At 49.7% G+C, this 68,244-nt stretch overlaps 4 protein-coding genes across 18 annotated transcripts in view; 1 reads left to right on the top strand and 3 right to left on the bottom strand.

Annotated features, from left to right (window-relative positions):
* Positions 1-4,223, bottom strand: part of NAGPA (N-acetylglucosamine-1-phosphodiester alpha-N-acetylglucosaminidase) — a 9,899-nt gene extending 5,676 nt beyond the window's left edge. For both annotated transcript variants that reach the window (XM_038540468.1, XM_038540469.1), the window contains exons 1-4: positions 4,097-4,223; positions 3,551-4,012; positions 1,683-1,822; positions 719-827 (exon numbers count right to left, since the gene is read on the bottom strand). In XM_038540468.1, the coding sequence (XP_038396396.1) occupies positions 719-827; positions 1,683-1,822; positions 3,551-4,012; positions 4,097-4,179 (794 nt within the window). In that variant the 5' untranslated portion in view covers positions 4,180-4,223. The remainder of the gene's footprint in view (positions 1-718; positions 828-1,682; positions 1,823-3,550; positions 4,013-4,096) is intronic.
* Positions 4,224-17,245: 13,022 nt separating this feature from the next.
* On the bottom strand, positions 17,246-31,768 carry C6H16orf89 (chromosome 6 C16orf89 homolog). 2 transcript variants are annotated; one of them, XM_038540467.1, is made up of 8 exons: positions 31,516-31,768; positions 27,198-27,347; positions 26,030-26,180; positions 24,838-24,955; positions 22,890-23,022; positions 22,156-22,260; positions 20,172-20,258; positions 17,246-17,607 (listed from the first exon to the last, which is right to left on the bottom strand). In XM_038540467.1, exons 1-8 carry the CDS (start codon positions 31,724-31,726, stop codon positions 17,444-17,446), a joined length of 1,119 nt encoding a protein of 372 aa, XP_038396395.1. In that variant the 5' UTR covers positions 31,727-31,768; the 3' UTR covers positions 17,246-17,443. The 2 variants fall into 2 exon arrangements, with proteins under 2 accessions (XP_038396395.1, XP_038396394.1); XM_038540466.1 differs by having other exon boundaries at positions 22,890-23,025; positions 31,516-31,767.
* A 7,217-nt stretch (positions 31,769-38,985) lies between these two features.
* ALG1 (ALG1 chitobiosyldiphosphodolichol beta-mannosyltransferase) lies at positions 38,986-51,509 on the top strand. Of its 9 annotated transcripts, none has more exons than XM_038540452.1 (13): positions 38,986-39,210; positions 40,363-40,440; positions 40,601-40,704; positions 41,819-41,967; positions 43,595-43,684; positions 44,034-44,144; positions 44,567-44,688; positions 44,880-44,918; positions 45,237-45,296; positions 46,742-46,852; positions 48,449-48,563; positions 49,423-49,498; positions 50,395-51,509. In XM_038540452.1, the coding sequence occupies exons 1-13, from the start codon at positions 39,009-39,011 to the stop codon at positions 50,524-50,526; spliced, it is 1,389 nt and encodes a 462-aa protein (XP_038396380.1). In that variant the 5' UTR covers positions 38,986-39,008; the 3' UTR covers positions 50,527-51,509. The 9 variants fall into 9 exon arrangements, with proteins under 9 accessions (XP_038396380.1, XP_038396382.1, XP_038396381.1 ...); XM_038540454.1 differs by having other exon boundaries at positions 49,423-49,523; XM_038540458.1 differs by lacking the exon at positions 38,986-39,210 and adding an exon at positions 39,320-39,467.
* Positions 48,040-67,192, bottom strand: EEF2KMT (eukaryotic elongation factor 2 lysine methyltransferase). Of its 5 annotated transcripts, none has more exons than XM_038540463.1 (8): positions 66,101-66,561; positions 64,594-64,656; positions 62,605-62,685; positions 61,265-61,366; positions 55,742-55,875; positions 55,364-55,659; positions 53,473-53,622; positions 48,040-49,697 (listed from the first exon to the last, which is right to left on the bottom strand). In XM_038540463.1, exons 1-8 carry the CDS (start codon positions 66,227-66,229, stop codon positions 49,657-49,659), a joined length of 996 nt encoding a protein of 331 aa, XP_038396391.1. In that variant the 5' UTR covers positions 66,230-66,561; the 3' UTR covers positions 48,040-49,656. The 5 variants fall into 5 exon arrangements, with proteins under 5 accessions (XP_038396391.1, XP_038396390.1, XP_038396389.1 ...); XM_038540462.1 differs by lacking the exons at positions 48,040-49,697; positions 66,101-66,561 and adding exons at positions 51,314-51,588; positions 67,083-67,192; XM_038540461.1 differs by lacking the exon at positions 48,040-49,697 and adding an exon at positions 51,314-51,588 and having other exon boundaries at positions 66,101-66,558.
* Positions 67,193-68,244: the final 1,052 nt, after the last annotated feature.

Here is a 68,244-nt window from a genome sequence, read left to right as displayed (position 1 = left end):
AGCCTGAAGGAGCTGAGGATCTCCCAGCCAACGACCAGCAAGGAAACACAGACTTTAGTCCTAACAACCACAAAGAAGCGCCTTCTGCCAACAACCCGAAATTGCTGAGAAGAGGATTCTTTCTACGAAGCTCCAGAGTAGAGCCCTGCCTGGTAAACGGCTTGATTTCGTGCACAGGATACCTGGAACACGGAGGGCCCAGGAGAGCCCCCCAGATTTCCGACCTACAGAACTGTGATTAATGAATGGGTGCTGTTCGTGCTTGTCGGCAATAGCAAACTAACACACTCTTCACAGAGAAAAATCTGTGGCTCAGGGAAGTTAAGTGACTTATCTGTGGCCACAGAGCTAGCAAATGGCAGAGCTGTGACCGGAACAGAGCTCTTCTCCTGCTAACTTTGTAATTACTTCCTATCTGGGGCTCAGGAGAGCAGAGGCCAAAAGTTGGAGAGAATGAGAGGAAGCTTGTAGAGGACAAGGAGTTCTCAGAAGTGAGAGAGACCTAGGGACCCTTTTGGGTGGGAAGGCAGAGGACAGATAGACAATGAACATCCCCAGGGAACAGGTGGGAGTCCAAAGGGCTCTTAGGTAGGACCGGGACTTAGACCTGGCAAAGGGGTCTTCTTTGTCTCCTCTTACGTATTCAGCTGTCCGTGGGCTGAAGTTCTTCAAAGCAGGACTCAGCCCAGGCCTGGCATTCCCAGTTCCTGGCACTCACCCCCGCTGCTCCGTCTGCCCGTCCGCGTGGAAGAGCACCAGCTGCCCTTTCCGGTCATGTCCCACAGCTGTCCTGGCTGACATCACATTCACAAATTTGCTAAAGGAACCTAAAAGAGAAGAAGCCTGGCTGATCACCTGGCTCTGTGGGAAGCTTCCTGGGCTCTGCTATTTTTGGCCAGTCCAATGCCACTCGGGTCCATGCCATCCAGCGTCTTGCTTAGACATGTCGTCCTGCCTCCTCTCTGCCCCGTCCCACTCAGCCTCCCCACAGTAGCCAGATGGCCCCCCTTAGGTGTAAATTAAGTGACATCAGCCTCCTGAGGAAAACTCTCTAATGGTTTCCACTGTTCTCAGCACAAAATCCAAGGCCCACCATGGCCACCCTCATCGGCTTCTCCTACCTCATCTCCAGGGGCTCCTCTCTCACTACCCTGTAGCAACTTTCTGCTTTAGGGATTCTACACCTTCTGTTCCCTCGGGTTGGGACTGTGCTTCTCCTCAGCTCCTCCTGTGGTTTGCTCTTTCCAATCTAGGGTACCTCCTCAGTGAGACCTCTCTGACTGCCCAGTCTAAAGCAGCCATTTCCACATCAAGGTCATAGTATCCCTTCCCATCCCAGTATTCCACATCCCAGTAGGTTCTCAAACTGAATTACCCAAAAGATTTGTTAAAACATACAGGTTTGGGCCTTACCCTCAGGGATTCGGGATTCTATTCACAGTTCCTTTCCTCTACCTATTCCCTCTCCCCCAACTTTTTCTTTCTTAGCACTTACCACTTCCAGCAAATTACATACCCGTTCTCTCTTATGTATTCCCTGAGAGCAAGGACCTTATTTGCTATAATTCCCATGGGTCTCCTGTACCTAAAATAGTACTTGCTCAAAGACTTAAGAACAGCTTTCCCCACCAGCCCATCGATCTTGGTTCTCATCGAGACTATGCCACACCCTGCCCCCAGACCTGTCTCCTGTGTCTCATCGCACTCAGCCGCCTGGCTGTCGTTGATGTACACACTTCCATTGCGGATCAACCACACGACCCCACTCAGCAGCTGCACAAATGGATTCTCAGTGTCCAGCACCTCTTCTTCAGACAAGTACCTGGACAAAGAAAAGGCATGACATTCACTTAGCAGCAGGGACATTTGCAGGTAGTAGGGCTCCCTCCTACCTCCCCCTCCTCAGGTTGGCTGCTTGATTCCTCCTGGTGTCCCAGGAACCATCCTGATCCTGAGTGTAGCCTTTGTAAACAGTCTATGCATCCCAGTTAATACCTTATCTTATTACTTTTTTTAAGATTTTATTTATTCACGACAGACACACAGAGAGAGGCAGAGACATAGGCAGAAGGAGAAGCAGGCTCCATCGGGGGAGCCCGATGTGGGACTCCATCCCAGGGATCATGCTCTGAGCCAAAGGCAGATGCTCAACCGCTGAGCCACCTAGGTACTTTTACCTCATCTAATTTAAACCACGAAGGACACCTGGGTGGCTCAGTGGTTTAGTGCCTGCCTTAGGCCCGGGGCATGATCCTGGGGTCCCAGGATGGAGTTCCGCATCGGGCTCCCTGCATGGGACCTGCTTCTCCCTCAGCCTGTGTCTCTGTGTCTCTCTCTGTGTCTCTCATGAATAAATAAATAAAATCTTTTTAAAAAGTAATTTAAACCACGATTCTCAACAGATTTCAAGTTCATCACTGGCCCTCAACCTCCTAGGCCATCATTCTAGCCAAACTACCACCTGAGGCCTGCAGACAACTTTTTTTTTTTTTAACATTTTATTTATTTACTTATGAGAGAGAGAGACAGAGACACAGGCAGAGGGAGAAGCAGGCTCCCTGCAAGGAGCCCAACACGGGACTTGATCTGGATCCTGGGTCTCCAGGATCACACCCTGGGCCGAAAGCCAGTGCTAAACCGCTGAGCCACCCAGGCTGCCCTTGCTGACAAGTCTTAATTGGTCTCCTTGCTTCTACTTTGGTCCCTCCAACCTAGTTTCCAGCCAGGAATAGAGCATGCTGTTTTGTTTGTTTGTTTTTAAAGATTTTACCCATGTATTTCAGAAAGAGAGCACAAGTGGGAGAAGGGGCAGAGGGAGAGGGACCAGCAGACTCCCCATTGAGCAAGGAGACAGACATGTGGCTTGATCCCCGGACTCTGAGATCATGACCTGAGCCTGAAGGAAGGTAGTCACTTAACCCACCGAACCACCCAGGTGCCCTTAGGGCATGTTTTTAAATAACCAGTCAGTCCTGTCATCCTCGGATACTCTGCTCCTTCCACCCCTCACACACACATACACACACACACACAACCCCTATGCACCTCTGAGCCTTAACATTTGCTGTTCCTTCTGACCGTAGTGCTCCTTGTCCAGTTCTGACCTTGGCTAAACTTGCGACTAATGTTCAGTCTCATCCCAGAGTTCACCTTCTCAGGCCTTTCCTGTTGATCCTCCCTAAAACCCACACTGCACTTACATTGGTTCACTCTGTTCCTTGCTTCTTTACTTGTATTCAATCTAGATTTATCATTATTTTCCCTGCCTTTTATTTACTCGTCCAAGTAACGAGAGAGAGAGAGAGAGAGAGAGAGAGAGCTCCGTGAAGACAAGGGCTGTCTGCGTGTTCACCGCGCTGCATGTTCACACATTGCGAGCGCTCAGCGACACTGGGAGCTGACCGAGCGCTGGAAAAGTATTACTCCCCTCAGTCTGCAGAATGGAAACGGAGGCCCAGCTTCGTTAGGCGCCTTGAGCCCAGCACCACGGCTACAACCCCAATCTCAGGTCCTCCGCCCTCGACAGTCACGAGGCTCCCGGCCTCCTCACCCGGTGACCAGGGTCCCGTCGCGGCGAATCCCGAACTGCGCGTTCTGCAGCCCCCCGGAGCTGCTCACCCGGCGCCCGTCGCTCACCACGTTCCCCAGGCACTCGCCCGTCTCCATGCGGAAGAAGCCGCCGTTCTGGGCGACTCTGCAGCCGGCGGCCCGCGCCGTCTCCTCCACGGTGGCGCGGCGCCTGGAAGCGCAGCCCCCGGACCCACCGGGCTCCAGCACCGAGAAGGTGCGCAGCGGCTCTGCCGCCCGCGTCAGGTGGCCGGGTACCGCGCGGCTCCCGAAGTGCGAAACGAAGGTGCGCACCGCCGGACCTTGAGCGCGAGCGCCGGGGGCCGCCGGGGCGGGGGGCCAGCTCTCGTGCTCGCGGCTGCCCGCGCGCACCCTTGAGCAGTCCCGGGCGGGGCGCGCGCGCGCCCGGGAGTAGGGCAGCAGCAGGTCGTCGTCGCGGGAGGCCCTGCGGGGATAGGGCGGGCGTGAGCTCGGAGGACTGTGTCCCCCTCCCCCGAAGCCAGGCTCACCCCTGGAGACCTTTACTCACCCCGAGCCGAGGCTGCTGGCCGCCTCCTGGAGGAAGCCGAGCAGCGCAAGGAGGAAGAGCCAGCGACCCATGGAGGCCGCCATGTTGGAACCGGGCCTCGGATCACGTGGCACCGCCCCGCGTGACTCAAGCTCTTAGTAGCACTCCGGCCGAATAGCTCGGGCTCCTTTGGATATCGCGAGATCTTGTCCTATAATTTACTATGGGCTTTTTCTTTTCTTTTTTTCTTTTCTTTTCTTTTCTTTCTTTTCTTTTCTTTTCTTTCTTTTCTTTTCTTTTCTTTTCTTTTCTTTTCTTTACTTTTCTTTTTTCTTTTCTTTCTTTTCTCTTCTCTTCTCTTCTCTTCTCTTCTCTTCTCTTCTCTTCTCTTCTTTTCTTTCTTTTTTTTCTGAAAGTTCATGGAGCTGGGGTGGTGCTGAGAGCTTTCCTGCGTATGTAATTTCAAACCTATCGCACGTTCCGAGAATAATGGCAAAGGACTCTCAAATACCTTCTACCTGCCCTTACTAGTTGTTAATTTTTGTCCTATTTAGTTGATCATTGCAACTTCATTGGCATGGTCTCCAGCCCCCCCCACCCCCCCCAATTGCAACCGAGATGCAGGCATCCGGATCCTTCCCCATAATACTGGGTGTCTCTTTTAGGAACAAGGACACCTTCCTGCATAACCACAGGCTAAGTAAAAGCAGGACGTTTTATGTTGATGGAGTTTATTAATTGATCCACAGCTCGCACTCAAATTTGCGAATTTTTTTTCTCTTTAAAGATTTTATGTATTTATTCATGAGAGACACAGGCAGAGGGAGAAGCAGGCTCCCTGCAGGGAGCCCCATGTAGGACTTGATCCTGTGACCCAGGGGTCACAACCTGGGCCCAAGGGAGGCGCTCAACCACTAGGCCACCTGGGTGCCCCAAATTTGTCAGTTTTCTGTATAATGTCCTTTAGAGCTATTTTCCCCACATCCAGGGTCTAATCCAGGAGTTGCATTTTTTTTTTTTTTTTTTTTGTCCCTGTCTTTTTGGTCTTGCTGATTCTGGAACAGTTTCTCAGCCTTGGTCTCTCTCTCTCTCTCTCTTTTTTTTTTTTTTTAAGATTTTATTTATTTATTCATGAGACACAGAGAGAGAGAGAGAGAGAGGCAAAGGGACAAACAGGCTCCATGCAGGGAGCCAGACATGGGACTCGATCCCAGGTCTCCAGGATCAGGCCCGGGGCCCAAGGTGTGCTAAACCACTGAGCCACCGGGGCTGCCCTCAGCCTTGGTCTCTTAGGACCTTTGATGTAGTTTTGAACATAGGTGAGGTTTGGAGCCGATGGCCAAGAAAAGAGTCTTGAGATGTCTTTGGTGCAAAACGGTGGCTTTATTAAAGCATAAGGACAGGACCCCTGGGCAGAAAGAGGTGCTGCACTGGGGTTGTGAGGAATGACTGATTACATACTTAAGGAGCTGGGGAGGTAAGGACAAAGGGAGGTGTCTAAAAGGACTTTCAGGGGCACCTGGGTGGCTCTGTGGTTGAGTGTCTGCCTTTGGCTCAGGTCGTGATCCTGGGATCAGGTCCCACATCGGGCTCCCTGCAGGGAGGCTGCTTCTCCCTCTGCCTGTGTCTCTGCCTCTCTCTGTGTGTCTCTCATGAATAAGTAAATAAAATCCTTAAATTAATTAATTAATTTTTTAAAAAGGACTTTCATCTGCTAAAGGAGACTTTTGGGATACTGGAGACCTGGCTGTTGTCAAGCTAAGGTTGTCTTTCCCTGTAGCAAAGCTTTAACATTGAGACAGTTGGGAGTTTCCTGAAATAAGGTCACGCTTTTCCCCCCTGGAGTCAGGTGGTTGCAGGGTGTCAATTTGTGCTTTGCCCTCAGCTTTGCCTTCTGCTTCCTCATCATATTGATGTAAAGGAATTATGTATTTTTAATCTTTACATCCAGGCTCCCAAAAGTCTTTAGCAAACAAGCCCAGACCTGCCACCACCTTCCCTGCCCCCGGGAGTCCTCTCTTCTCTATGTCAATGGGGAGACGGAGGCGCAGGCGGTCTCCTCCCAACTTTGTCACTCCCTTGCCAAACACGTAACAAGCACATAATATCTAAGCACGTAAGTGCCATGGAAATTCCCCATTTGCTGAGCAGCCTATAACCTTAATTAAACAAGGAGGCCATCTAGATCGATGTGACTTTATGGCATGGCTGCTGTTAAAAAAACAAAATGCAACTGAGTAAAGATCAAACTGACTTTATTTGATGACTCAAGGATTAGGCAGCCTCTGATCTAGCAAATATGAAGGAACTCTGAAGAACTGTACAAAATGAAACCCTTTTAATAGGCAGAAAGGGAGTGAGACAAAGAATGGGTTGTTTCAAGCAAAGTCACCTTCCTTTGAGGGAAGGGCGGGGCCCACCATGCAGATGACTTCCCTAGTGCCCACCAGGGAGCTCCAGAATGACTGGTTAAAGGTGTCATTCCTGGAAGAGGCTGAAACTGTAGTTAAATCAAGTATTAAGCCTTGGTTGGCTGACATGGGGCTTGGCATATGTTACTCCGTTTTACACCTGTTGTCTCTCTTTTTTGTTTTTTAAAAAACTAATCTCTGCACACAATATGGGACTCCAACTCATGACCCTGAGATCAAGAGTTGCATGCTCTACAACTAAGCCAGTCAGGCACCTCTCTCTCTCTTTTTTCTTTTTACAGACTTTATTTATTTATTCATTCATGAGAGACAGAGAGAGAGGCAGAGTCACAGGCAGAGGGAGAAGCAGGCTCCATGCAGGGAGCCTGATGTGGGACTCCATCCCGGGTCCCCAGGATCACACCCTGAATCGAAGGCAGACGCTCAACCACTGAGCCACCCAGGGATCCCCCCACCCTTTTTTTTTTTAACACTGCCTACAAGGGTAGCCTGGGTTGCTCAGTGGTTTAGCACCACCTTCAGTCCAGGGTGTGATCCTGGAGACCCATGATCCAGTCTTGCGTCAGGCTTCCGGCATGGAGCCTGTTTCTCCCTCTGCCTTTGTCTCTGCCTCTCTCTCATAAATAAATGAAATCTTTGGGGGGGGCGGGGAACTGCCTACAAAAGCAAACCAAGATGGGCATTAACTTGATGTAATGAGGACTGGGTGTTATATGCAAATGATACATCACTGAATTCTACTCCTTGATGTAGTTTTGGAATATAGGTGAGGTTGGTGGGATGAGATCCGGAGCCGACAACCCAGAAAGAATTCTTTTTTTTTTTTTTTTCAGAAAGAATTCTTGAAACATCTCTGGTGCAAAACGGTGGTTTTATTAAAGTGTAGGGACAGGACTCTTTGGCAGTAAGAGTTGCTGGCTGCCCCGGGGTTGAGGAGTGCCTGATTGTAAACTTGGGAGTTGGGGGAGGTAAGAAAAAGTAAGGTTTCAAAGGATTTTCATATGTTAAAGAGGACCTACAAGATACTGGAGGCCATGCAATTTGTCAAGTTGAGGTTATTTTGCCTTCTAGCAAAGCATTAACATTAAGATAGTTGTGGGGACAGTGGTTGAGTGTCTGCCTTTGGCCCAGGGCATGATTCCAGAGTCCCACATCTGGGTTCCTGCATGGAGCCTGCCTCTCTCTCTCTGTGTGTCTCTTATGAATAAATAAATACAATCTTAAAAAAAAATTAGGATAGTTGGGAGCTTCCTGAAGGAACATTATACTCTGCCCACTTCAAGTATCTGTCAATGGGCTGCAAGTTGTAAGGACATTTAATTGTATCTACTTTTCCTTCTGGAAGCTATGTTAATAAAATGTTGATAAAAATGCTTGGGGCACCCAGGAGTGCCTGAGGAATGTCACACATATCCCACCTAGGAGGTGTGGGAGGGCTACCAGTTATCACCAGCTTGTGCAGCTGGCCTTCCGTTCCCTCATCATTTCCCCCCTGAATTTTGACCCTTAAATCTTCCTGAAACTAATAATACAGTATATGTTAACTAAATTGAATTTAAATAAAGAATTAAGAAAAAAAGAAGCCTAAGCCTGTAAAAGCCTAAGCCTGTAAATGCCTCAAGGATATGAAATCAAAATGCTAACAGTTTTGCAATTGCAAACAGCTTCAACAGCAACTGCAAACAGCTTTAACTAACAGCCAACGAGGCATTAAGCTATAGGCAATCAATTTCCTTTCTTCACTTTCCTACTTTCTCAGTAGAGGTCTTTCCCTTGGCTCGTGTCCACTTCAGTTTGGTACTCTCTGATTCAAATAAATTTTTGCTCAAATAAGCTCTTAACATTTTTGATATGTCCCAGTGTATCTTTTTTTTTTTTTAAGAATTTATTTATTTATTCATGAGAGATACAGAGAGAGGCTGAGACACAGGCAGAGGGAGAAGCAGGCTCCGTGCAGGGAGCCCGATGTGGGACTCGATCCTGGGTCTCCAGGATCAGGCCCTGGGCTGGAGGTGGTGCCAAACCGCTGAGCCACCTGGGCTGCCCCCTGCAGTGTATCTTCTTAAGCCCAAACCCACAGTTCTAGCCATGCCAGGTAACTAGCTCAGGGCTTTCTCCTCTGCTCACATTTACCCTTCATTAGGTATCTTTGTCTTCTATCAGCTTCCTCATCTGGGTTCCACAGTCACTTGTGGATTCAACAGATTGAGCTCCTCCTATGTGCTAGATGCTGATCAAAGAGACCAGTCCTGTCATTGTGAAGACAGACACCAAACAACTCAAATGTGGTGGGAAGAAGCAGGACCTAGAAAGAACTGGGAGTGGCAGGGAAGGCCTCTCTAAACCCATTTAGGCTGAGACATAAGGGATAGGAGGACAGCTGTGGAGGGAGGATCAGGGACCAGAGCCTCGCAGGTGGTGGGCCTGATAGATCCCTGAGCTGGTGAGGAGCAGAGCTTGGGGAGAGGCCAAGGTGGGAGACCTGGAAAATTCATTTGGATTTCAGCCGAAGTGGAAATGAAGCCACTGGAAAGTCTTGGTTTTTGTTCAATGGTTTTATTGAGGTATAATCTACATACCATAAGATTTGCCTGTCTTAAGTGTACAAATCAATGATTTTTAGTACTACAATACAGAGATATCTCAGCATACCTTCGTCCACTTCTAGGACATTTTTGTCACCCCCAAAAGTTCTGTTATTTGGCTCTGATGTAGTTGTGGAATAGAAGTGAGGTTTGGCGAGATGAGGTCTGGAGCCGACCACCAAGAAGAAAGGATTATCGAGAGGTCTTTGGTGCAAAATGGTGATTTTATTAAAGCCCAGAGACACTTGGGCAGGAAGAGCTGCTGGCTGCCCTGGGTTGCGAGGGGTGAGGGGTGGCTGATTATGTACTTGGGGTTGGGGGAGGTAAGGAAAACGAAGGTTTCAAAAGGGTTTTCATCTGTTAAAGAAGAATCACAGGATACTGGAGGCCTTGCGATTGTCAGGTTGAGGTTATTTTGCCTTCTAGCAAAGCATTAACATTAAGATAATTGGGAGATTCCTGGAGAAACTTCACACTCACTCTGCCCGTTATAAGTATCTGTCAATGGGCTGCAGGTTATAAGAACGTTTAAATCGTATCTGCATTTCCTTCTGGAAGCTTCCTTGCTTTGTTCTTGTTAATTACTAAGACATTTGTAAGCTGAGGGAGGCTCCGGTCTTGGGGGACTGCGATCTCCATCAGTTAACTATTTGTATTCCCTTTCCTTAGCTTTAGGGCAGCCAGAAGCTCCTGAGGAACGTCACACACTTTGGGGTGAGGGTGGGGGGTAGTTTGCAAGGTTTCAGCTTGTGCATTGTCCTCAGCTATACTTCTGTTCCGTCATCAGCTCCATTTATATCAAATGTCTGGAAAAGGCAAATCTGGAAGTGATGTGGGGAACAAAGGCAGAATGAACTGTAGATAAAATTAAATATCCCTAGGGGCAGCCCGGGTGGCTCAGCGGTTTAGCGCCGCCTTCAGCCCAGGGTCTGATCCTGGAGACCTGGGATGGAGTCCCAAGTCGGGCTCCCTGCATGGAGCCTGCTTCTCCCTCTGCCTGTGTCTCTGCCTCTCTCTCTCTCTATGTCTTTCATAAATAAATAAAAACTCTTTTTAAAAAATTAAATGTCCCTATAACCTGCAGCCCATTAACCAGGACCTGAGGCAGGCAGAGGATAAGTTCCTCCAGGAAGTTCCCAACTGTCTTCATGTTAATACCTTGCTACAATTAGGAGTCTCTCACTTCCCAATACCTTGCTACAATTAGGAGTCTCTCACGTCCCGTTACCCTCTCTGATATTTCCCACTCATTTTCTCTCCTTTCCTCTTTATTCCCTTTCACTATTTTTTATATTCCCCAAATGAATGAGACGATATAATGTTTGTCCTTCTCTGATTGACTTATTTCACTCAGCATAATACCCTCCAGTTCCATCCACGTCGAAGCAAATGGTGGGTATTCCTTGTTTCTAATGGCTGAGGAATATTCCGTTGTATACATAGACCACATCTTCTTTATCCATTCATCTTTCGATGGACACCAACTCCCCTTCCACAGTTTGGCTATCGTGGACATTGCTGCTAGAAACATCAGGGTGCAGGTATCCTGCCATTTCACTGTATCTCTATCTTTGGGGTAAATCTCCAGTAGCGCAACTGCTGGGTCGTAGGGTAGCTCTATTTTTAACTTATTGAGGAACCTCCACACAGTTTTCCAGAGTGGCTGCACCATTTCACATTCCCACTAACAGTGCAAGAGCGTTCCCCTTTCTCCACATCCTCTCCAACATTTGTTGTTTCCTATCTTGTTAATTTTCACCATTCTCTCTGGTGTGAGGTGGCACTTGATGGGATGAGCACTGGGTGTCATGCTATATGTTGGCAAATTGAACTCCAATTTAAAAATACACACAAGGGCAGCCCTGGTGGCGCAGGGGTTTAGCGCCGCCTGCAGCCCAGGGCGTAATCCTGGAAACCCTGGATGGAGTCCCATATCAGGCTCTCTGCATGGAGCCTGCTTCTCCCTCTGCCTGTGTCTGTCTCTCTCTCTGCATCTCTATGAATAAATAAATTAAAAATCTTAAAAAAAAATTAAAAATACACACAAAAAATATTAAAATAAAAGAATTTTCCATGGGTTTTCAATGATTTCAAATATACATATTTAATAATATATATTATTTCAAATATATGTATATCTCAAACAAATGAAATTATGATTGCTGAAGACTTGTTAGTGTTTTTTGTGAAGCTAATGCACCTTATGCCTTTCTGAGGAGTAGTTCCTAATAATATTATCTGTTTTTACTAAGAAAACTGATGTTTCTTCATTTTTAATGCAGGTATCTTTCTTCCTAATAAAGTATGCTTTTAATTTAATTTTAAAAAAAGAAATACCTTGCTACATGTGGGACCCAGGAAATTTAACAAAAATCCCCTACCCCTGGACAAGCAGAGCAGGACTAACTCCATTTTGTGCTGCACTTGCCACCTCCTGTATGACCCCCACATGACCTGCTTATTGCTTATGGCGCTCCCCCACCCTAGTCAAGCCGCTGAGCACACCCTTATTGGAAATTGGCTCATAAAAATGTAACCCCGCCTTGTGCCCGCCAATTCTGACCAGAGTGATAGGCCAGTTCAAATGGTCACTATAGGGTAAATTGTGATTCAATTGGCCACCTGCGTGCAACACGACTGTGCAACTTTCTATGTGTGTTACAATCCCCATTGGCCACTGGCCCCTACGTGTCTTAGCCTTGCGGTCCAAGTCCCTGCTCCGCTGTGTCGGGTACACTTAGACCCAAGCTCGAGCTTGTAAATAAACCCTCGTGTGTTTGCAATCTGTGTAGGCTCCTTGGTGGTTTCTCGGATTTGCAATCTTGGGCACAACACTGCAGAGAAAAACAACCTTAGTTTGACAATACCAGTACCTGTGCTCTGTGGGTCTACTTAGCATATAAAAATCCTCCTGGAACTTCCCTTGTCTTTACTTCCCCCAACCTAAAAGTATATAATGAGGGATCCCTGGGTGGCGCAGCGGTTTGGCGCCTGCCTTTGGCCCAGGGCGCGATCCTGGAGACCCGGGATCGAATCCCACATCGGGCTCCTGGTGCATGGAGCCTGCTTCTCCCTCTGCCTGTGTCTCTGCGCCTCTCTCTCTCTCTCTCTCTGTGACTATCATAAATAAATAAAAATTAAAAAAAAAAATAAAAGTATATAATGAGCTGCTCCTCACAATCTGGGAGCAGCAGGCCACAAGCAGCAGTAGCTCTTTCTGTCCATGGGTCCTGTCCCTGTGCTTTCATAATAAAACCACCTTTTTGCACCAAAGACATCTCAATAATTCTTTTTTTAAAAGATTTTATTTATTCATGAGAAATAATTTATTCATTCTGTCATATGAGAGAGAGAGAGAGAGGCAGAGACACAGGCAGAGGGAGAAGCAAGGCTCCATGCAGGGAGCCTGATGTAGGACTCATCCCGGGACCCCAGAATCAGGCTCTGGGCCTGAAGGTGGCGCCAAACCGCTGAGCCACCCAGGGTGCCCTCAATTCTTTCTTGTCCGTTGGCTCAGGACTTCATCTACATTCTGAAACTACATCACTATCAGTTTATCGGTTGAGGGAAAGAATACCACGTCCAAGCAGTGCACCCAGTTCTCCATCACAAGTACAAACTGCTTGATTATAACTGTTTCTTCTTATTTTTTTAAGTGTTCCAATGTGGGGCTCAAACTCACAACCCCAAGATCAAGAGTTGCATGCTCTTCTGACTGAGTCATCCAGACACCCTCTTATAATTTTCTTTTTAAAATTAATTTTTTAGGGACGCCTGGCTGGCTCAGTGGTTGGGGGCCTGCCTTTAGCCCAGGGCATGATCCTGGGGTCCCAAGATCAAGTCCCATATGGGGCTCCCTGCATGGAGCCTGCTTCTCCCTCTGCCTATGTCTCTGTCTCTCTCTGTGTGTGTCTCTCTCATGAATAAATAAATAAAAATCTTTAAAAAATAAAATTAATTTTTAAAAATATTTATTTGACAGAGGGAGAGAGAGAGAGCACAAGTAGGGGAGAGGCAGGCAGAGGGAGAAGAGAAGCAGGCTCCCCGCTGAGCAGGGAACCTGATGAGGGGCTCCATCCCAGGACCCTGGGATCATGACCTGAGCCAAAGGTGGACGCTTACTAGTCTTAGCCATCCAGGCACCCCTAAAACTGTTTCTTAATGTCTTTCCTGCTTTCACTGTCGTCTCTGAGAGACCATGTCTGATTTCCACTGCTTTCCTTTGGCACTTTGCACAGTCCTTGGTGCACAGTATGCACTTCATGGATATTTTTATTTTTTAAAAGATTATTTATTTATTCATGAGAGACACACAGAGAGGCAGAGACACAGGCAGAGGAAGAAGCAGGCTCCCTACGGAGAGCCCGATCTGGGACTCCATCCGGATCCTGGGACTCCAGGATCATGCCCTGGGCTGAAGGCAAGCCCTAAACTGCTGAGCCACCCAGGTGTACGTACCATGGATATTTTTTATTTTATTTTATTTTTTATTTTTTTTTAAAGATTTTATTCATTTATTGAGACAGAGAGAGAGGCAGAGGGAGAAGCAGGCTCCATGCAGGGAGCCCGACGTGGGACTCGATCCCAGGTCCCCAGGATCACACCCCAGGCTGCAGGCGGTGCCAAACCTCTGCGCCACCGGGGCTGCCCTCCATGGATATTTTTAAAATAAATGATAGGAACAGAGTTCTTGTTTGTTCTCAGCTGCATCTCCCGTGTCCAGACACAGCTTAGCACACAGTAGGTTTTCGACCACTATTTATTGAAGGGATGGATGGAATAATTACCTGGGAATGACATCGTTTGCTAGTAAATAATAAGTGGTAAAAACCCAGAGGCGGAAGTGGTGTGGATGCTGGGTTTTCTGAGAAAACCCATAGCTAACAGCTACTGAGCTCATTTAGGCCTCAAACACTGTGTGAGGGGCTCACCCTGCACCATTTTATCTCAGCAATCCTAGAAGGTGGGTGCTATTGTGTGACCCATTATACAGAAAAGGAAATAGAGGCACAGAGAAGGCAAGCTACTGACCCACGTTCACACAGCTGTCAGCAGAGGAGGCAGCTGGTTCTGAAGCTTGAGCTCACAACTTTTCCTGTATGTATTTACATCTTAAAGGGAAAAACTTTAAAAACACAATGATTTCAGGATCCCTGGGTGGCTCAGTGGTTGAGCATTTGCCTTCAGCTCAGGGCGTGATCCCAGGGTCCTGGGATGGAGTCCCACGTTGGGCTCCCCATGGGGAGCCTGCTTCTCCCTCTGCCTGTGTCTCTGCCTTTCTCTGTCTCTCATGAATAAATAAATAAAATCTTAAAAAAAATAATACTGATTTCTTTAGCAGAAATACTTTTACAGTGAACATCTTTATCTTGAGCAAGGGACCTGCAGGGAACACACTTTTTTTTTTTTTTAAGATTTATTTATTTACTTATGATAGACACACACACACGAGAGAGAGAGAGAGAGAGAGAGAGAGGCAGAGACACAGGCAGAGGGAGAAGCAGGCTCCATGCCAGGAGCCCGACGTGGGACTCGATCCTGGGACTCCAGGATCACGCCCTGGACCAAAGGCAGGTGCCAAACCGCTGAGCCACCCAGGGATTTCCCCCCCCCCCCGCCTTTTTTTTTTTTTAAAGATTTATTTATTTATTTATTTATGATGGGGGGGAAACACTCTTTTGAGAGGAACATTGCTGGGGCACCTAAAATCACAGTGGGGTGAGTGTGAGCGCTGAAGAGGGTATAGGGGAGCAAATTTTGCCACCCCAAGATATGCCTCTTTGGCATACTGATGATCTTAAGCTATTTGTTTTTAAGAAACTACAGACACAAGGGAAGCTCTGGAAACAGAATTTACCCTTTTGTAAGTGTGTTTTCATCTCATTATCAGAAAGGGGGGGGATAGATGACTCTAAGTCTCTAGCAACTGTTATCAATAGAGACAGCATGGACTTAAATCTACTTTTGTTCACTGTGTTTTCCCCATAACCTCCCATAAATGACTGCCTACGCCCTTACATCTTCTCTTGTCTTTAGCTGGAGTTGGTATTTAAAGTGATGGCTTAGGCTATTGTGGGGAGTTACTTAGTTTTCTCGGGTCTCTCTCATGTATACAGACAGTATACACGTTATTAAACTTTTTGTTTTGTTTTGTTTTTTTTCCTACTAATCTGTCTCATGTCCACTTAATTTCTAGACCAGCAAAAAGAATCTTGCAGGGATCCCTGGGTGGCGCAGCGGTTTGGCGCCTGCCTTTGGCCCAGGGCGCGATCCTGGAGACCCGGGATTGAGTCCCACGTCGGGTTCCCAGTGCATGGAGCCTGTTTCTCCCTCTGCCTGTGTCTCTGCCTCTCTCTCTCTCTCTGTGACTATCATAAATAAATAAATAAATACCTTAAAAAAAAAAAAGAATCTTGCAGGGTAGAGGAGCGTGTGATGAAGGGACACCACTTATGCATCTGGATGTACCAGATCGAGGCCACTGCTCCAGTGTCAACTGTAGATGTTCCCTTTATGTACCACCTGAATGTCATACAGGTCCAAGTCCTGGGGACCCCACAGTTCTCAGTCTTGGGGAAGCATCAGCATCCCTTGGTTGCTTGCCAAAGAGGCATGTCCCCAGGCCCCCTCCTGGTGGCTGAATGAGAATCTCTAGAGGCAGGGCTAGAGAATCTGCATGTTTAACAAGGCCTCCTGGACTGGTCCTAAGGCCAGTGGCCACAGGCCACACAATGAGAAACTCCTCTAGGAAGGTAGTGAGCCAGTGCTGGGTGGAAAAATCAGGTTTAGGATACAGGAAGCAAAGGCCCACCTCCACATCATGTTAAATGCTCGTGTTATTCATTGTCAGTTGAGGAGCTGGGGTCTGGGGTGGGGGAGTGGTGAGGAGACAGATCCGTTGGGTTTTTACCTCTTCTTGGTGTCCTACAGCAACTGCAACCCAAAGAAGTGACAATTCAAGTGGGGTTCATTTTGTAAATTTTTCTTCTCATGTCCCATGTCTCATGACGTGGGACTTGATCCCGGGTCTCCAGGATCACACCCTGGGCTGAAGGCGGCGCTAAATGGTTGGGCCACCCGGGCTGCCCCCCAGTCCCCTTTTGACATGCGTCTGCACATAGCCTGCAATCTGCACCACAGACAGCATCTGGACCCATCATAATGTTCCAGAAGATCTTTCCTACAACACTAGATTGGTGTCAGAGCTCCAGCGGATTGTATGTCAACTGTACTTCAACAAAATAGGTAAATTAATTAAAAAAAAAAAGTCTCGCTGACATGTTTATAGTCTTACTGTGCAGAAGACGAGGGAGGGGGCACCTGGGTGGCTCAGTCGTTTAAGTGTCTGCCTTTGGCTCATGATCCTGGGGGCCTGGGATGGAGCCCCCTGTTCAGCTAAGTGGGAGTCTGCTTCTCCCTCTGCCCCTCCCCGCTGCTCATGCACATGTGCTCTTTCTCTCTCAAATGAATAAATAAAATCTTAAAAAAATTAAAATAAAAAAGAACACGAGAGAGGAAGTACAAGCTGGGAATAAGAAAAATTGACAAGTCCTCTCTCTGTTCCTGCTGGTTCAGGACAAGCTCCTCATGTAATGTGACATCATCCCTGCTGTGGCAGCAGGTAACACTCAACCTGGCACTTACTATATTATAGGAATGGTTCTCAGTACCCTAAAACATGATTGTCACAGCACTGCAAGTAGTACTGAGGCAGGTCCTGTAATCATCTCGATTGTACTGATGAAGAAACAGTCACAGAGACGCTAAATGACTTTGCCCAAGGACACAGAGCTGGTCAGCGAGACAACTGGGGATCTGGACTCAGGCAGCCCGGGCACAGGGCCGCATCATTAACCATTATGCCACACTGCCTTTTGTAAGATGACACGGCCGTGACAGGACATGACATGATACTCTAGAGCTCCTTGCATGGATAGAAAGATTTTATGTGCTGCCTTTTGTGACCATATCTCAAGTTCAATCATCACTTGCACTGTTTCATTCAGGGACCCTTATTTCTCCCACTGGGAAAGATGCAACAGTTGACACCTGAACAAATTGCCTTTAAGACTCAAGTTACGGGTCTCCTTGGAATTTGTGTTGTGACTTGAAACAGAGCCTTAGAAGTTGTCCAAACAGCTGAGAAACACGACTCAATTGCACTCTAAATTTATTCATCTGCTTCCACGCCTGGATCCCACGCCTGGATCCCTCCTCACATCGCCTTCGCTGGCCCTGCTCCTCAAGGGGATGAAGCTGGGTTGCTTTGCTAGTCCTTTCTTCTGATGCCTCCTTGTGAGGGCATGGCCCCCAGGACTTCAGGGTGAAAGGACTGCCTAATGGCATCAGTTTCATCTGCCAGTGGCAGGTGTGGAAACATTTGTCGCAGTGGCCGTGGGTGGCGCCAGTGTAGACTGCCTCAGCTCTCCACTTGCTGGAGGGTATTCGGCTAGGACGTAGAGGAAGCCACCTAGAGCTGCCACAGCCATGGCTGTGTTGTGGGAGGAGCAGCTATCTGAGGAGAGAGAGAGAGAGTCCTCCCTGTGAGAGCTGCATGGTGGCCACGTTTCCATTATGAGTGCTTTTTGGCTACTTCCCCAGCCAGCCAGATCTGGGCCAGGTGCCCAGCCACCAGCTGCTAGGAGTGCTGGCCACTGGTGGCTCCCCTCTCCAGAGAGATGACCCCAGCCTATTGGGACCTCCTCGTTGGGGAGGTTATGCTTTCTCCCAATGACATACCAATACAGGACACACAAGCCCAGCCTCCCATGTCAGCAGGGTGACTCAGGTGTGATTTCCACTCCAGAGCTCCCCTCCCCTGGGACCTGACCTGAGGCCACATCCTTGTCCAGCCCTTTCCCACCTTCCCTTGCTGTCAGACCCCAAATGAGACCTTCTAGGGCAGCACCCTATTGCCCATTTTGCAGGTAGGGAAACTGAGGTTTAAGTAGCAGAGCCGAGCTCCCCAGCGCTAGGAACTCCACAGCTCATTTCTTGACCTCAATACCCGCCCTCACTGCTGTCTTAGTCTTGCCTGGTCCCAGGTGATCCTGAGCACCTGCCTGAGACAAGAACCCCACAGATGTTACTTAGTTCTCTAAACTCAAAGGGGGCCACCCACCTTTTGTTTCTGATCAGGTGGTGGGGGAGTCAGGACATTCCTCTCCCCTCACAGACTTGGAGAAGAGAAGGAACCCAGCTAGAGTCTTGGGAGGGAGGGAGAATGCTGGTTTCGAGGAGCCTAACTACCAGCCCTAGCAGCCCACACTATCATACACCAGATGCCAGGGGGAGCACTCTGCATGGTGATCTGATATTAGCCCCCAAGAGCTTGATGAAGGAGGCACTGCTAGGTCCCTATTTTACAGATAAAGAAACTGAGGCTCGGAGAGGTTGAGCGACTCTCACATCAAGGAAGGAGCAGAAGCAGATTTGAACCTTGACAGCATGATTTCAAATCCTGTGCTCTAAATCTCCACACCGGCTGCCCTCGGCTCCATGGATGTGCAGGGGGTGTGCACCAGAAAGAAAGGAAGCACCACTCCCTCCTGGGCAGTTTCCTAGACTGTCCTCACTTCGCAGGGGCCCAGGAGGGACCTCGGGCCTCTCTGCAGCTCCTGCTCCAGCCCTCAGGATGGTCCTAGGGTCCAGCTGTCTGCTTTTAGGGGGCAGCCAGCAATCCAAGGCATGCACAGCAGACCCCCAACCACCTGGCCATAGGTAGTGCCAGCCCCATGGGTCAGGCAGGCCTAGTCCAGGGCTTCTGGAAGTCTACTGAGAACGTCTCTCCCTTCTCCAACCCAGCCTTTGGGTTTGTGCTTCCATTCCCTTCTCTTGGCTACCCGTAGGCAGACGATGAGGTTACAATGGCGTTCATGGGGAGACATCTAGCTACTGGGATCATTCACCAGCATACACTGGGCATCTGCTCTTCGAGCTGCTATTCCACCTCCTTTCCTGCTTCTGTCTTGCAGTTATTTATTTTTTATTAATTAAAAAAATGGGGATCCCTGGGTGGCGCAGTGGTTTGGCGCCTGCCTTTGGCCCAGGGCGCGATCCTGGAGACCCGGGATCGAATCCCACGTCGGGCTCCCTGCATGGAGCCTGCTTCTCCCTCTGCCTGTCTCTCTGCCTCATTCTCTCTCTCTCTCTGTGAGTATCACAAATAAATAAAAATTTAAAAAAAAATTAAAAAAAATTGAAAAAATTAAAAAAATGAATCAGGTCTTCTCTTCCTTTTTTCTGCCTCCCTCCCTCTCATCCTCCCTTCCTCCCATTATAAATCTTTCTTCCCTTCTCAATATAACTATCTGATTCTCAGTGGAGAACAGGTGGATTGACCATGTAATTTATCATCTCAACCAGGACACTTTGGGGAGGAAAGGAGGCGCTATTCTTAATGGCTCCAGGACAATGGGTGTAAACTGGGGGCATCTGGACCTGTGGCGACAGGGATTGCACTGGTCACTTGCCCGTTGGCTTGAAGATTCCCTCCTGCTCCTTTTTGCTCCAGATTACAGTGAACTGACCCTTCCAAACTACAATTCCCAGGATGCCTTGCCCGTCAGCTTATGGTTAGGGCTGAGCAACAGCCGACACAAACTGTGAAGATCGGGTATTTCTCCCTGTCTCTTGCTCCTCCATGAGCAGCCCCTGCAGGCTCTGCTAACTCCACCTCAGTCCACAGTCCTCCAGCTCAGCCTGCAGGGAGGGTAGTGGCTTCCTGAAATGATTAATCGCTGGGTTTTCTCACTTTTCTGGGTTCACCTCTTGCAACACCTCTGAGAAGAGTTCCCTACATTAAGTTCCCTCTGCCTCAAGTTCCCAGTGTGGGTTCTGTTCTCCTAACTTGACCTTGACTGAGAAAGGGGGTATCCCTGTGATTTTCAGTAACACACTGAAACTTCTTTTATGTTCCTTCCACTGGAGACCAGATCTCTGGACTCCCACTTCCTACCCTGCCCTCCACGTCCCAGACCCTGCCTTTCAGGGATGCCAGGGCACATTTCCACTGAGGTGTGCAGCCTTCCTGGGGTGTCTTGGTTTCATGCCCAGAAGGCCCCTGGGTATTTTCATTACCTGCAAATTGTTTTTCTCGCCTCTTCATTCTTCTCAAAACATGCTGTTGGTGTTGAATGGTTTTTGATAATTCTTCATTTTCAGCAGCTGGGAGAATTGAAAGGTGACCTTCTCAAGATGGATTTTTACACATTACTCACCAAACCTTCTCCCCCTCACAACACCTCAAGCAACTCAGGTCTTCTCTGGAATCTGGAGGTTCTTCCAGAAGATTCCTTGAGCACCTGTCTGCATACCCTTACACACTGCCTAAACTTGTCATCTACTGATGTTTCTCCAGTTGTGATCCCCCAACCACCCACATCAGAACAGGAAGAGGAGCTTCTTAAAAATGCAAGTTCCACAGGCCCACTTTCTGCCTGCCGCATCTGTATGTCTGGGGGCCTGAGAATCTTCATTTGATAAACTCCACTATTTTAAAAACAGCTTATCTTATTTTTTTAAAAGTTTTTTTTTTTAAGGGCAGCCCAGGTGGCTCAGCATTTTTTTTTTTTTTAATTTATGATAGCCACAGAGAGGGAGAGAGGCAGAGACTCAGGCAGAGGGAGAAGCAGGCCCCATGCACTGGGAGCCCGACGTGGGATTCAATCCCAGGTCTCTAGGATCACGCCCTGGGCCAAAGGCAGGCGCCAAACCGCTGCGCCACCCAGGGATCCTGACTCAGCGGTTTAGCACCGTCTTCAGCCTAGGGTGTGATCCTGGAGACCCGGGATCGAGTCCCACGTCGGGCTCCCTGCATGGAGTCTGCTTCTCCCTCTACCTGTGTCTCTGCCTGTCTCTCTCCCTCTCTGTGTCTCTCATGAATAAATAAATAAAATCTTTAAAAAAAAAAGGTTTTTTTTTTTTTTTTAAATCTATTTATTCATGAGAGACACAGAGAAAGAGAGGCAGAGACATAGAGAAGCAGGCTCCATGTAGGGAGCCTGATGTGGGACTCGATCCACAGACTCCAGGATTACCCCTGGGCCAAGGGCAGGCACTCAACCCCTGAGCCACCCAGGCATCCCTAGACTATCTTATTTCAAAAGGTTTGCCTCCTTGAGGATCCCAAGCTTCAGCATTTATTGGGAGCCTCCTCTGTATCATGCACAGGACAGATGTATTATGTATTATGTTAACTCCTCACAGCTCAGGAAAGGGATTATTTTATTTTATTTTATTTTATTTATTCATTTATTTATTTTTTCATTTTATTTTATTAAAGATTTTATTTATTTGTTTGAGAGTGAGAGTGAGCATGAGAGGAGGAGAGAGGCAGAGGGAGAAGCAGACTCCCCACTGAGCAAGGTGCCTGACGCAGGGCTCGATTCCAGGACCCTGAGTTCATGGCCTCAGCTGAAGGAAGATGCTTAACCATCTGAGCCACCCAGGTGCTCCAGGAAGGAGATATTATACTCATTTATTTACAGATGAGGAAATCAAGGCTCAGTGAGGTGAAGTGACTTACAGCAAAGAGGACCAGCTGCCCAGGATCACCCAGGTGGAAAGGGGCTATGTCCTCTCTGCCTCTACATCTATGTCACCTGCTCCAGACATCTTGCCTGAATACTCCTACCCAAAGAACCTTCTTCCATATTCCTTTCTTTCTAAAGGAGCCTGTTGTCTCCTTTACAGCCCTTATCAGAACTTATTGAACAATTATTTCACTTATTGGTTAATTTAGGGACTTTCTGCCTCTTTTCTTCAGGGCTCTCATTTTCCCCAAAGCCTGGCACAGAGCAGGTGCTCAGGGAATACTTACTGAAGAATGGACTTGTTCAAGCAGGTGCTGGGGACCAACACCTTCCAAAAAGACTGTCTCCTATTTTGCAAAGTTTTGGCTTCCAAAGGTCCAAGCCTATTTCTCTGTGTGTGTGAGTGTGTGTTCACATGTGGATTTGTGTGCATATACATGTTGCACATCTCTCTGAGCTACTAAGACCACTCTACCACTACCACCCCCCTTCAGCCTCCTGCTCCCAGCCAGCGTGGAAGTGCAGCTCACCAGGCTTCCCGAAGCATCCTTCTTGTGACTTCTGCCAGTTGAGAATGGCTTCCAGCCACCGGAGCTTGTAGAAATCCAAGAAGCCGCTGATTCCGCAAAACATGACTGGAAGCAAAGACAGAGGACCTCTACAGGCCTGCCCCTCCAGGCCCACCTGCTTCCATGCCCAAGGCTGTACAGTGCCACCTGCCTCCTCCTGCCGGGGAGGTGGGTGCTCAATGCAGTGGCCAGAAGAAGGCAGCTCCCAGGCTAGGCCCTGCCTTCCATTTAGGGCCTTCACTGGAGGCACTCAAGAGTTGAGGTCCATAGAGGGATCTAGATGCCCAAGCCAAGGAGCAGCCCCCCAGAGACTCCTTTTCTGCCTCATCTCTGAGGCTTCAAAGTCTGTTTGCCAGTCAGCTAGGCTGTCAGTCCAAAGCTCCATCACTGGTCAGCCTTTGGGGGCAGGAAGCAGTCACATAGTGGCAGATGAAATATAGGATGGCCAATTAAATTTGAGTGTCCAATAAACACAAATGCAAATTTTAAAGCATAAGTATATCCCATGGAATGTCCAGGATATGCTTATACTAAAAATATATTGTTTATCTGAAGTTCAAATTTTCTTGAGCACCCTGTATTTTTATTTGCTAAATCTGGCAGTCCTACTGGAGCTGTTCGCATGTGTGCACGCGTGCCCTCTGAATCAGGGACACTCCACTGCTTTGTCCCTAGAGAGGAATGCCAGGGCTCACTGTTTTCCATGAAGATGTCCCGCGTGGGGTAGGCATATCCGATGGCCTCAGCTCTCCAGTTCAGGTCCATCATGTTGGCACAAAAGAGGTTCATGTAGTGCTGGCTCTGGCGAAACGGCCCCTCGGTGCACCCCTTCTGAGGGGGAACAAACAGCCAGAAACAGGGGAGTTAGTGGTATGGGTGACATACCCACACTCTGTTCCAGAAGTCTTTCCCCTTTTCCCAGAATTTCTTCCCCATCTATACCTCTGGACTCCTGGGGGCTCTGTTACTGGGGGGGGAGGGTGGTCAGAAAGAGCTAGGTGTGAGTCGGCTCTGCCACTCAGGAGCTGTGTGACCGGAGCCAGCTCAGTTAACCTTTTTTTTTTTTTTTTTAAGATTTTATTTATTTATGAAAGATATAAAGAGAGAGAGACAGAGGCAGAGGGAGAAGCAGGCTCCTTGTGAGGAGCCTGATGTGGGACTCGATCCCAGGACTCTGGGATCATGACCTGAGCCAAAGGTAGATGCTCAACCACTGAGCCACCTGGATGCCCTAAGTTAACCTTTCTGAGCCCCAAGGGTCTCAGCCACAGGGAAAGGGGGATGTCGCTGGGTGCTGCACCAGAGGTGCTCACCTGGGTGGGCGGTACCATAATTAGAAAGTGCCTGACACAAGCCTGACTCTACAGTGTCCTAGCCATTCGCGGCTGTCATGTTCAGATTCCAGGCTAACCCAACCGGCAGCTTCAGTGCTGCTCAAAGCATGGGCCATGGACGGGTCCCAGGGACAGGACAGGATATGAGATGAGGCAGTTTCTGTAGCAATGTGTCAGAGGAGCTTTCTACTGGTCCAATCTAGTAATCAAAATAATTTTCCTCATAATTTGATTTTTATTTTATTTATAGAAATACTAGACAGTGACAGCTTACAAATAAATTTAAAAAAATTTAAAACCTGCCAAATAAAACATTAAACACCTTCTCAGCTAATAATTTCTGCACATAGAATAACATCTTTCCACAGAGATAATGAGCCTTATCTTTTTTTAAAGATTTTATTTATTTGACAGAAAGAGAGGATGAACAGGGGAAGAAGCAGAGGGAGAGGGAGAAGCAGGCTCTCCACCCAGCAGAAAGCCCAATGCAGGGCTCGATCCCAGGACCCTGGGACCATGACCTGAGCTGAAGGCAGACGCTTAACCAACTGCCAACTGAGCCCCCCAGGCGCCCCTGAGCCTTACCTTTCTTTCTTTCTTTCTTTCTTTCTTTCTTTCTTTCTTTCTTTCTTTCTTTCTTTCTTTCTTTCTTTCTAAGATTTTATTTATTTATTCATGAGAGACAGAGAGAGAGACAGAGAGACAGAGAGACAGAAGCAGAGGGAGAAGTAAGCTCCACTCAGGGAGCCCGACGTGGGACTTGATCCCGGGTCTCCAGGATCACGCCCCGGACTGAAGGCGGCGCTAATCACTGATCCACCCAGGGAATTCCCTGAGCCTTACTTTTCTATATGAGGAAATATGTATATTTAAAATTATTATTATTAATTAGCAATGTTTGATCTCTTGGGTTTGGAAGAGCATCGGGTACCGCAAAGGCAGGGGTTTTCTGGAAGCTGCTACAGACCAAATGTTCTAAATCCTTGTCCATTTGTATTGTTTGCTGAGTTCTTTCTGCTGCTTCTCTTTTACTCTTTCTCTCTTTTTGTTTTCCTGGTACCTACAATCCAGTTCAGCACGCAAAGCTATCTATCCAACTAGAATCCGGATCCTACCATCCCTCCTCCCTAGTCTGGTTCCGTATTATAGTGTTACAGCAGACAGATGGCAGGCTACTCTGACTTCTTCTTGGTGTCCAAAAACTCGCTTATTTTCCCTGTGTGTAGTATACAAAAGCCACATTGCCACGAGCCCCTTTTTATCTTTCTCTGTCCTGTATGTGTGTGGCTGGCCCATGTGGGGCACTTACCATTCTGGCCAAGAGGAAGAAGAGCAGCTGGTGGGACAGGCCGTAGCCTGAGTAGCCAGGCTTGGTCATCAGGGTTCTGCAGAAGTCAGAGACCCGGCAGGGCTGGCTGCTGTCTGTCCTGGGGAAGAAGTGGATCAGGCTCTAGAGAAGGGTGCCTGAAAGGAAGTTTGAGGACATGGAGCCTTCCTTGGTCCCTATTCTCCCACTGGTTCTTAGAAACCCAGTAGGTTCCAGGCGCCGAGCTCTGCCCAAGGGGTTGCTGGATAGAACACAGGTGTACTATGTCTTGCTTTTTCTAAACCAGTAACTCCAGCATAGGGGAGGTGACACTGGAGTTATCCTGGGTTGGGGGAGCTCCAGGGGGCTGCAGCTTCCTATTGCTCTGTGGGACCCCCAAGAATACTCTTTCCCAGCACTGCTCTACACAGCAGTCCTCTGAACCTAGGGCTGATTCTGGGCATGCTCCAAGGCTACTGCACAACAGGATAAAATGGTGAGCTTAATGAGGCTCTATTCCTGCTTTCAGACACCTATAGCTCAGTGAGGGAGGCAGAACCATAGACAAATATAGATTGTATCTACGGCTACTAGTGGTGCTAGGAGAGCCAGCCTACTCGGGGAGGTCAGTCTTGTGCAGTGGGGCCAGGGAAGGTTCTGGAGGAAGGATGTGGCCCTGAAGTGTAAGCAGTTACTTAGGCATGGGGATGGGTGGGGCATGGCAGGTGGAGGCCCCCAAATGCCAGCTAGGCACAGGCAAAGTAGGTACTCTTGAGAGTGTGACAAGGGCCCCAGGAGCTGGACGAGAGAGGTCCCTAGACCTGGGACGACAGCAGGAGTTGGGGCTTTGTTCTGAGAACAACAGGAAGCTTCACACCAGGGGCAGGATGTTCAGATGTGGTTTTTGAAAGGATCCCCTCAGGTCTGAGAGACCAATGGGATATGGGTGGCAGGCAAAAGGAGGGCATGCAGGAAGTGGGGTAGACGTTTGGACTTGGCTGCAAGTCTTGAGTGGGAGTGGGGCCAGCTTAGGCTCAATGGGGGTGGGAGAGGTTGGTGTCAGGGTGGTTGGGCAGGTGGCTTTGCCTGATTTTACACAGATCCTTGGGGGCTTGGAGAGTGGGTGGGACAGGAGGACAAACAGAGAATAAGTGTTTTGGGATTTTGGGAAGCGGGGCAAGTGCAGGGGGCCCACCCTGTTCCCAGCAGTTGCACCAGACAGGAGTCACTGAGTTCCTCTGAGAAGGAGTCCTGTGGCTCAAAGGTGGGGTAGACCATGGAGGCATCTGTGCTGGTCCAGGCACGCGGAAGCTTCCAAAACCCAGGCTGGATGGTTGGCTGGAACTCTGGTAAAGAGGTGAGGTGAGGAGGAAGACACTGAGAAGTGGTGGGCCAAGACTTGCCTAACTGCACCCAGGCTCCTGCAGCCCAAGCCAAGGAACTAGGTGTCCCTGTCCAGGTAGCCCTAACCACATACAAGCCTGCTCGGGGCTCTGAGCCTTGCCTGCTGGTTACACATTGTATTTGAAACTCTCAGGAAGCTGAGAGTTAAAAAACTAACTTAAAAAAATTTTTTTTAATCAATAAGAATAGTGTTGGGACAGGGTTTTTGTTTTTTGGGACAGGTTTTGATCAAATCCACTTTATCCCATGGAAGCATGAGACATACAAAAAGGGTTAGTTGACTCCTTTGGTTTGGTTAGAAAGCGGAGTTCTTACAAAACAGATGTCAAGGGACATCATTAGGGTGACACAAGTTGGGATGGTCTTAGGATCAGGCCTGGGAGGAGGTGGGGGACCTGGAGATCAGAGGTAGGGAGGAGGGCTGGGGTGTGCAGCCAGGCTGTTGTCTGAAAAGGAAGGATGGACGGGATAATTATCTCCTCATTTGCTCCCACACACCTGACTGGGAGCTGGGAGTCTAGGAGGCTGGATAGGCAGGTGGGGCTGGTTTTATAGGTCGTCTGCCTCCACCACCCTCCGGAATGGTTCATGCCAGGCTTATAGGGTGGGTCAGAGAGATACAAATAATAGCAGGTTGCTAATGTTTGATGCACAAAGGGCTAAATTCTTTTGAGATACCCTACTCTCTGGGACAGACCAGACCCTCCACTCTGGTCTAGGATGAAGGCTACCAAGCTGGGTTAGCTGAACAAGGAGACATGTTCCCTACTCCCCATGTGGGTGGGAGAGGTCATCTCAATCTGGTCAGGGATGACCAAACATTCCCCAGGGTCAGCCTGTGGTGTGTTCGTCCCACTAGAACTCGGTTACAGACTGTCCCAGACCCTCCCTGACACCGGGAGGAGCACCCTCAGATGCTGTGTTCCTGAAGAAATGGGACTCTACTCTCCTGCTATTACCTCTTAGGTACTTGGGGTCACTCAGCTTGAGGTAGAAGATGGATCTGTGAAGGAGAGGCGCTAGCTTTTCCACCAGCTTCGCCACACGCAGGCTCAGCTGCTGCAGCTGGGGGTCCTGGGCCCACTTTTCCTGAACACCTTTTAGCTGCACTGGAAAGGAAAAGACTTCGTTCATTTCATCATTTGACAAACCACTTAGACAGGAAAAATTATCCTAACTTATAATGCTTCCTGAGCCTCCCTGCCTCCTCCAGCTTCTGAGAAGAAAGACTTGGCTGAGCTTATTAGAAATTAGGTCTTGTGGGGCTCAGCCAGGTGATGTGGGTGTGATGGGAGTGGGGCTGGAGTGCTAGAAGTTGGCAGCTAAGAGCTTGATTTTTGGAGGTGGGCCTGGGTTCAGATCCTGACTCTAACACTTTCTTGTTGGGGGACCTGAGAAAGATATTTAATTTATTTCCATTTTACTTTCTTCATCTATAAAATGGGGAATGATGTTCTTTACTTCTTGGAGTGGGTGGTTGTAAGGATTAAATGAACTGATGTATAGAGAGGACTTAGCATTGTTCATAGTACAGAGTAAACACTTAATACTCTGTTTAGTCGTAAGTATTGATTAGGGAGATTTAAGGTTTGCTCTACAGGAGAAAAAGATGAGGAAGGGACTGAGTGGAGAGCCACTGTGTACAAGTGTACAACTATACACAGTTGAGCAGGTTGTACACTGCACAAGAGCAGTATATATTCCTATCATGGATTTGTATATGTACTGAGACAATTTTCCAGCAGATGGCAGGCAAGTGACTTGAGGAAGGAGACATCTTTTTCTAATCCTCACAGAGGTGCCTTTTGGATTAGCAGTGGCTCCGCAGGGGTGGGAGAAAATAGTATAGTGAGGACAAAAGAGGTGGTCAAGAGAGGAGAGGTGAGGGAAAGCCTCAGCACAGGGCTGAGAGGGTGAGACTTGGCTTGAGTTGTTCTCTGCTTCAGGTAGAGACTTTGGTGGGGAGGGTAGATGAGGTTTAAGAGGGTGCTAAGCCCCTGGGTGGCTCAGCGGTTTAGCGCTGCCTTCAGCCCGGGGTGTGATCCTGGAGACCCAGGATTGAGTCCTGCATCAGGCTCTCTGCATGGAGCCTGCTTCTCCCTCTGCCTGTGTCTCTGCCTCTCTCTCTCTCTCTCTGTCTCTCATGAATAAATAAATAAAATCTTAAAAAAAAAAAGAGGGTTCTAAGCAAGTTTTGTGGGATGACAGGCCCTGTAACATCCTTTTCCAGGCATGACTCTCTCCCTGCCCTTGAACCTAGGCCGTCTGCTTCTGAAGCCTTGCTCCAGACTGCTTGGCTCTACAGCAGATGAAACCCAGAAGCGGTAGCTGAGTTAGCAGTGAGGTGCACCCAACCTGGCCTCCTGGTGGTATTTCTCCCTGCCTGTGTGGCTGTTGCTGCCACCTTCTGGTTCACCCTCCTGGCTGGCAGAGGCAGCTGGAGGGGTGCTTTTCTCTGGTAGAGTTAATGTCCACCTGTCTAGCCCCAAGCAGAATGGATCTGGGGGATCAATGGGTATCTTATTGCTCCTGGGTCCCCCAGAATGTAAACTTCTTCTGTCTCCCAGGAGGCCAAGAATGAGGATAGGACCTTACCTGGCCAGCCAGTTTTTCACACCCTTCCAAGCCCCTCCTGCACTGTATGGGGCTGACCCCTAAAACCAGTAAGAAACTAGGGGAAACAATGGTGTGTGACCTTCAAGGCTTGGCTGTAAAAGATGTTGAGGCTTCTACCTTGCTCTCTCTGGAGTCACTTGCTCTAGGGGAAGCCAGCTGCCATGTTGCAAGGGCACTCACATAGCCGTATGGTGAGGCCATGTGGTGAGGAATTGAGGCCTCCAGGGGTTACCTGGAAGTGAATGGGGTGGCTCCTCTGGCCCTAGTCAAGCCTTCAGATGATCACACCCCCGGCTGACATCATGACTCCAACCTTATGTGAGACCCTGAGCCAGAACCACCCAGCCCAACAGTTCCTGGATCCCTGACAAACAGAAATGATAACTGTTTCATTGTTTTATGCAGCTAAGTTTGGGGATCATTTGTTATGTATCAGGTTATTGCAAAGGGATAGAGTAGAGCCGTGGAGAGGAGAGGAGGGGGTGGCCTTGGTTTAGGAGTTGGTTGGCCTTGGTTGTTGTGTGGTGTCAGCTTGGGCTGCCTCGTCCCTCCTTCCCAGCCACATCGACCCTGTAATGATTCAGGTAACGGGTGCCAAGTCAGACAGAGCAGGGTTCTAAGCCCACCACCTGCACATGCTGGCTGTGTGACCTTGGACATTCTTTTTTTTTTTTTTTTAAGACCTTATTTATTTATTCATGAGAGACAGAGAGAGGAACAGACACAGGCAGAGGGAAAAGCAGACTCCACGCAGGGAGCCTGACGTGGGACTCAATCCCAGGTCTCCAGGATCATGCCCCGGGCCAAAGGTGGCGCCAAACTGCAGAGCCACCTGGGCTGCCCTGGACATTCTCTTTTAAAGCCTGTCCTCTCATTGGTAAAAAGGGGATAATCATAATGAACTTACTTTAGGGATTGTGGGGAGAAGTCAGAGAAATGTCCCACAGGAGGGCTTACATTGTTTCAGTGCTTAGCAGGTACTTAGCAAACTTCATCTTTTATTACCTCACGGACCCCAGAAAGCACACAGCCGAGGGAACCACCTGCCCTTCCTTCCCCTCTTCATGAGGAACCGACAGGTCCATGGGACAGCTGCTGACAAAAGTCTGTTACCTATTCCAGGAATGTTTATTCAACGGCTGCTTGGAGGGAGCCCAGTGCTGTGGCTGACTTCCAGGGTGGTCAGAAAAATCAGTGCAATGCCCACCCTTCCCTCAAGGGCTGTTACAGCAGGTGGATTTGAATACTAGACCCCGCCCCCCTTCCTATCAGCTGTGAGGCGTAGGGAGGTTACTGAACCTCTCTGTGCCTCAAAGTCTTCACCTGCAGAAAGCAAAACAGAGCACATTCCTGTCTGGGCTGTCTGGCAATTACACGCAGCCAGTGCCTGGGTGACATTCAAGGCACATTTGCCGGGTCACATGCTGTGGTTTTGCGGGCCCCTTCCTTTATTAAAAAAAATAGATTAAAGCGTATGTCTTAAGACTGCATTAGTATAAAGATGGATATGCTTATATTCATATTATTCTCTTTGACCTAAAAGTTCATTTTTATTCTTTCTGACTTTCAGAGAAATCAAAAAAATTTGTGGGCCCCTGAAAGTATCCTGTGCCCAACGGGGAAGCCAGTCCTGTGGTCTTTTACTATTATTCATTTCTTTTTTTTTTTAAGGATATATATTTTTTAAGATTTTACTTATTCATGAGAGACAGAGAGAGAGAGAGAGAGAGAGAGAGAGAGAGAGGCTCCATGCAGGGAGCCCGACGCGGGACTCGATCCTGGATCTCCAGGATCACACCTGGGCTGAAGGCAGGAGCCGAACCACTGAGCCACCCAGGGATCTCCTATTATTCATTTCTAGAGGCATTATAGGGTGGGGCTGAGATTAAATGGAGACCCTGGTCCTAGCTTCAGAGGGTCTTGGATCTTCAGACTCTCCAGGATGCCTCCTGGGGGAGGTCAGGCACAGAGGCAGACCTGTTCCAGAGCCTCTCTTCCTGCTGGGACCTGGAGTCTGGGTGGGCAGTGGGTGGTAAGCTGCACTGACTACCCAGAGGGGGTGATGTGAAAGTGGGGCTGGCCAGAGCCTCAGGCTGGTTCCAAGTCAGCTCTTTGTTACTAAGGGCAAGGGGGCCTTGGGAGAGGGGTTCCTTGCAACTTGAGGGGTGTGTGGGGGGGTGGTTCCTTGCTTGCCTTGGTCTATTGCCAGCTCCTTGTAGGTGATCTTAATCCCTGAAAGCTGAACAAACACTTGGCTCTTTTCTTGGAGCCTTGAGGTGGCTTTGGCTGGGAGTAGGGGGAGTGGAGTTGGATCATGCTCCTCAGAGTTTCTGGTTTTGCCCATAGCCGCCCTCCTGTACACCCCCTTCTGCCCATCTTGTCCTTGACATATCAGGATTGGCACTGTCAAGTGAATCATTTCATCCCAGGAAAATAATAATTTCCAAATCTTTTCCCATGTGGCCTCTGAATCCTTTTTGCCTCTTAAATAATTGAGGACAGCAGGGCCCCCAAGACACCCAGAGGGAGCAAGGCTCCCAGCAGAGGACAGCAGGGCCCCCAAGACACCCAGAGGGAGCAAGGCTCCCAGCAGAGCAAGGAGGTGACAGGCTGAGAACCGGCTTTCCAAGGGCCAGTCCAGAGGAATGAACATGCACCCACCTTCCAGGACCCGGAACCCCACCACACCGTCCAGGTTAATTTCAGATAGCCTCTTCTTCAGGAAGGAGGTGGCTCTCTCCAGTGCTGAGAGGATAAAGCCCACGATGGTGGCCTTGCCCTCCGGGGTGTCTGGCAGTGCCAGCGAGGAGGGCCGCAGCGGGGGTGGCGCTGCCAGCAGCAAGAGCAGGAGCAGGAGCCCTGGGCTGGACATGGCTGGTCCTCTGCCTGAGGCTGGTCGCGTGCTTCAGCCCTGGGCCGCTGGCCCCCACATAGCCTCCTCCTTCCCCCTCCTCCTTGCCCCTCCCCTGCAGAGCTGCAGACAATCCCTGAGCCGGGCTGACCCAGCAGCTGGGGGTGGCCTGGCAGCAGGCTGTGGGAGGCCAGCTCTGGAGTGGAGCCAGCTGGCTGCAAGCTTCCCCCTTTCCTTCTCATTGCTGGTTCTCTAGGCCTGCGGACTACATCTTGGATCTACAATTGGAGTCATACTTTAGACATCTAAATGCACTGAAACATAAAGATTTTGGCTTTTTTTTTCTTGTTGTTTTTTAGATTTAACTTAATTTTTAATTTTAAAAAATATTTTATTTATTTATTAATGAGAGATACAGAAAGAGAGAGGCAGAGACACAGGCAGAGAGAGAGGCAGAGAGAGAAACAGGCTCCAAGCAGGGACCCCGACATGGGACTTGATTCCGGGTCTCCAGGATCACACTTTGGGCTGAAGGCAGGTGCCAAACCACTGAGCAGTCCAGGTGTCCCTTGTTGTTTTTTTAAAAAATAAGTTTGGAATAAGCTTGTTTGAAGGCACATCTGCCAGAACTGATAGATTTCTGAGGGCAGTGCCTGTCCAGTAAGAAACAGAATATAAGCTGCAAAGGCAAGCCACGTGGGCACTTAAAAATCTTCTGGTAGCCACATCTTAAGAAGCAAAGAAAAGCAAGTGAAATTTAAAAAAAAAAAAAAAAAAAAGGTTTTTTTAAGTAGCCTCCATGCCCAGCGTGGAGCCCAACAGGAGGCCCAGATCCACAATCCTGAGATCAAGACCTGAGCTAAAATTAAGAGTCCGACACTCCACCGACTGAGCCAACCAGGCACCCCAGGTGAACAATTTTAATGATCTATTTATTGTATTTGAACCAATGGACCCAAAATATCATTTCAACTTGTAATCAATATGACAGTGATTAACTTTGTAACATTTTTTAAAATATCAGTTTTCTCAAATGAAGTCTTTGAAATCTGGCATTTTACACTTGAGGCACACTTCAATACAGGCTAGCCTCATTTCAAGAACCCGACAATCACATGTGGCTGTTGTATTGGACAGTAAAGACTTAGAGCCCTTCTTTGGCTCATTCAGTGTAAAAGTATATCTGTTTCCCTGCAGAAAAAAATTTTTTGTAATGTATTCATTTATTTTAGAGAGAGAGCTCAAGTAGGGAGACAGAGAAGCAGACTCCCTCCTGAGTGGGGAGCCCCATGAGGGGCTTGATTCCATGACATCGACATCACGACCTAAGCTGAAACCAAGGGACAACTGAGCCACCCCTGCAGAAATGTTAATGTTGGTTTACTGGGTGTTCTCCTGATCCTTGCCAGATGGTTACATGTACGTGTGCCATATTGCCTTTCTAAAATCCAAAATATTCTGAATGCAGAAACATATCTGGCCCCAAGGGCTTCAGTTAACAGATTATAGATCTGTAAAAATAATAAAAATACCACCACCCAAATGCATATCTTGACGCTCCTCATGGGTACGCTGTAGGTCAACCATTTACTTTCATTCTTGTCCCTCCCTCCCCCACACTGCCAGCCTTTTTATACAATTTTTTTCCCCTGAACATTTAAAAATGACAGCTTTATTGAGATATAATTCACATACCATAAAATTCGCCCTTTTAAAGTGTACAATTCAGCAGTGTTTTTAAAGCATATTCGCAAGGTTGTTCAACCGCCACCACTGTCTGATTCTGAAACATTTTCGTTCCCCCCAAAAGAAACCCGTCCCCATTAGCAGTCACTTCCCATCCCCACCCCTGCCTCCTCAACTGCCCAGTCCCCCAATAACCACGAACCTACTTTCAGTTTCTATGCATTTGTCCATTCTGGACATTTCACAGAAGTGGAGAATTATTCAATATGTGACCTTTTGTGTCTGACTGCCTTCTTTCAGCATAACATTTTCCAGGTTCATCCATGTTGTAGTCTGAATCAGGACTTCATTCCTTTTTATGACTCAAGAAGATCCCATTGCATGGCTACATCATGTTATCATGTTATAGCCTATCCATTCATCAGTTGATGGACATTTGAGTTGTTCCTACCTTTCTGCTATTGTGAATAATACTATAATAAACATCTGTTCAAGGTTTTCTTTTTTAATTTTAAGATTTTATTTATTTATTCATAGAGACAGAGAGAGAGAGAGGCAGAGACACAGGCAGAGGGAGAAGCAGGCATCATACAGAGAGCCTGGTGCAGGACCGATCCCAGGACCCTGGGATCATGCCCTGAGTCGAAGGCAGATGCTCAACCACTGAGCCACCAGGTGCTCCACCCCATGATATTTCAATACTGCAGTTATACTACAAATTTGTTTGTGTCCTGTATCTGTATCTATGACCTATTCATAGAGTTAAGTTTTTCCCCTCCCCAACAACCATTTTTTATTCCCTTGAGTGTGCCATTGAGAATGAATGTTCCAGGTGAAGCTTGTCACTATCGTCACTTCAGTTAATCCACAACAGCCTCTGAAGTGGATACTATTCTCTTTTTATTTTTTATTTTTATTTTTTATTGGAGTTCAATTTGCCAACATATAGCATAACACCCAGTGCTCATCCCATCAAGTGCCCCCCTCAGTGAATACTATTCTTATTTCCTTTTAAAACTTAAAATCTGAGGCTCTGGGGGAGAAGGAAAGTGACTTCTTGTGAAGTCGTGTCTCACAGGTAGTATGAGGTGGTGCAGGAATTCCAAAGCCTCAGTCTATATCTTAGCCATCAGGTGACCCTGCTAGGGTTCAACCTCCAGTCTCTGGAAGGGGAAACTACCCTCCTGACCTTGGGAAGGACTGAATTTATTTATTTATTTAAAATTTTTTGAACATTTTTATTTATTTATGACAGTCACAGAGAGAGAGGCAGGGACATAGGCAGAGGGAGAAGCAGGCTCCATGCACCGAGAGCCCGACGTGGGATTCGATCCCGGGTCTCCAGGATCGCGCCCTGGGCCAAAGGCAGGCGCCAAACCGCTGCACCACCCAGGGATCCCTGGAAGGACTGAATTTAATATGTGATTTATGTCAAGTGGGCAAGTAGGACAAGCAGGGCTGGCTGAGCTCTGAAGCACCGCTGGCTGGTGGGTGATGCATCTTGTTCCTTTCTCCCTAGGGAAACAATCCTGACTCCTTTTCCTTTTTTTTTTTCAAGAGAATATTAAATCATTTATTGATTACACATGATAATGGACGATACACAAGCTTTAATCCCATCTATAATTTTATCTGATACCATAATTCAATTTAGATATATTGCATAGGATGTGCCAACAATCATAATAACCAAATAAACTCCAGGACTTTGCTTGGGTGACCCTTTTAACGGTGAACTCCAGGTCACAACACATTAACTGTCAGTTCAACCACACCAAGGTTTATGGAGACAATGGCTTCTGTGCCCAAGCAGGTTGCAAATAAATTTCGAGTGGAACCTGGCATCACCCTGAAGGAATTCTAACTTCACACTGTTGGGGTAGTTTACCAAGAAGGCTTCAGAGTAGACTAACTTTACACAGCACATTTAAAAAAAGACACATTTATTCAGCGTCATGATCAGACTATTACATTTAGCAATCAACAGCATGGGTGCAAAAAAAAAAAATCTACATTAAAACCCTTTGTTGGAATGCTTTACACTTTCCACAGAACAGAAACTAAAATAACCTGTTATACAATCAGTCACAAATACAGTCCTTGAGTTTTTTGCCCATACATATGAGTATTGTCTAAAACATGTCTTCTTTGTAGCATCTAGGCCCTGCCACCACTGTGCTTGGCTGAGTTCACAAATCTGTTGTAACCTGTAGCTTCCCTGTCACTTCTCTGGCTCTCCTCTCCTGCTAAGCTTTGTCTCCTGGCAGTAATTAAAACCTTCTGCCACTGCCATAGCTGCTGCTGCTGCTGGAACCGCCATAGCCACCTTGGTTTTGTGGTTTGGCAAAGTATTGGCCTCCACCACCATAGGGGCCAGAGCTTCTGCCTCCAAAATTTCCTCCTTTCATGGGTCCAAAATTTGAGGATTGATTGTTGTAATTGCCAAAATCGTTATAGCTTCCGCCACCTCCAAGTTGCTTCCGTCATTACCAAATCCATTATAGCCATCCCCACTGCCACCGTATCCACCACCACCTCGACTGCCACCGAAGCCACCTCGACCACTGAAGTTCCCTCCACGACCAAAGGTGTCATTCTCACCAAAACCACCTCCACAACCACCACCAAAGTTTCCAGAACCACTTCAGCCTCTTTGGCTGGACGGAGCACTAGCCATCTCTTGCTTCGATAGGGCTTTCCTTACTTCACAGTTGTGGCCATTCACAGTATGGGATTTTTGTAAATATTTTTTTTTTTTTTTTTTCAGTATGGGATTTTTGAATGACAATCTTGTCTACAGAGTCGTGGTGGTCGTCAAAGGTCACAAAAGCAAAACCTCTCTTTTTGCCACTGCCTCGGTCAGTCATGATCTCAATCACTTCGATTTTCCCATACTGTTCAAGATAATCTCTTAGATGATGTTCTTCAGTGTCTTCTTTAATGCCACCGACAAAAATCTTTTTCACAGTTAAGTGGGCACCGGGTCTTTGAGAATCTTCTCGGGAGACAGCCCTCTTTGGTTCCACACTCTTCCGTCCACCTTGTGCGGCCGGCGTTCGTGGCCGCGTCCACCTCCTCCACGGTGGTGTATGTGACGAACCCAAAGCCTCCGGAGCGCTTGGTGTTGGGGTCTCTCATTTCCACACAGTCCGTAAGCGTCCCCCATTGCTCAAAATGGCTCCTCAGACTCTCATCGGTCGTTTCGAAGCTCAAACCTCCGATGAAGAGCTTCCGCAGCTGCTCGGGCTCTTTGGGAGACTCTGACTTAGACATGACGGCGGTGGGAGGGGAGACTTTAACGGTGCTTACTTGGCGGCGTCCAGGGGCAGAAAGCCTGACTCCTTCTCCAATCAGGGTTTCATCTTCCAGAGCACGGCATTTACTCTTGGTTTGTCATTACTCCAGCACTTGGTCCTTATCTTCTTAGATCACCAAAGCAGTGGGGGGCTGTCTGAGATGGGAAGTTCCCTCCTTTATTACAGGTCAGGAAAGTCAACTGATTGAGTAGTGATTTGCTCAAGATTATGAAACCCAGCAGACAGAGGTATCAAGATACCAGCCACCTTCCATCTACAAGAGGGTGGGCAGAGTGGGCAGTGTGGGTACTCCAGCCTCTCAGCCTCCACACCTCAAGGTGAGGAATTAGGAGCTACTTTCCATGTCTGTCACCTATCCCTCCCATCCATACACATTTACTCATCTTTCCTTTCCCTTTTAAGCTAAATTTTCAAGTCCTCCCTCTGTCACATACTCACTAATGGTGTGACCTTCAATATCCTTATAGGTAAAAAAGGAGCCACAAGGCTACTATGAGAAGCAAATGAGACACGTATCAACTCTTGAGCTGGGCTCTAGGGCCTCGGGAACCACACCTGCAAGGTGTTGCCCTGTCTAGGCCCTTATCAAAGGAGGAGGCGCCCTTTTATTTCTTTGTCCAATGCCTGAGTGAGTGAGGCAGCCAGAGGACAGGTGGTAGTGCCAGGCACTCTGCAGGCTCCAGGGCAGCTCCCAACCCGAGGGCAATGAGGGTGACTTCGCCAACATGCTCTCAATGTTTCCCAGCAAGAAGATCCCTTTTGAAGTTAAAAGGTTACTACATGGACACACACTGAACTCTTTAGTGTGACCACTTAAAAAAAATGATTTTATTGATTTGAGAGATAGAGAGTGCATGCACAAAGAGGGGGTGCAGGAAAGAGAATCAGGCTCCTGGAAGAACAGGGAGCCTGAACACGGGGGCTCCATCCCAGGGCCCTGAGATTATGACTCGAACCAAAGGCAGATGCTTAACCGACTGAACCACCCAGGTGCCTGGAAAATTTTCCTTCTTAACACATATACTTGAATTCATTGTGGTTTTTTTCTTTTTTTCTTCTTTCTTTCTTTCTTTCTTTCTTTCTTTCTTTCTTTCTTTCTTTCTTTCTTCTTTCTCTCTTTCTTTCTCTCTTTCTTTCTTTCTTTTTCTTTCCTTTCTTTCTTTTCTTTGTCCCCTTTCCTTTTCTCTTTATACTTTTTTTTATTCAAGTACAACATACATCCTGAAAAATGAACAAGTTCGCTGCTTAATGAACTTCCTCCAAAGGACCACACCCACCTCACCAGCACCCAGATCCAGAGAGACAACAGGAGGAACCCTATCCTATCAGCTCCGCATTGACCCCCTCCCTCTCATACCCAATCCTCCAAGGCAGGTCACCTTGCTGACATCTAACAGCAAAGGGTAGTTTCTGTTTTTCCAAAGATTTTTATTTATTTATTCATGAGAGACACAGAGAGGCAAAGACATAGGCAGAGGGAGAAGCAGGCTCCCTGCAGGAACCCCATACATGACTTGATCCTAGGACCCCAGGACCAAGACCTGAGCTGTGAAGGTAGCGGCTCAACCACTTTGAGCCACCTAGGTGCCCTTGTTTTTTTTTTTTTTTTTTTTTTTTTAAGATTTATTTGATAGAGGGGCAGCGAGCACAGAAGAGACAGGCAGAGGGAGAGTGAGAGAATCTCAAGCAGACTGCACTGAGCACTGAGCTTCACTCCAGCCTCCAGATCCCGACCCTGACATCATGACCTGAGCCCACATCAAGGGTCCACACCTGGGCAGCCCGGGTGGCTCAGCGGTTTAGCACCTGCCTTCAGCCCAGGGCCTGATCCTGGAGACCTGGGATCGAGTCCCACGTCAGGCTCCCTACATGGAGCCTGCTTCTCCCTCTGCCTGTGTCTCTGCCTCTCTCATGAACGAATAAATAAATTAAATTTAACAACAAAAAAGAGTCCACACCTAAGGTACTGGACTGAGCCATGCAGACGCCCCCCAAAGAACAGTTCTGATCTATACAAATGGAACCAGCCAACATGCACTCCGGCATCCGGCCTCTTTTCTCAACATCATGCTTATGAGATTCATAGAAATGGTGTTTCACTATATTCTTGAACCAACACTAATTTTTGAGCCCCCCTCCCGGGCGGGGGGGCTCCTCCCAGGTTCCACGGGAGGCCGCTTAGGGAGCCGCCTGCGCACCTGCCTTCCTTCTCCGCCCACCTGGGCGGCTGCGTCTGAGGCTGCGCAGTGCGTAGCCCGCCGGCGGGAGGGCGCTCACGTGACCGCGGCCGGCGCGCCAAGATGGCGGCCTTCTGCGTGGCGCTGCCGGCGGTGGCGGCGTCGCTGCTGCTGCTGGTCTCCTGGAAGCGCTGGCGGGGGGCGCGCGCGAAGAGGCACGTGCTCATCGTGGTGCTGGGCGACGTGGGCCGCAGCCCCCGCATGCAGTACCACGCGCTGTCGTTCGTCCAGAGCGGCTTCGCCGTGACCCTTCTGGGCTTCTGCAGTGAGTGCCCGGGGGCCTCGGGAGGGAGGCCGCGCCCTCCGCGGCTTCGACCGGCGCGGGGGTCCGCCCCTTTGCTCCCTCCCGCAGCTCTCTGTGAACCGACGCCCCGGTTAGCGGCCGACGGAGACGGCCAGGTGCCCGCCCCGCCTCTGCTGGAGGGGTCTCTGGGCGCTGCCAGCGTGAGGGAGCGCCTGCCCCGTGTCGGGGCTGAGCTGAAGTCCGCTGGGCTCCTTGCACAGTCTCACTTGCTCCTCCCAGTGAGTGGAACCCGGGCGTGTGTGACCCCAGGGCCAGGCCGCGTCCTCTCCATTGCACACCCTCAGGGCGGAGGTCTGCAGGCCAGAGAGGTTCCACCTGTGCTGCACCTCCGGCTTTTACTTTCAGGGTGTCTGCTCCTTCATCTTCCTCCGGGATGACGTCTTTAGAGGGTACCCCACGCGTGTATCAGGGGAAAGGGGGGAGTAGCACCGCTCTCCTTTGGCCCGGGTTTGCAGCGTCTGTCAGAGGCTGGCGTGGGCTTCCCAGGGGTCTGCCTGTGGCAGGACATTCCCACCGTCCCGGGGGTCTAGATTATTTGGAATTTGGAGTGCCTGCTGTGTAAGTAGATGAAGGTGGGGAAGACTCAGGCCCTTGCTCTGCGGGGAGAATCTGGACACGAAGTGTCCTCGTGCTCTGTTCTGGCTATGGAGGAACAGAGAAAAAAGCCTTATTTTCCAAAACATTCTTCACTATTCAACCTGAGGTGGGGGAATCATCTGACTTTATTTATTTACTTATTTATTTATCATCATCATCATCATCATCATCTGACTTTAAATTGCCCTCATCAGGGGCAGCCCAGGTGGCTCAGCGGTTCATCATCATCATCATCATCTGACTTTAAATTGCCCTCATCAGGGGCAGCCCGGGTGGCTCAGCGGTTTCGCACAGTCTTCAGCCCAGGGCCTGATCCTGGAGACCTGGATCGAATCCCACGTCAGGCTTGCTGCATGGAGCCTGCTTCTCTCTCTGCCTCTCTCTCTCTGTGTGTGTGTGTGTGTGTGTCTGATGAATAAACAAAATCTTTAAAAATAAAAAATAAATTGCCCTCATCATCATCATCTGACTTTAAATTGCCCTGCCCACCAAATTAAAAGGTGATATTCTTTTCAGACTCCAGACCCTATGAGGAGCTCTTGCAGAACAGCAGAATTCAGATTGTGAGTTTGACAGAACTTCAGAAACTTCCAGGTAGGATGCAGTGAACTTCCAGTATCCAGTCTGTGTGTGTGTGTGTGTGTATATGTGTGTCTTGGGCAGGTGTGGGAGGATCTGCACATTGCCAAGAATTCTTTTGGAAGTAATAGCTTTTTTTTTTTTTGGAAGTAATAGCTGTTTTTTTGACTTGTAGTTGGGCCCTACATTTTCCAGTATGGACTCAAAGTTGTATTTCAGTCTGTGCACTTGCTGTGGAAGTTGATATGCAGGGAACCAGCAGCCTACATCTTTCTCCAGGTAAATATCAGCTTTGTGGTGTTCTATGAAAACCACTGTTAAGTGTCCTTTACTTCCCAGCCTTTTAAAATATGCAAATTGGATGGGATGCCTGGGTGGCTCGGCGGTTGAGCAGCGGCCTTCAGCTCAGAGCATGATCCCTGGTCCAGGGATCAGTCCAAGGATTGGGTCTCACATTGGACTCCCAGTGGGGAGCTTGCTTCTGCTCCTGCCTGTGTCTCTGAATTTCTCTGTATGTCTCTCATGAATAAGTAAAGTCTTTAAAAAATATGTAAATTGATGAATAAATTGCATATTTGTATGTGCATGTAGATTTATAAAAGAGTAGGAGCTTATGGTACGTGTTCAATGTATTTATGGTACTTATTTCTTCTATGTCATAGAGTCTTACACTGCTCATTACATATTTATTCTTTTTTTTTTTTTTTAAGATTTTATTTATTCATGAGAGACAGAGAGAGGCAGAGACACAGGCAGAGGGAGAAACAGGCTCTGTGCAGGAAGCCTGATGCAGGACTCGATCCCAGGACCCTGGGATCACAACCTGAGCCAAAGGCAGACGCTCAATCACTGAGCCACCCAGGTGCCCCTTGTTAGCTGTTTTAGCGTTCACACTCTGATAGGTGAACTGATAGTGTGCACATTCTAATAGGTACAAAAATTACCTCTTTAGCCATCTTTTTATCTCCCTGGTTTTTGATGGTCTTGGACTTTTCAGTTTGGTCAACTTTATTTCCTTTATGAATTTTTATACCTTTTTTTGTGAGGAAGAGGATCTTTTCCCTGCTTATTAATTTCCAAGAGGTTTTTTTTTTTTAATTTTTATTTATTGATGATAGTCACACACACACAGAGAGAGAGGCAGAGACACAGGCAGAGGGAGAAGCAGGCTCCATGCACTGGGAACCCGACGTGGGACTCAATCCCGGGTCTCCAGGATCGCACCCTGGGCCAAAGGCAGGCGCCAAACCGCTGCGCCACCCAGGGATCCCATTTCCAAGAGTTTTGTAAAGATAATTAATCCTTTGTTGCTTATGTTTTAACTGTTTTCACTCAGTTTATTGTTGACCATGGTCTGGGTTTCCTTCTCTTCATTCAAGTGTCTCTTTCCCAGAACCCCCCAGGCCTGCCTGCCATTGCTGTCTGCTGGTTTGTGGGCTTCCTCTGTGGGAGCAAGCTCATCATCGACTGGCACAACTATGGGTACACCATTATGGGTCTGGTGCATGGCCCCAGCCACTGTCTTGTCCTCCTGGCCAAGTGGTGAGTGTCTGGGAAGAGGGTGCAGACACCTTCCCTGAACTGGGTAGGAAGAAGGGCAAGTGCAGAGACCTGGTAAGGCTGGTCCCCCATGTGCTCTGTGTGGGTAAGGACAAGGCTGCGGAATTAGGCTGACTCTGGTTACAAAAGTGATAGAAACAGGCCTAAGCCAAGGAAGATGTTTCTTTGTCCCGGAAACTACAGAGTTGAGAGACATGGCTGACTTTGAGCTCAAAAAGGTGTCAAGACCCACTCTCATTTCTCTCTCTGCATTCCCTACTGGAGGTGTTTCTCATGTGTTGGGGGCTCCCCTGGGCTCATCCCCACCCTGACAGGCTCAGTGGAGAAAGGAAGCCTCTCTGATTGGCTGATGCTCATCTGTCAGGCTTTGACATCTGACTGAGGTAGGGGGGCTGCAGCACCCTGATGTTTCAGGCTTAAGGGAAATGCTCCATTGTCAGGCTTGGGGTCCCAGGTGCACCCGAGCCAGATCCCCAAATAAAACTCAGGGCTGCTGTTGGGGGATGGAGACAAAGGCCACAGTCTGCTGCAGCCAGTGAGACAGGGAAAGGGAAGACGGGCCTGCTGGGAGCAGGTTGGATGTGGAACATGAAGAGTCATGTTCTGAGCCTGAGTGGGCAGCATCTGCCTCCTTTCCCTGATGGGTCATTCACTGAGGGTTGTAATAGCTATGGCAGCAGCAGCAAGCAATCGCTGAGTACTTGCTGCATGTGAGACCAAGCCTTTTATCCCATTCAGTCTACGCTGCCCTGGTGAGGATGTCCTGTGGTCACTCTCCTTTTACAAGCCAGGAAACTGAGATCAAGTGCCATTTTGCTGCTTGCCACACAGCTAACCAGCGTGAGGACCAGAATTCAGTCCCAGGCTATCCAGCTCTCAGGCCTCTCTGCATCCTGAGTGAGGAACAAGCTGTGGTACACCAGCGGCATTCAACAGCCTTGAGCGCTTCTTCCCCTTCCTGGTTCTCTTTCACTTCTGCACTGGGATCAGGGCTCAAGTCTCCTTTAGGAGCTAATCTATTGCTAACACCTCTCTAACATTTTTTAAACCATCCCTTGATAACCTAAAAGCCTTAGCCCCACGGCCTTTGCAGCAAGACCACAGTGTGACTGAGATTTAATGATGAGACCTTTATTATATTTCTTCTTTTGGTGGCAAGAGAATCTGGATTTTCCCTTCCGTAGAGAGAAGGTTTCTAACTGTATTTAAGCTGAAAGGCAGGCAGCCTGGGTGGCTCAGCGGTTTAGCGCCGCCTTCAGCCCAGGGCCTGATCCTGGGGCTCCAGGATCGAGTCCCACGTCAGGTTCCTATGTGGAGCCTGCTTCTCCCTCTGCCTGTGTCTCTGCCCCTCTCTCTCTCCCTCTCTCCCTCTCTCTCTGTCTCTCATGAATTAAAAAAAACCTGAAAGGCAACATGACTTAAAGAAAGCTATGAATGAAATAGCACAGATGGATCTCAGTGCAAACTCTGGGAAGGTGCCTCACCAGCAATCCGACTGGGGAGACCCCAGCTCTGTGCTTTCCTGTATCATAGGTGTCAAGTCGGTGGAGGTGGTGGCAGTAGTGGTGGGTCCCAAGGCTCTGGGCCAAGCGGTGATATGTCTTTTCAGGTATGAGAAACTCTGTGGGCGCCTGTCCCACCTGAACTTGTGTGTGACGAACTCGATGCGGGAAGACCTGGCAGAGAACTGGAGCATCAAGTAGAGGCCTGGGGAGGCGGCGGGTGGGCTAGGGGTGGGTGGGCAGCGTGATTGGTCCCAGCTTCAGTGCCTGCTGTGTCATGTTGGTGAGGTGTCCAGAAATGCCCAGGGGTCTGGGAGGTGGTTGCTGGTTTTGGGAAGCCGAGGGAGGAGGAGGCCAGACAGCCTATGCAGTTTTGGTCTTAGAACCTGTCTCTGTGCTTCCTCGAGTAATTCTAAAGCTTCTTACTTTCTCCTTGTCTGAGACGTGGATCCTCTGAATGCCCTTATTTTTTGGAATCCCCCTGAATCTTGTATTCCTTAGGCTTTTCTCTGGCTCTCTCTAGACCCCTTGATGATCTCATTGCAGAGCCGTGACCGTCTATGACAAGCCAGCATCTTTCTTTAAAGAAACACCCTTGGATCTGCAACACCAACTGTTTATGAAGCTGGGCTGCACCTATCCTGCATTTAAGGCCCGGTAGGTCTCCTGTCTTGTCTTTATGTGCCTACTCCTGTGTTTGCTGCCTCTCCCCCATCTCCTCACTGCTTTTCAGTCTCTCCCCTGGCTCCTTACTGGGATTGTGGCCTCTCTCATTTTCTGGCTGCAGACTTGGGAATCCCCTAATCCAGGGGTTGGCAAACTGTGACCACAGGCCGGCCACCTGTTTTGGTAAATAATGTTTTATTGCACTGCAGCACATTCATCCATTCATGCATTGTCCATGGCTGCTTTTGTACAGCAACAGCAGAACTGAGTTTTGCAAGAGATTGAATGGTGGTTCTGACATGGCCACATCCTGACCTTTGGGAGCCTGCGGGCCTCACTCTGGAAGGAGATGGGCATCCTGGGGCCTGAGGGCTTGCGCTGAGGCATCTCATGGCCTGTTTCTGTTCCTTCAGCTTAGAACCCCTGGATCTGGCAACAGAGAGGTCGGCCTTCACAGAGCGGGATGCTCAGAGTGGGGTGGTGACGCATCTTCGTGGGCGGCCGGCCCTGTTGATCAGCAGCACCAGCTGGACAGGTCTCAGGACCCTTCTGGGCACTTGGGGCTTATATGAGCACCTGGCTGAGCCGGTATTACCCTTGCCCCTGCCAGGCCTGCACCCCTGTATTTGAGGATACTGGGGCCTCGATGAAGAAGGGGAGGGTATTGTATTGGGAGAGGAGGCATCTAGAAACCAGCCCATGACACTTAGGTCTCTTTTCTTACAGAGGATGAAGACTTCTCCATCTTGCTGGCAGCATTAGAAAGTAGGTGTGTGGGTGTGATCAGGAGCTGGGCTTGTCAGGGGCTATTGAGCTGTGCAGTGCTCACCTTGCCTTGCGTGGTGTCCTCTGCAGCATGTTCTTGCCCCTAGGGCCACTGAGTGGGTCAACCTAAGGACACGGGTGGTGGAGATGGTGGCTCCGAGTCCCCATTTGGGTCACTGAGTGACCAGGTCCTAGATCTGAAATGCTACCTCTGGGAGTGATCCTGTCGTTGGGAGAGGCTCCCCCTACCATTCTGTCCCCCAACCCCCACTCACCTGATTAGATAATCCTGGTTATCATTTTATTTTTTAAACACAGAGTTTGAACAGCTGATCCTAGATGGAGAGAGCCTTCCTTCTCTGGTCTGTGTGATAACAGGTATCGCTAGGGACCTTCCAAATTCCCATATTAAATGGTAAATGGTAAAAGGCATCTGCCTTTATTGTGTGTCTTACCCATGCCAGGCATGTGATGTTAGTTGTCTTGTCAATCCTGACCACAGCTCTCTGATGTAGGGTTTTCTACACTAGCTCGACAGAGGAAACGGAAGCTCAGAGGGGCCTGACGGCAGAGTGTGGCTTCTAGTTGAATCTTGGATAGCATAGCCTCAGAGATACTGAGCTTGGGATCCCTGGGTGGCGCAGCGGTTTGGTGCCTGCCTTTGGCCCAGGGCGCAATCCTGGAGACCCGGGATCGAATCCCACGTCGGGCTTCTGGTGCATGGAGCATGCTTCTCTCTCTGCCTGTGTCTCTGCCTCTCTCTCTCTCTCTCTGTGTGACTATCATAAATAAATACAAATTAAAAAAAAAAAAGAGAGAGAGATACTGAGCTTTATTTCTGCATTGGTTTCCAGGCATCTGGTTGTTTTTATTTTTTATATTTATTTACTTTTTTAAAAGATTTTATTTATTTATTCATGAGAGACAGAGACAGAGAGACAGAGAGAGAGAGGGGCAGAGACAGGCAGAGGGAGAAGCAGGCTCCATGCAGGGGGCCCGATGTGGGACCTGATTCTGGGACTCTAGGATCACGCCCTGGGCTGAAGGCAGGCGCTCAATCGCTGAGCCACCCAGGGATCCTCCCCAGCCCTGCTTTTTTTTTTTTTTTAATTTTTTTTAAATTTTTATTTATTTATGATAGTCAGAGAGAGAGAGAGAGAGAGAGGCAGAGACACAGGCAGAGGGAGAAGCAGGCTCCATGCACTGGGAGCCCGATGTGGGATTCGATCCCGGGTCTCCAGGATCGCGCCCTGGGCCAAAGGCAGGCGCCAAACAGCTGCGCCACCCAGGGATCCCTTTTTTTTTTTTTTTTTTAATGAAAGAGTCTACTTTAAACCAAAGTGTTCAACATAACATTGCTTCCAGAGTAGCCCAGTGGGGAGAGAGAGAAGCAGAGAGCTGTGGTTAGAGCAGAGTCCAGGGCTAGCTGCCCCACCTTGCATACTTCCCCCTCCTGGCCCTGGAGCTCCCAGTGGCAGCTAAAAGCCTACTGTACACACCGTGCCACCTGGGGGCATCAGGCAAGACACAGGCCAGTCTGGGTGAGAAGTTGTATCCAGTTGGCACTCTGGTGCCTGGCCAGAGTTTATTCTGATCACCTTCCCAGCCTGAGGTTTGCTGGATGCAGGTTGCTTGAGAGGAAGGGCCATGGCCTCAGTGGTCAGGGTGTATTACCCTGAGGGGTCTGCAAGGGGCCAGAGGGGGACCTGATCACAGCTGCAGAGCATGGGCCTTCTGCTCATACCCATGCAGGGGTTCTGAGGTCTGAGGCCTTGGGGTGGAGCCAGGGGGCCCAGTGCAGTGACTCAGATTTTCTCTGCAAGGCAAAGGGCCTCTGAAAGAGTATTACTGCAGCCTCATCAGCCAGAAGCGTTTCCAGCACATCCAGGTCTGTACTCCGTGGCTGGAGGCCGAGGACTACCCCCTGCTTCTAGGTAACGGCATCTGACAGGAGACCTACAGGGAGATGGCTGGGGTTTAAAAGGGAATATACTAGGGCAGGACAGGGAGAGTTTTTCTGAAAAAGGGTCAGATAGTAAATGTTTTATCTGCTTCTATTGCATATTCTTTGATTTTACAATCCTTGAAAAATTAAAAGCCATTCTTAGCTTAAGGACCATACACACACAGGCCTCAGGCTGGATTGGGCCCTCCTCAGGGCTACATGGGGCCAGGAGATGCCACCTGCCAGGAACTGCCCGAGGAGCTCTTGGCTGCTTCCTGGTGTGCTGGCTCCTCCTGCCTGTGGGGCCCCAGACGTCTTCCCCAGGGTTCTGTCATCTCAGCTTTGAGCCTTCCATTCAGTCCTGCTCTTCCATCCGAGCAGAAGGGCTGGACCTGGGCTTGGGTTTGGGTTCCCCGTTCCCTAGATCTGGGAGGGCAGTGGCTTGGGAGGTGTGGAAATCATGCGTTAGCCAGCATTGACTCCCCCAGGCCCCTCACTGGCTTCCTGTGTCTTCCTTTCTCCAGGAGGGGCGCGCTGGCCTAGTGCGGACATGTCTCTAAGGCCTCAGCAGCAGCAGTCAGTGAGCAGTCACGAGGGGAAAGCCTTTAGTTGGCAGGAGTTTCCAGCTAGTATCTAGTGACGCAAAGTTGTTTGGCTTTATTTTCACAGTGACAGCTGGTTTTCTGTTGGGTCTGCTATGGGTTTTTTTCCCCTAATTATTGTGGTAAAACACATGCAGTAAGATTTTGCTATTTGAACTATTTTTCCATTTTTAAGTATACATCCAACTCAGTATTACACGCACAGTGTTGTACAGTCATCACCACTATTTCCAAAACATTTTCATCACCCCAAGCAGAAACTCTGAACCCATGAAGCCATAATTGTTACAAGTTCTTTTTTTCCCTAAAGATTTTATTTATTTATTCATGAGAGAGAGAGATGCAGAGACACAGGCACAGGGAGGAGCAGGCTCCATGGAGGGAGCCTGATGTGGGACTCGATTCCAGGTCTCCAGGATTACGCCGTGGGCCGAAGGCAGGCGCCAAACTGCTGAGCCACCCAGCTGTTCCTACAAGTTTTTTTTTTTTTTTTTAATATTTTATTTATTTATGACAGATACAGAGAGAGAGAGAGAGGCAGAGACACAGGCAGAGGGAGAAGCAGGCTCCATGCACCGGGAGCCCGATGTGGGATTCGATCCCGGGTCTCCAGGATCACGCCCTGGGCCAAAGGCAGGCGCCAAACCGCTGCGCCACCCAGGGATCCCCCTACAAGTTTTTTTAAGATGCGTTATGGTTAAGTAGACAAAGGGAGGCTGTTTGAATAAAACTATCCATGATAGGCAGGTGGTTTCCAAACAAGGTGGAGTGGCTGGGAGTGGCAGTTGGGCAGCACTGCTGTGTACATCGCCTTCATCAGGTTGCTTGGCCACCTCCAGCCAGTTGTATGTGGGGTTGGGGGGCATTATTATCTGCTTTCTGTCCTCCTCCCCTGAGGTGTCGCTCCACAGTCCTTTTAGGATTTATGTTCAAGGGGTGCATGGCCTGCACTCTGACTGCGCCCTCTTGCCCCCACCGCGCAGGGTCTGCGGACCTGGGTGTGTGCCTACACAAGTCCTCTAGCGGCCTGGACCTACCCATGAAGGTGGTGGATATGTTCGGGTGCTGTCTGCCCGTGTGCGCTGTGAAATTCCGAAGGTAGGAGCAGAAACCGAATCTTCCCCGAGTTAGGTTCTCAAATCAGCTGTGGGTAGGGGTGGGAGGTGGGCAGCGAGGTCAGAACTGCTCAAGGAGCCCTCCTGGAAAATCCTACATTGCCAGGTGGGCCTTGGGAGTAGGGCTCTTGGGGTTTCTGTGGGTGAGTTTCCAGTTAGAGCTGATGCTGAAGAAAAAAAATATGTGTTAAATATTCTACTCAGGAGCCTGTGTTCACGGACAGAGTGGTGGCTGGAATTGCCACATGGTTGACATGGTTTTATTTCTCTCTCTCTCCCTTTTATCTGGGCTCATGTAGTTGAATTAGTATCAGTTAAATGAGTGTAATTCTCTGTTTCCACTCTTCCTGGCAAAGATGAGTGTTTGGAGAGGGGGGTGTTAGGATAGGTTCTAGAAACAGTAGCCCCACCACTGGCTCAGTAGCCAGCCTCTGAATGGAAAATACAGGGTGTTAGACCCTGAGCTCTGGGCATGTGGGATTCACTCCCTGGTGACCTGGAAAAGTCACTCGTAATGTGTCAGGTCTACCTCCAGTGGGGTTGCCTTCTCCCTTGTTTCTCTGCTGTGCAACTGAGCACGTTCTCCCGGAAGAGAGTGCGCAGCAGGGAAGGTCAGTGTGTGCTTACTGTGCCTCCTTCTCGGAATCAGTTTGGATCTTTAATGTGTATCTGCTCCTCCAGGCCTTTTTTCTATTCAGATGGCAAATCTCAGAACAGACTCACTGAGAGCAGATGGACTGTTCCTGACCCCAGGCTTACACTGTGGGAGGGGTGGAGTGGGAGTACAGCTGGCACCACAGGGCTTTTCAAGGCAGTTCTCAAGTCTGTGGTTCTCTCTGCAGCTTGCAGGAGCTTGTGAAACACGAGGAAAACGGCCTGGTCTTTGAGGATGCTGAGGAGCTGGCAGGGCAGCTGCAGGTAGTCACGTCTGCCCCACGCCAGGGTACTGAGCTACACCCCCTGATTCTTCGCTCCTGCGGCCAGGCAGGCCTGTGCTGGGTCTGGGTGGAAGCCGAGATGGGCAGTGGTGGTCTTGGGCTGGGTCTCTGTGGGCTTGGTGCAGGGAGGGGGCATCATCAGTCTTGGCAACTGAGACCAGGGACAGACAGCAAACTTTCTGGAAAGGACCAGATAGAAAATGTTTTAGGCTTTGCCATAGTCTCTGTCAGAAGTACTCCATTGTGCTGTAACGTGAAAGCAGCCACAGTCTGAATGAAGGGATGTGACTGTGCTCCAATAAAACTGTACTTGCAAAGACAGGTGGGGGCCAAATTTGGCCCACGGGCCTAGCTTCCAAACACCTGATGAAGTTTAGCAAAGCTGGAAAGAACACAGACTGCCTTGTTCCAGCATGTGGGCTGGACAGTGGTGGGCAGCAGCTGAGGTGGGAGTTCTTGGTAGAGGGAGCACAGCAGAGGCCGGGGGCACGGTGTGTGGATGGCCCCACTGTCAAGGAGGAGCAGAGTAGGGGATGGAGCATGGCTGGGGCGAGAGGCCTGTCCCAGCCCCGTGAGGAAGGGGCTTGCTGGGTCCAGGATATTAGGGTAGAGCCGTGTTTGATCACACTTATAATAACCACACTTGCTGTGGAAGCAGGGCCAGAGTGGGAGGCCTGCTGGGGGTCCAGGACACTGGTAGTGGTTCTGGAAGTGCAGTGACAGAGGGTTTGAGGGTTTTAGTAGGATCACTGGCCTGGCTGCCTGTGTTTGGAATGGGACAGGAGTCTAGGCTGCTGGGAAGGAGGGACAGCTCTTGACCTGGGAGGGGGTGGGAAGCAGTGATGAGGTAAGTTCTGGTCTTCGTTCTTATCCTAGATGCTTTTCTCAAAGTTTCCTGATCCTGCTGGCAAACTAAACCAATTCCGGAAGAACCTCCGGGAGTCAGAGCTGCTTCGATGGGATGAGAGCTGGAAGCAGACGGTGCTGCCTTTGGTTATGGACACATGACCCCTTGGCCCAAAAACAGAGTTGAGTGTGGCCCGGTTCCTCTTAGCCCTGGGGAAACGCTTTAGAGCAGCGCCTCCCGGTGGACAGCAGCTGGGATGATGGCTGTGGAATGACATTTTTTAATGACCTGGAGTTTGTGGCCAGGAAACCGGTTCAGCCTGGTTTCCTCCCTAGGAGGCCCTGAAATATGAGACTCTTCTCATCTGAGTATTTCTTTCTTCCTACTACATTTCCTGTTGTTTGCGTGTAGTATTTTCTTTTCTTTTTTTTTTTTTTAAGATTATATTTATTTATTTATGAGATACATAGAGAGAGGCAGAGACACGGGCAGAGGGAAAAGCAGGCTCCATGCAGGGAGCCCGACGTGAGACTTGATCCTAGGTCTCCAGGATCATGCCCTGGGCTGAAGGCGGGCTAAACCACTGAGCCGCGCCACCCCCCCCTCCCCCCGCCCCTCGCCCCGCTGCTCTATGTAGTATTTTCATCTCTTTGACCTGCTTTTGTTTTATGGTGTCTGCCTTTCCCAGTGTCTGCCCCATTGTGTTCTAATGTTTTAATTCCTGCCTTGAGGACAGTCACTGCAGCCTGCTGGGTTGTAACAGCAGTAAGACATGCCACGTGTACAACGGGCTTGGCTTCAACAGGGATGTGGGTACAGGCTCAGGGGTGGGGAAACATACTTGATATGTTTTTATTGGCACAAATGAAATGCTTATTTCAGAGTCAAAATTTTCATTTTTGATTTATAGGGATTTACGTAAGAACCAGAACTAGTGACAGAAAGGGGTATCTACTTGAATAGTTTATATTTTATTAGAACACAGTTTGCAGTTCCTGATTCTGAATTTAACATTCTTCAAGCATTCAGGTCCAGTGAAAATTTTATCAGCTTTCCCACATAAAAATTCTTTACAGGATGGTGATTAAATTTTCATGTTAATCTTTAAAAACATTTGTAAACCTACAGCATTAGTTTCAAAATTGCCATGTCTGAGTGTTCTTCATAGGGAAACAGCTTCTGGTCGTGATGAGGCACTGCTTCCCAGGGGATCCCAGCCTGGCCTGGAAATAATAACATATGTGTCACAGGATGGTGGGGTTTGGGGACACACCACCACCCTATATATCGTGGGCTGCAGGACAGACGTAGGCATATATACAAACCACAGACTTCTAGGCCCCATCTGGACACCTAGAATCAGCCTTCAGGGATGGGCCCAAGAACGGAGTTTTTAAATGGCCCACAGCAGCCAGCTTTGCTGCCCCTGCCTTCGGGGCCATGCCTGTCTCCGGAAGGTCGCAGACCTGTCTGGGTTTCCTGACCACTTAGTCTAGTGCCTCTTGGCAAAGGCTGGACATGCATCAGAAGAGCTTACATCCTCTTCATAAGCACAGATGTCTGAAGAGCCCTTGGCAAGGATCATTTTGTCATCCGTTTTTTTGTGAATGAAAACAATTAGAAAAATCAAATATTAGACCTAAAAGTATAGAAGTGTTGGAGTGCCTGGCTGCCTCAATTGGTGGAATATGCAACTCTTGATCTTGGGCTCATGAGTTCAAGTCCTACATTGGACCTAGAGCTTACTTAAAAAAAATTACACGTGTGTATGTGTGTCTATGATCCTGCCATCAAGTATAACAACTGTTAATTGGTGTATATTTTTTCATATTCTCCCTCTATGCAAATTAACATGAAGATGATTAGTTTTAAAAATACAAATGGGCTTGGGGTGCCTGAGTGTGGCTCAGTTGGCTAAGCGTCCCTCTCTTGATTTCAGCTCAGGTCGTGTTTCCAGGTTGTGAGTGTGAGCCCCAGGTTGGGCTCCCTACTGGGCATGGAGCCTACTTAAGATTCTCTCTCTGGAAAAAGAAAAAAAGATTCTTCCTCTTTCCCTCTCTTAAAAAAAATACAAATGGACTTTATATATATGGTGTTTGGTACTTTGCTTTCCTCACTGAAACCAAATCACAGATACCTTTCACATAGTATCTGAAGGAGGAATTCATTCTTTTTCAAAGCTACGTCTGTGGGACATGGGCACATGTGGGCGTCTGCCAGCAGAGGTGGCTGTCAGTGGGGCTCTGCTTGGGTGGATGGGTTGGGGTAAACATGGTCCACTGCCCCCAGGTTGCACGTGGAAAGCCCTGGCTGGGCCTGGCACGTGGTGGAGATTGCAGGGCAGTGGCCGGTGGTTGTGGGGTAGGAGAGTGGAGGCTGGGAGTCGGCTGCCTGGCTCCACTCAGGCTTAGGAAGTCACTTAGCCCCCCTGAACCCCAAGGTTTCCATGGGTGAGACTGGAGGACGACAGCACACCCCTCCCTGGTGCTTGAGGGGCTGACATGGCTGCAGCAGTGCCTGTTCAGGGTGTAAAAGGCAGAGGCCCCCCTCCTTCAGAGTCCACCCTACTCTTCCATTTACTGGGTGCTTAATATAGTGATAGCAGCTACCATGTTCCTGAGTGCTCCCTGCATGCTGGTCCCTGTGTCACCTCCCAGTGGATGTTTCCACTATAAAGATGAAGACAGGGAGGGGAGTGGGGGCACGGCTTTACCAGAGGAGGTGGTGGGATCTGTTCCAGAGTCTGCACCTCACCACTGTAGCCAGAACTCTACCCTGACACCCAGTGGCATCCACCATCCTCCCCATTCTACAGACCAGGAAGCAGGCCTGAAGGCCTTGAAACTTGCTCTAAACACACAGTAGGACTGCTGCATGAACTGCCTCTTCACCTTCAGAGCACAGCTTCCCAGCCCTGTTTCCTCTACTGACCACCCCGGGGAGGGGGCGGCTGGGTCCATACCCAGCATGCCATGTGTTCTGGGGCTTTTTGGTTTGTTTCCAGGGCCCCATTCCTTTGCTTTGCTGATTTCTGTGTCACTGGGGTCCTGTGTGGGGCCCAGGTGGCTTCTCAGAGACAGCAGCCCCTCCCAGGGCCCAGGGCTCACCCAGCTCGCTAGTGAACAGCTGGTAGGTCTGCGGGTTGCGGACAGTGAAGGCAACGTAGGCATCCGGAGCCTGCTGGCCCTTCAGGCAAGCAGAGAGCCTCTGCAGGACTCTGACCAGGGAGAGGACGGTTTCTGGGCAATACAGCACATCTGCAATGAAAACCTCAGGTTACTGAAAGGGGCTCACTGTAGGATTCAGGATCCAAGAAAGAGGGGGCCTGGTTGTGCTGACCTCAGCAGCAGGCCTGGGGCCTAGAAACAGCAGTTTTATTAGATTCATGCTATTGGACCCAAAGAAGATGACATAGTTAAAAAGGGAAACAGGAGAGAGAGAAAAAAAAAAAAAACGGCCGAAAGATCCTGCAACAAATGGGAAATATCCAGGATCCACTGGTGTTCCTCCAAAAAAAAAAAAAAAGATTAATTCTGGAGTGCCTGAGTGGCTCTGTCAGTTAAGTGTCTTCCTCGAGCTTGGGTCATGATCCTGGGGTCTGGGATCAAGTCCTAGTCAGGCTCCCTGCTCAGCAGGGGAGCCTGCTTCTCTCTCTGCCCTTGCCTCTGCCTTCTCTCTTGTTTACTCTTTCTCAAATAAAATCTTTAAGAATAAGATAAATCAATTCTTTGCCTATGGTCTATTTAGAAGATGCTTAACAAAGGGGCGTCTGGGTGGCTCAGTTGGTTAAGTATCTGCCTTTGGCTGGGGTTGTGATTGCAGCATCCTGGGATCCCAAGTCGGGCTCCCTGCTCAGCAGGGAGTCTGCTGCTTTCTCTCCCTGCTCTTGGCGCTCTCTCCTGTGCTCTCTCCTCAAATAAATAAATAAAATCTTAAAAACAAAAGACACTTAATGAAGCAAACCCCAACCTTCTCACACTTGTTTCCAGCAGCCTGCTGCTTGGTTCGCTGCGTGGAGGTGGGGCAAACTCGCTCCCTGTGGGCATGCTGACGTGGGATGGTGCTGCTCAGGCTCTGTCCTGGCCACTGTAGGCCTGTGGGTCTTGGTTGCCGTCCAGGACCGGAGGCACAGCACAGTCAGCCAGATAGGGGACTGTGTGTGCTTCATGGGGGACAAGGGGCCTGTTGGTTGTACACCCCTTGCCTCCAGGACCCTGTCCTTATACCTGAAGTGGGTGGTCTCCTCCCTGTGGGGCTCATCTCTGAAAGATATGGGGGCAAGGACCAAGGACAGAGATGGGCAGGGAGAGCCCTTGGGTCAGATGTGCAGACCTGTGGTGACAACAGAGCTGTGTGCAGACACAGGAGCAAGTGCTCCAGGGGTTGGGGCACGCAGAGCTCATTCCGACTCGACACTACCGACTCGACACTACCGTGGTCTGACCCTAGGCCTGGCCCAGGGCTGGGTGTCTGTGACATGCATAGGAATCAGACATGGTCCTGGGAGAACCACGCTATCCCTCACAGCCCTGAGAATACAGGCCTGCCATGGCCATTTCTGCCCCACATCTGAAGTCTGGGTGGTGGTGGAGGTGGGGCTGGCGTTCAGCTCCCGTGCTTCATGGGGTTGCTCCGGGCATTTCACTCAGGTTCTAGAGAGGGACATAAAAATCCCTCTACTCAGCTGCAGCTTGGCTAATAGGTCAGACTGGTTTGGTGCCTGGGGCCTGTTCTCTCCATTTCAGGCTTTGCAGAGAAAAGTTGTGTTCATTTATCTGACGGAACCATTTTAACAAGAGTACAAGTGGCCACTGTGTCAAATGGGAGGGCTGTGGCTTTAGGGCATCTGAGAGGCATGCCCTGTGGTTTGATGTCACCCTGGAGGCCCACAATGGCCCTTCTAGAAGTCTCATCACTCCTTTGCCCTGGCAGCATGCACATTCCCAGAGCTGAGAGCTGGGTAGAGCTGTTCTAGTTGCCCCGGGTGGGGGGCAGTACCTGCTGCTATGATTACATCTGGCTGGAAGGCAGCGAGCTGAGGGGCTGTCACGACGTCCCAGTCCAGCTGGGCCACTGTCACCTTGGGGCTCTCTGAGTCGTAGGTGTTGTGTCCTGGGTGCTGTGCAGGGGCAGTGGCATCTGGCTCCAATGAGAGGCCATTGAGAAGGACGTTTCCTCGGAGTTGCTCAAGGACACAGCTGTGATAGTCGCTGAAGACGTAGGCGCTGGGACAGCATGTCTTGCAAATGGCCAGGCCCGTGAGGCCAGCCCCACTGCCGAGCTCTAAGACAGTCCTGCGTGGGAGAAGGGGGCCTGTGCTTGAGACCGTGCTGGGGAAACCCCACCTCCCTGCCCTGGAGCGCACCCTGAGGTCACCTGTGAGCAAATGCGGCTGGGTTCTGTATGGCCCATTCTGCGAGGTACAGCGCAGCGTCCCATGTGACCAGGCCGGTGGTGCCGTGGGAAATGATGGCTGTGCTCTCAGAGAGCGTGACCGAGTCTCCAGAAGGCTGAGCGGAGACACAGAGAGAGAATAAATTCAGCTACCAGGAAACAAGAAGCTGATTTTAAAAAGAAATCACAACAGGTGGAGGGATGGCTAGAAAAGACTGTGGAACATCTGGCCACAGAGTACTACACAGCCTCGAACAGGAACAGGTTATCACTGTGCGCGCCAGCCCAGGTGGGTCTCGAGGGTGTTAACGCTACATGAAGAAAGCCACACATTGTAGGATTCCATCATCTAACCTCAAAATAATGGAACTGAGGAGAGGGAGAACAGATCAGGGGCTGCCAGGTGGGGATGGTGGGGGCCGGGGCCAGGCGAGGCCTGAGGGAGGTTTTTGGGTGACAGAGTAGGTCAGAATCATGATTGTGGTGGTACCGACAAGGACCCGCTCGTGTGACAAATGAGGTACACCTACACAGGCATGGTGTCTACGCCAGTGTCCTGGTTGTGATGCTGAGCGAGTTAGGTCCCACATTTCCAGTGGGGGAATCTGGACAGAGGGCACGTTTCTATACTGTTCTTGCAATTTCTGTGAGTCTATAATTACTAACAACAAGAAAAAGGCATCATGAGCTATATGTGAAAAATCTCAGTGTGTGGGGCCTTCCTCAATTCAACCCGGCATTTGGGGCTTGGCCCTTGAACTTTCCCATCACCCTCATAGCAGGTGGTTTGCTGGCAAGTGGTTCATGGAACATGCAGTCCTGAAATGTGTTCTCCAAAGCGGGGCTTCTGAGTGTGGCACCTCCAATACACACTCAGGGGTGGTTTCCTGCTATCTCTGAGTTTACAAAACTCTTATTGGAGACTCAGGTCTCTGGAGTACTGAGCAGTCATTTGTTCATTCATTCATCCACACATTTTTCCTGAGCCATCTCCCAGGGTGCTGGGGATTCAGATGTGACAAGACCAAGTCATTCCCTGTTCTTAGGGAGCTTACATGCCAACAGGGGATAAAACCATAATAAACGAAGTAATTTCTCAGTTTTTCAGTGCTATGAAGAAAATAAAAAGGACTACATGATAATAGAGACTGGGAGTCTATTTCAGCTAGTTTGGTCAGAGACAGCCTCTTTGAGGAGGTGTCAGGTGACCTGGGATGTGAGTATAAAGAAGTGAGGCATGTGAGATTTTAGGAGAGCATTCCACGCAGAGCAGGTGCAAAGGCCCTGAGGCAGCATTTCAGTTGGTGAGTTCAAGGAAGGCAAAGAATGCCAGAGGTGTGGAGCATAGGGAAGGCAGGAGGAACGAGACGAGAGAGGGAGGCTGGGGCAGGGCATGCAGGGCCTGGCAGGCCACATGAGACAATAGTATGGGTCTGAGTATGAAGGGAAGCCACTGACAGGTTCTGGGTGGTTGAGTGACCTGCTCTGATTTATCTCTTAAATGAAGGAGAGCCCTCTGGGGGTTCTGGGAGTATAGTTTTGAATCTTCCTGAATCCCCACATACAAATAGACAGAGTAGCGAGATATAGACAACATTCAGCAAAACTAGGTGAACCCAAAATATTAACAAGTGGGGGGCAAATCACCAATAAACTCAAGACTTGTGTGTTCCACGCATCTGTGCAGTGGGGTGCACAAGTCTGAGGACAGAACCCCAGCAGCCAAGTGTTCACTAGAAATGCAGGTGCCTGCTGTGAACCACGGCCCATGGAGGAAAGAACTTACTGCTCCAGTCGTCTGGGGTGTGAGCGACCCAGGGTGAGGCCTAATGGCAACCAGAAACACTCAGAAATGTGTGACAAGAACATGAAAACATTTCAGATGTCGAGCTACATGAGGAGAACATGAGAATGAAAACAAAACATAGGGATCCCTGGGTGGCGCAGCGGTTTGGCGCCTGCCTTTGGCCCAGGGCGCGGTCCTGGAGACCTGGGATCGAATCCCACGTCGGGCTCCCGGTGCATGGAGCCTGCTTCTACCTCTGCCTGTGTCTCTGCCTCTCTCTCTCACTGTGTGCCTATCATAAATAAATAAAAGTTTAAAAAAAAAAAAAAAAAAAAAAAAGAAAACAAAACATAAAAACCAGATAAGCCCATTAGAAAAATGAGGTAAAAGAGAAATTTAAAAAAATTTTTTAAAGATTTTATTTATTTATTCATGAGAGATACAGAGAGAGAGAGAGAAGCTGAGACATGGGCAGAGAGAGAAGCAGGCTCCATGCAGGGAGCCCAATGTGGGACTCGATCCTGGGATCTCAGGATCATGCCCTGAGCTGAAGGCAGACGCTCAACCACTGAGCCACACAGGCATCCTAGGAGTGAAACTTTAAACATCAAAAAGAAATTAAGGGATCCCTGGGTGGCGCAGCGGTTTGGCGCCTGCCTTTGGCCCAGGGCGCGATCCTGGAGACCCGGGATCGAATCCCACATCGGGCTCCCGGTGCATGGAGCCTGCTTCTCCCTCGGCCTGTGTCTCTGCCTCTCTCTCTCTCTCTCTGTGACTATCATAAATAAATAAAAATTGAAAAAAAATATTAAAAAAAAAGAAATTAAGAAAGAGATTGTTAGGGATTGATTTTTTTAAAAATATTTAATTTATTTATTCATGAGAGACACAGAAAGAGAGAGAGGGGCAGAAACACAGGCAGAGGGAGAAGCAGGCTCTATGCGGGGAGCCCAATGTGGGACTCCATCCCAGGACTCCAGGATCACGTCCTGAGCCGAAGGCAGATGCTTTAACCGCTGAGACACCCAGGCACTGATTTTTTTTTTTTTTAAGATTTTATTTATTCATGAAAGACACACAGAGAGAGACAGAGACATAGGCAGAGGGAGAAGCGGGCTCCCCACTGAGCAGGGAGCCTGATGTGGGGCTTGATCCCAGGACCCTATGATCATAACCTGAGCTGAAGGCAGACACTCAACTGAGTGAGCCACCTAGGTACCCCTTGAATTACAGTTTTTAGTATTTGTTTTTTGCTTTCATTTTCCGTGAAAGTACCTAAAAATGGGTGTCTTAAACAACAGTAATTTATCATCTCACGGCTTAGGAGGCCAGAAGTCCAAAATTGAGGTATTGACAGGGTTGGTTCCTTCTGAGGGCTATGAGAAAAGGATGTGCTCCCAAGCCTCTCTCCTCAGCTTGCCGATGGCTGTCTTCTTGCATCTTCACATCATCCTCCCTCTGGGCCTGTCTGTGTCCTAATCTCTTCTTACAAGGGCACCGGTCCTATTGGGTTAGGGCCCACCTAATGACCTCATTTTAACTTGATTCTCTCTGTAAAGACCCTACCTTCAAATAAGGTCCCAGTCCTGAGGTTCTGGGGGTTAGGACTTCAACATGTGAGTTTAGCGGGAGGGCACAATTCAGCCCCTAATAGGGGCACCTGGGTGGCTCACTCAGTTGAGTGTCTGCCTTTAGCTCAGGTCATGATCACAGGGTCCTGGGATCGAGCCCCACATCAGGCTCCCTGCTCAGTGGGGAGTCTGCTGCTCCCTCTCCCTCTCCCCCTGCTCATGCTTTCTCTCTCTCTCTCAAATAAATAAGAAATAAATAAATCTTTAAAAAAAAAAAGGAATTCAAGAAAACGTTTCTGAAAAAAAAAAAAAAAAAAAACGATTTGAAATAAACATTGAAGGAGTACACAGTGCATCCGAGATCACTGACCAAGAACAATCAATCTCGAGATACATTCTACTAAAATTCTGGACTTTAAAAAGTCCTCTGGCCATTTAAGAGTAAAGGGCATAGGGATCCCTGGGTGGCGCAGCGGTTTGGCGCCTGCCTTTGGCCCAGGGCGCGATCCTGGAGACCCGGGATCGAATCCCACGTCGGGCTCCCAGTGCATGGAGCCTGCTTCTCCCTCTGCCTGTGTCTCTGCGCCCCTCTCTCTCTCTCTGTGACTATCATAAATAAAAATAAAAATTAAAAAAAAAATTAAAAAAAAAAAAGAGTAAAGGGCATAGGACACAAATAGGAAAGGATAATAGGTTATTACCAGGCTTTCCCACAGCAACACTCCATGCTTAGGAAGATGGAGGAATATATTCAAGAAATTTAAGGGGAGAGAAAGGCGTGCATTTTGAGCTTCTATAAGGACACAATCTGCAGCAATGGATTGTATCCCTTCTGGGTATGGTGGAAAACCAACTCACCGTGTTGACAAAGAATCAAGTCTGTATCCTGCCTTTCATCTATGGGCTCTATCAGTGGGTAACCAAACAGTGGATAAAGGGGGGCATCTCATAAAATCTCTCTAGTCAATGAATGGAAACAAAGCAATAGAATTAGAATACCACCCTTTTGTGTCCTCCAATGGATAAAGAATATAAGCTTTGAGCATCTGTAACTGCTCCCATAACAGAGATGATATGCCTCCTAGAGCCTCGTGTTGTATTTTTGCCAAAGGAATCAGGCAGATGTGAGTCTGATTGGGCTCCCGAATCCAGCCCCCCAGTTAGTGGGGAACAGAGGATGGAAGACCCAGCTGAATAGCACCATGCACAGGTAACCAAGTCCAGCCTGTGGAAAGCTCTCCAGGTCTGTTCAACAAAGGCACTGCCAGGGAAGAAATAGCTGGAGGGGACCTTACACGAGACCTAAACGCTGGAGTCCCGAGGTACATGGGGCAGGAGAAAACCACAGAGTGACTACTTCAAAGGCCCTGGTGGTTACTTTTGTGAGGATGGAGGGCTTGCAGGCTGGCTGCCAAAGTTCTGCCCCTGACTGGAGAAGTGGTTACCACGGTGGCCATCTTGCAACAATTCAGTAAGCTGTGCACATTTATTTTGTGTGGTTTCCTGTATCTGTGTTTTATTTTATAATAAAAGGTAAAAAAAACAAAAACAAAAACAAAAAAAACAGGGATGCCTGGGTGGCTCAGTGGTTGAGTGTCTGCCTTCTGCTCAGGTCATGATCCTGGGGTCCTGGGATCGAGTCCTGCATCGGGCTCCCCATGGGAAGCCTGCTTCTCCCTTTGCCTGTGTCTCTGCCTCTCTCTCTGTGTCTCTCATGAATAAATAAATAAAATCTTAAAAAAAGAAAAAAAAAAGGTAAAAAACAAACAAAACCCAAGATCCCTCTAACTGTTGTGTGCAGAATGGGTTTCAGAAGCTAGAAGACCCAGAAGCTAGAAGATCAGTCCAAGGGCCGAGGCATTTGCCAGGCCAGTGAGGATGGTGGCCACGGGCAGCACAGAGAGACTGCTGTCCTGTAACAACCATCCATCAAGTATTTACTGAGGATTGAGTACCTGCTATGCGATTATGTGCATTACCTGACTTAACCCCCAACCACCCCATAAAATAGGCACTGTTATGTGTTGAAATGCTTGGTTTAACTGACCTCTTCTAATACCTCAGAGCTGACAGGTCAGGAGTCTGAGTTTCAGCTCTGTGTGCAGGGGTGGATGTCTGGATTATGCGGGGAGGGTGCTCGTCTCCTACCAACAGATAGCTCCGGTGGCACTGGGTGGGCTCCTTGGGCATCAGGACCTCTGCCAATGCTTCGTACAGTTCGTCCAAAGGCTCCGTGTGGACAGCCTCGTGCTGGGGGTGGGCAGAGCAAGAACTTCAGCCAAGAGGTTTAAGTTGACCCTCATGAATCAAACAAAGGTTCCATGTGTTTGCTTTTACCCTTACTTGTAAAAATGGCTGGAGGGTTTTTACCAAATTTGGATGGGAGATTTGGTATGGATTGACTTAATATAAGCCACCTTGCATATAAAAAATTCATTTGGTAGTGGAGCTGGACAGTATCTCGGGCATAGAGAGGGTGAGGGTGAGGTGTACTCTAGGGCAGCAGAAACAGGATTGCATGAGCTGCCCTGTGACGGTGACAGAGGGCTCTGCCCTTTAATCATGACATTGTGGATGGATCAGGCTACTGGTGCTTTTAAGTGAGCTCAGGAAAAAGCCACAGGGATGGGCACTCTACATGTTGTGGTTGGCTTCATCAATGGGCAAACCTCTGTCATGCATCTTAGAGGGTCAGCAGCAGGGGGGGCCATGCTTCTCCTGGTGGTTCTGGGGGGGGGGTACATGCAGGCCCTGAGTAGATGCACATGTTGGTGAGAACCAGGTGGGAGAAACCAGGATTGTTTCACGTGCTAAGCCTGAGTGAGACATGGCCCATGCATTCAGTGGCCGAACACAGCAGGTCTGATGCTGACCACTAAGGATTCACCTCTGAGGTCCAGTCTAATGTGAAATGCAGCAAGCTTGGGCTCATTCTTAAAATACAAGCTGTATTTGATGGGATGAGCTCTAGGTGTTATGCTATATGTTGGCAAATTGAATTTAAATAAAATATAAAAAAAAAATACAAGCTGTGTCAGTCAGGAAAAGAGCCCACATCAGGTAGCTCATTAAGGAGAAGACGGTAAAGGGAACTGGTTATGAAGATACTGCGAGCCCTAAAACCTCCAATAGAGGGCAGTGTGGCAATCCAGAGATTGGTAGAAGCAGGAACCAGTCAAGACCCTGCAGGCTGGCTGGCTTGGGGGGTGGGACCATGGAGGAAATGCAGCTGCCGCTGGAGACCTCTTGAAGCACAGAGAGATGCCCTGGCCTCTCTTCCTGCTGCTCCCCATCGCCTCTGACTGGTCGAACCCCGATGGGAACAGTTACACAGGGAGACCCCTGACATATGGGGCTCTGCAGAGCAGGCAAAGGGCATGGGACAAATCCAAGCTCCAACAGGCAAAGCTAGGCAGAGTCTACTTCGGGAGAGCAAGCCAAGTCCCAGATGCTCTGTGGCTGCCAGACGGACAGTGCCCATTACTGACCTTTCTGATGAGCTCCGAGAGAAAGCACCGGGCATATTTCACTGACGGCGGATGCTTCACACACAGAGGATGCTTCACGGTCTGTGGCAAAAGACACAATGTGGGTTGCTGGAGAGATGTCGCCGTAAGTCTCTCATGAGCCTCAAGTAAATACAGGGCAACCCCATTACTTGATCCCTCAGAAAAGATGTGTACAGACACAAGCATTCTGGGTTCAGGCGACCCTCAGGCATCTGAAACAGTAAGTCTTAAGATACAACTTCTTTCCTAAAGAAATTTCTCCATGACCGTGGCACAGGCCAACAGAACATTCTGGGCAGAACATGGAGCATGTGGACCCAGGCTAACATCCTGTTACAGACTCAATGTTTGTGTCTCCCCAGTTCGTATGTTGAAGCTTAACCCCCAATGTGACAGTTGGAAGGCAGGGCCTTTGGGAATGATTAGGTCGTGAAGGTGAAGCTTCCATGAACGTGATCAGTGCCTTTCTAAGAAACCCCAGAGAGCTCCCTTGGTCCTTCACAGAGGACACAGCTGTCTATGAACCAAGAAGTGGGTTTCCCACCAGACATCAAATCTTGGGGCACCCTCATCTTGGTCTTCCCAGCCTCTAGAACTGTGGAAAATAAATTGCTGTTGTTTATAAGTCACTCAGTCAATGGCATTTTGTTCTAGCTGCTGGAATGGGCCACCTCTTCCCAGGGTAGGCAATGTGAACTAGTTTTCAGTGGGGACAGTTGTGGGATTGTCCGGCTCCTTGGAAAAGGTGAGAGCCCAAACAGTGGGGGCAGACAGACTGGGCACTTGCTCTCCTGGAGCTCACATGCCAGGATGAGGTCGAGTACTATGAATGGTGGGACAGGGGGAAAGTGGGGGCTCTGCCTCGGGTATGGTGGAGGGAAAGGGGGCTCTCGGCGGGGGGGCACTTCAGCTGATGTCTAGAGAAGCAAAGAGCGTGAGGGGGGCAAGTTCTAGGCAGAGAGGATAGTTTGTGCAGGCTCTGAGGCAGGCATGGCTTGGCATTTTGGGAAGGAGGGCAGGGGAACAGAGGCAGTGAGAGTAGGGGCCAGGTCACGTGGAGGGACAGGATTTTACCCAAGGGCAACAAAATACCTGCACCACCCTTCAGGGGCTTTCTAGTTGGCTGGTGTTAGGTTTTAGCCTCAGAGTGGGCTGCCCCACAAGGACCTCAGAATCTCTGAGCTCACAGTCCTGAATGACTGGATTGCCCTGCAAGCCTCTCCTAGCCATGGTTGCATCTTCTCCACCTGGTGATCAGACCATCTTGGTTTACCCTCGATAAAGGAATTCCTAACCTAGGCTTCTTGGACAGGCTTGGTGGTTGGAGGGGTGCCTATAACCCCTTGAATTTGTACACAAAATGTATTCTTCTGGTCCTCTTTTTTCTTGGTGGGGGACAGGGGGAACCAGAGAGTCCATAACTTTGGGTTTTCAGAAGGGTTCATGATCCTTAAGATAATTCATAGCCAGGATGCAGTGTGATCTCCACTTGATCCGCATGGCCAGGGTCAGGGTGGGGCAAGGCCAGGCAGAGTGGTGGTCTCACCTCTACCCTTGCCCAGATGTACCTTAGAATTCAAACCCTACCTCAGAAAGGCAGAACGTATCTACATTTAGAAGAGAAACGAGTGGGCAAGACTTGCCTCCTTATGTTTTCCTTAAATGTAAATGTAAAGAAAGCCTTTGAGCAGCTACCAAATGCTAGAAGATGTTCCCATAGCTGTCATCTTGGTTTTCATTGTGGATGGTTTCAAAAACATCTCCCAGATTCCCTCCTCGCATGCAGATTTTGTATATTCTAATGTCTTCATCTAAGAAAAACAACAGAGCCAGAGCTGTCTGAGGTGCTGCCACCCAAACGCAGTGTCTTTCTTTTTAAAGGCTACAAGTGCGCCCACTGCGTTTCTGTCATGTCCTCATGGGCAAGTCAGGAAGCTGGTGATGCGACCCAGTGATTCTAATTCTTACCTTCTGCAAAATAATCAACAGCAGCTCAGGACCTGATGAGTCTCTTAATTTCTCTTCTAGGCTCTATTTAGAGAGAGAGAGTGGAGGGGAGAGAGAGAGAAATCTCAAGGGCATTTTCACAGGAACATTAAACGTGCAATAGGACATGTTAGCAAAGTGCTAAGTGATCTCTCCCCAGGGACAGGGGGCCAATTTGAAGTGGAAGCCACAGGCAGGCTGAAAGCCTGAACTTGAGAAGTCCTGGGTTACACCTGAATGAGCCAAAGAAAGAATGTCATAAGACAGACTCTTGGTTTGCATTAGCTCTGACTGCTTGGGCTTGCCTGGGTCACAGACCAGCTCCGTGGCTGAAATGGTCAACCAGGAATTGCAGGAGAAGCCACGACATTGACATCTGATGGGCTCACCTTAGATTTGACATCTGAGTTATAATGGACAGACAGGCCAGGCCAGGTTATGCTGTCCTGACAGGGAACTCCAGCCCAGCAGCGAGGTCAGTCTGTAGAAGTAGGCAGTCTGGTCCTGGCTGGTGTGTGACATCAGGCAAATCACTTCATTTCTCCAGAGTGACTTATGCTCTAAAAGGCCTGTAAGCCCTGGCCTTTGCCCCTGTCTCTGACCTTATCTGCCACCACCCCTGGCCTCTCTGCCATTCCTCAACTGTAGCAGTTTATTCTCACTGTCAGGGCCTTCCTGTCCAGGTTCTACTTCAAATGTCACCTCTTGGGGAAGGCCTTCCTGACTCCCCTACTTTGATGATACATTTCCCTGTTTTATTGGCTTTACAGCTACTGTCATCTCCTGGTGTTTTCTTGCTTATTCATTTACCTGTTTATTCTCTGGCCCTTCCATCCAAGCAGGACCTCATCTGTAATGTGTGCTGCTGATTCTTGGTGCCCAGCTCATGGAAGGCATTGAGAAAATATTTGGTGATGGAATAAAAATATTAGCTAACACTTACATTCACTTGTGACAAGCTAGGCACTGCCTCAGGTGCTTCATACTCCTGTAATCCTGACACCAGCCCTATCATTATATCCCCACTTAATAAGAAATCTGAGGTATAGGAGAGATGCAGTCACTTGCCCAAGGTCACACAGCTTGTGTGGGGTTTGGCTAGGACCCCAAACAGGCAGGCTGGTTCCCAGGCCTGAGCTCCCCATTGCTGCAATCTTTCCTGTCAAATGTGAATAGTAGTAACAGTATCCACTGGCATGGCTGTTGTGGACCAGTCTAAGTAAGCATTTATCATGGGCCTGGTACAGAGTAAGCAGTCATTTTCATGTGAATAATTATAGTCGATATCGAATTGGGACCCACAGATGCTGTTACGAAGGTTTACATTTTGGGTTAAAAAATGAACATATTCCTTTCTGACTGGAAAGACCTCTCAGAATGCTAAATGGGTTAGGTCAATGAGACACAAATGACTAACCACCACCCCTTAAGATGGGGCAGACTTAGGGGAGGAATATGTGCCCAATCTGAGTCATCCCAGTGAGCTCACCGTACATGAATTATGAAAGAGGCAGCATCGTGAGAGCCCCTGCATTGGCAGAAGGAAGCGGCTGCCACAGTTATTTGCCTGTGCAAGAAGGGCAGGTCCCTGGGGCAGGGGAAGTGAGACTTCTTCCATCTCTTTTCTGGCCTGTTTTGTACCTCCCTGTCTCTTCCATCACAGGCATAAGAGCCTCAAAGTGCCCCTGCAAGGATTCTGTCCAATGCTTGATGGTACAGATGAGAACGGGAGGCCTGGCGAGGGAGGAGGGCTGTGGTGTCTGTGACTTGGTCATTGCCCTCCTTGCAACGCGGTCCCCCTGGTGTCCTGAGGATGTTGACTGGTTAAATCGGCAGCAGCAGCCAGGGGCACCTGGGTGGCTCAGGGATTGAGCAGCTTCCTTGGGCTCAGGTCATGATCCTGGGGGTCCTGGGATGCTGGGGTCCTGAGATCGAGTCCCACTTCGGGGTCCCTGCACGGAGCCTGCTTCTCCCTCTGCCTGTGTCTCTGCCCCTCTCTGTGTTTCTCTCATGAATAAATAAATAAAATCTTTAAAAAAAAAAAAAAAAAGGGCAGCAGCAACTGTTACCCAATGGCCAGAACGACAATAGGCTAAACAACAACAAAAAAGTAACGAAACTGATCACGATTTGTCCCGGGCTCTAACCCCCGAGTGACACAGAGAGGTGGGAGGTCACCCCTGCATTCCTGGAATTCGTGGACTCAGTCTGCAAAGGCAGCCAAGGGCGGTTAGGGCCCGGGGAGCAGGGAGCGCAAGGCCGAGTGCTGGCTGGACACCGCCCCCGCCCCCCAGCGCCCACAGATGTGCCTCCGCCGCTCACCGCCAGCCCGCGACCCCCTCCCCCTCCGGACGCGCGGCCCCGAGCACGCGAGGGAGCCGAGAACACCACGCGGCGGGGGGAAGGGGGCGGGCGCCCGGAGCCCCCTCCCCGATCGCCCCTCCGCCCCCGTCGCCTGTCCCACCTCCCACCTGCCAGGGGAAAGAGCGCAGCGTGCGCGCCGCCAAGTAGCGGCTCTCGAAACTCTGCAGCAAGCCCGCGGCCTCGGCACTCTCCTCCGGCGCCATGGCGGGGCGGGGCGGGGCGGGGCGGGGCGGGGCCGCGGCGTTGCCCGGGAGACGGGGCGGCAGGGGGCGGGGCCAGGTGCCGCGGGCGGCGTGGGAGGCGGGGCCAGGGTTGGATGGGGCGGGGCCGCGGCGTTGCCCGGGAGACGGGGCGGCAGGGGGCGGGGCCAGGTGCCGCGGGCGGCGTGGGAGGCGGGGCCAGGGTTGGATGGGGCGGGGCCGCGGCGTTGCCCAGGAGACGGGGCGGCCGGGGGGCGGGGCCAGGCGCCGCGGGCGGCGTGGGAGGCGGGGCCAGGGTTGGATGGGGCGGGGCCGCGGCGTTGCCCGGGAGACGGGGCGGCCGGGGGGCGGGGCCAGGCGCCGCGGGCGGTGTGGGGGGCGGGGCCAGGGTTGGATGGGGGCGGGGCCTGGAGGTTGAGGGGCGGGGTCAGGGCTTTGGCGCCAAGAGCGTGCAGGCGAGAGGCGACGGCTCTCTGGCAGCTTCCAGTCAGGCGAAGGGCAAGGTAATCATTCCCGCTGTTCCCGCTACTTCACGAGGGTCCTTTTGGCGGCAACCGAGTGGACGGACGCATGGCCCCTCCCCGTTGCGCTCCTGGGAGCGAGGGAGCCTCGCGTTGCAAGGCTGTGCCTCGGACCCGGGGTGGGCTTCGCCGCCCCGCCTTCAGCTCAAGGTGCGGGTTCGCCGCTCAGGGCGGGCAGGACCCAGGGGGCGCCGCAGGAGGAGCGGGCCCCCCAGCCCCGCCAGAACCTGACGCGTTCCCCCTGGAGGCTGTGGCGCAGTTTAGTCCCCTCTGCGGTTCGCGTGCGCTCCCCAGCACGGTGCCCCATCGGGGCGGGGGGAGGGGCCCCTGACCTTGGCAGGGTCAGGTCGAGGTCACATCCTCGCCGCGACCTCCTCTACAGCAGGCAGGACCACCCCCAGCCTCCGGGCCTGCCCCTAACCCAGTCAGTCTTACCCTCACCAGACACTTAGGAAGCGCCTACTGTGTGCTCCGTGCTGTCAGGCGCTGGGGGGAGGGGATGCAACCGTGAGGGAACCCGCGAGGGAACCCGGGAGCCGTCCCTGCCC

The sequence above is a fragment of the Canis lupus genome, chromosome 6 (genome assembly GCF_011100685.1).
Source record: "Canis lupus familiaris isolate Mischka breed German Shepherd chromosome 6, alternate assembly UU_Cfam_GSD_1.0, whole genome shotgun sequence".
Classification (NCBI taxonomy): Eukaryota; Metazoa; Chordata; class Mammalia; order Carnivora; family Canidae; genus Canis; species Canis lupus.
Note: the sequence above shows the minus strand (reverse complement) of the source record. Positions and strands in the feature narration are given on the sequence as shown.

Excerpts from the sequence above, each read along its gene's own strand:
- EEF2KMT (XM_038540461.1), bottom strand. The coding sequence starts at position 66,229 with ATGGAAGAAGTCTCACTTCCCCTGCCCCAGGGACCTGCCCTTCTTGCA. Across the intron at positions 61,367-62,604 it reads TCTCGGAGCTCATCAGAAAG|CACGAGGCTGTCCACACGGA; the intron begins GTCAGTAATGGG and ends GCCCACCCCCAG. Across the intron at positions 51,589-53,472 it reads GCTGTTCACTAGCGAGCTGG|GCCAGGCTGGGATCCCCTGG; the intron begins GTGAGCCCTGGG and ends TATTATTTCCAG.
- C6H16orf89 (XM_038540466.1), bottom strand. The coding sequence starts at position 31,726 with ATGTCCAGCCCAGGGCTCCTGCTCCTGCTCTTGCTGCTGGCAGCGCCA. Across the intron at positions 27,348-31,515 it reads GGGGTTCCGGGTCCTGGAAG|TGCAGCTAAAAGGTGTTCAG; the intron begins GTGGGTGCATGT and ends TTTCCTTTCCAG. Across the intron at positions 17,608-20,171 it reads GCGAGAAAAACAATTTGCAG|ATAGCTGCTCCTCCCACAAC; the intron begins GTAATGAAAATA and ends CTCTCTCCTCAG.
- ALG1 (XM_038540452.1), top strand. The coding sequence starts at position 39,009 with ATGGCGGCCTTCTGCGTGGCGCTGCCGGCGGTGGCGGCGTCGCTGCTG. Across the intron at positions 40,441-40,600 it reads AGAACTTCAGAAACTTCCAG|TTGGGCCCTACATTTTCCAG; the intron begins GTAGGATGCAGT and ends TTTGACTTGTAG. Across the intron at positions 44,689-44,879 it reads CAGCAGCACCAGCTGGACAG|AGGATGAAGACTTCTCCATC; the intron begins GTCTCAGGACCC and ends CTTTTCTTACAG.